Source organism: Chinchilla lanigera, unplaced genomic scaffold (genome assembly GCF_000276665.1).
Source record: "Chinchilla lanigera isolate Chin_1 unplaced genomic scaffold, ChiLan1.0 scaffold00005, whole genome shotgun sequence".
Lineage (NCBI taxonomy): Eukaryota > Metazoa > Chordata > Mammalia > Rodentia > Chinchillidae > Chinchilla > Chinchilla lanigera.
In genome coordinates this window covers 13,450,178-13,522,266 of record NW_004955406.1, presented here as the reverse complement: position 1 = coordinate 13,522,266, position 72,089 = coordinate 13,450,178, and the positions used below count along the sequence as shown (strand labels likewise).

The following is a 72,089-nucleotide window of genomic DNA, read 5'->3' as shown; positions in this document are numbered from 1 at the left end:
ACAATGACACAGATGTCTCTGCAAAAACATATTCCCAACATGCAATGTACACATATCCATACATCCACATGTCACCTGGGTAGCTTGATCCCTAGGGGTCAGGTGTGCTCCAATAGTTTTAGTCTTCCAGAGCTTTTGCCTCATGGTCATTTCTGGCTCAAAGCCCTTGCTTCAGTAGAATCAGCTATAGTTATGAATGGTGGCACTGTCTAACCAACACTTTTCCTTTCTCTGACCAGGTCACTGAGACATGGGTCTCAGTCCTAAGACATAATAAGTGATCTATTTCATTGGGAATGTTTTTGTTGGATTCTAGTATTACAGCTCCAGCAATGACACAGAATTGTATTCTGTCAAATGCATTGTTTTTATAGCTTGTTCAGCTTCATGATTTAAATATTTAGTCTTTATTCATTTGTGAATTAACATGAACAAGATCAGGGGATGTTTTTACAAGGTAAAAGCAAATTATACTACATAGCTCCACACCCTGCAAAAATTATGTTATTACACAGACATTTGAAAGTCGCAAGTGGCCACCCCCAGTTCTGGAAAGCTTGTTTCAGTGGTTCATCAAGAGTCGCTGTGCTGAACTAACTATGTGGAGATGGAGACATGATTAGAATTCTTTGGAGTAGAAAAGAGGGAATGCAAAAAATCCTCACCACCAGCCAGTGGGACAGAAGACAAGGATCTGGGGACGATGGGTGGTCTTTGTGTGTTCTGGGACTTGAAGCCAAAGGAAAGAAGAGATGTAAATGGCACCACAGTGAACTGGGGGGTGAAGTGGTAGGAAAGGGCAGATGATAAAAGGTGGTGATAGAAATGGGGAAATACTTGGGAAAAAGAAAGATTTTTGTCAGAAGAAGTTGTGATGTGCTTTTCCATGTTTTGTTTTGGGGGTGGGTAGATGTCTATTTCTTTTCAGAACTGGCCAAATTAAGGAAGTGCTTTAGTTTTTTCTATGGCTGTCATAACAAATTACCACAAAGCGAGTAGCTTAAAACAAAACAGATTTCTTATTTTACCATTCTGTATGTGGGATCTGTGACAGGAGTCTCAGTGGGCTGAAATTAATGTGCCAGCAGGAGACTTTGGGGGATTTGGTTTTCTGCCTTTCTCACTGCATTTCTGGCATGTTCACTGGCTCTTTCCATCCTCCATCTTCAAAGCCAGCACCATTTCATCTCTCTCTGACCATCCCCTCATGGTCACATCTCCCTCTGGAAAATGATCTCTGTTTTAAAGAATTCATGTGATTAGTATCTCAAAGACCTTAATTTAATTACATTCACAACCTCCCTTTGCCACCTAATGGAACATACTCATAGGCCATTATTTTACTTATCATAGGATAGTTCCTTCTCTGACTTCAATTTCACTCTAATTCTTTTAATCACAACGAAGGGAGGACACAACTACTAGCTAATTCTGTTCACCACCCACCCACACAGAATTCATTGTGAAGCAATATGCTGCTACCATCTGTGTCTCTTCTGCGCTGCCTAAAGAAGAGAGTCTCTAACCATGTGAGTGGTCCATTGCCCCACCACTGGTTTATTCTTGGTGTTTGGAGAGTAGATTATAAAGCAGAAGGACCAGTGGCTAATGGGAATCCTTCTGTCAGCATAACCAGCTGAGTGTTCCAAATGAGAGGAATATTTTGACCACTCTTGTTTCTTTTTTTTTTTTGTTTTGTTTTTCTCCGGTACCGGGAACCGAACTCACGACCTTGCGCTTGCCAGGCAGATGCTTTGCCGCTGAGCTAAATCCCCAGCCCCGACCACTCTTGTTTCTTCACCAGAGAAAACATTGTGGCCTAATATGCTAGCTAATCACGAGACTAATTTCATTTCAGATTTTGAAGAGTACACTCTTTTTCTTTTCTTATGCAGTCATGCACTGCGTAATGATGTTTTGGACAAACTCAGACCACCTATATGACAGTGCTCTCATAATATTACATTGCTTAGTGACATCATAGCCACAATAGTTTGTGTAATAGTCGCACAATGACAAAACGGCCTGACTGCATTTCTTAGGGAGTATCTCCATTGTGAAGCAATGTATGACTATTCAAAGTCAAGTTAGCGTGATTCATTGACCAAAGGGATTTAGTGTGAAACTGAGCATCAGGTATCGTAAGACCTAAAATTTCAAGTGCAGTGAAACTGAGCATCAGGTATCGTAAGACCTAAAATTTCAACTTTGTGAGTTCCTTTCTCCTTGTCAGGGATGCTTTCCACCCAAAGTGAAAGCTTTCCCAGCTGGAGCTGGTTTGTTCCTCTACTGGCTGGACCAGCTGCACACTATCTGGTCCTCAATGTAATGAGTTTCACCCTCCCACAAGCCCATGAAATTATTCAAATGAGCACATCACATTCTCCCACAGGAACCAAACCACCCCCCTATCTTCTTGACACTGCAGAGGCCACCTTGCTGGTTCACTTTGTTCCTTTGTGTGGTCCTTCTAAGTTACCCTTGGTGTGCAGTATTCTCACTTCCCTGGCTTGTGAGCATAATATGACTAATAAACTGCTGCCTGTCTCATTTGTCTAGTGTAGATGTCATGTGTACAAGCCATCTTGTGTTATTTATAGGGATGAGGACACCACACCTGCCAGTGGACATCCACTGATGGTCATCACTGAATGTGCTATTTAGAGGTGTGTCCACTTGGAGGTGGGTCACTGGGGGTGTGCCTTTGGAGAGTGTGTTACTTTCTGGTGTTCTTCTCCTGTGCTCTGCCTCTTGGCTACCATGAACTGAGCAGTTTTACTCTGCCATGTCTTTTTAAAATGATGTTTCTGGGGCTGCCAACCATGGACTGAAACCCCTAAAGCTATCAGCCAAAGTGAACTTCTCCTCCTTCAGCTATGGGTGCCAGGTATTTTGTACCTCTGGCAGGAAAACTGACTAGTACAGTATGTAATAGCAAGATCTAAATCTAGAAGAGATTGATGTCTAGAATATGAAAGAAATTCCCACAAATCTACCAGGAAAAGACAGGAAATTCAGTAGCAAAACATAAGCAAAAGATGCAGCTAACTAATTGGTAGAAATCCAATTAGAGAAATCCCAATGGCTTATAAATATTTGAAGAAAAGCTAAATCTTACTAGTAATCAAGGGAATGTAAATTAAAACACTAATACTTCCCTACCATTATAATTTAGCAAACATTAGAAAGACAGATGATATTTACTGGTGAGGATATGGGGAAATGGGGTCTTGATCCACTGTTGGGAACAATATAAACTGGTTTAGTTATTCTGGGGCACAATCTGACCTAAATAATGAAATTAATGATCAGGACTTTTATTCCTAAGAATAAATCCCAGGGAAACTTTCAGGGAGATATTTATAAGGATGTTCAACCAAGTGTTATTTGTGGTAGCAAAGAATTAGAAAAGAAATACATGACCGTTAATTGCCAAGGCAATAGATAAATAAAATGTGATGTGACAAATTATCAGGTTAGTCAAAAACACAGTGTAGATTTACAATTAGCAACATAGATAAGTCTTGAAAATGTAATATTAAAAAATATCTTAAGAAACAGAATAACCATTATAAACAACCCCTTTTTTTTAAATGAGAACCAAAACACAAAACACACCACATGTTGGAAAATCTCTCTCTCTCTCTTTCTATCTCTCTCTCTCTATCTCTTCATATGTAAATGTATGAAAGGTGGATTACAAAGAGAATATCCATGGAAGGAGGGGAGAGAATGTGGGGGGGATGAAGATGGAAAAATAATAAAGTGGAATACAACAAATGAGGGGCTGTACCCGGGCTGATAATAATGACATGCCACAGAATGAAGACTATGATAAACCCAATTCTGTGTACCTGATTCTAAAGGAATAAAGAAGGGAGGAGCAGAGTATAGTGACAAGATTATAGAGAACTGACTTTTAAAGGGTGGGTTTCTAACCTCTGAGCCAGTTCTCCTGTAACCACTTTAGGCTCCTTTCCTAGTGAAGACAAATAAACATTGAGGATGTCTTGACCGAGCAGAGAAAAAATTTGCAGTGGAAGACAAGAAACCCAAACCTCTCTTTCCATTCTGTCACAAGTTGGTCGAGTAATCTTTTGTATGTTGCAGATGTCAGTTCTGTTAAATGGGATAACAAGAGCTGTTCTATCTATCCCAGGGTCTTTGTGAAGATGAAAATGTGATGGAAAATGTCGAAGCTTTTTATAAATGTCAGATGATTTATGTATTGTCACACTGGAGGTGGACAGATGTTTCCAGTTGAAGGGAGGGTAGAACTTAGTTTGCTATGTCTCTGAATTTATCTAGGCCTTAGTCTCCCAAAAAAAGTAATAGGATTAAGCCCAAACCTATAGCTTCTCTTCACTGCCCTCCAGCAATGGCCTAATTACTTCCTGCTGGAAGTTCAAAGTTAATGCTGTTAATTTTGTTAACAGTTAAATCCTTTGATTAGTAAGCTTCTCTTTTTGTTCCGGGATGAAGGCAAGGATAGTTCCTGAGTAAATTGGGCATATTAGGCACTGGGAACAAATCACTAAAAGAAGGGACAAAAGGAAAGTTGCATTTTTGAGTGCCAAAAATTGACATTTGTGTCTTATAGTACTTAATTTATGATAGCCCAGTGCAATAGATATCATTATCTTTATCTTAGAAATGAGGTACGAAATCATATACACAAAGATTGAATCTGACTGATGTCATAGCCCATAATTTTGTCCTATGATTGCATGGGCTCTCAGAAGTCATCTAGTACCCTTCTTCTCAAAAATGTCTTCTTGCACTTTCAGAGGAGAGAACTGACATCCTTCACAGCTTTATTCTACTCTATATTGCTTATAGATTGGCAAAGCTGGGAACAGAACCAAAATATACTGAACCCCATGATCTGTTACTGTTTTATGCTTCTATAATTGCAAAATTAGATTATGCATAGCTTATTTATGATCATAAAATCAGGTGGGTTTTTTTTCCTTGAAAACATTTCTTAATGTCTATTTCTAGCTCTTCTCTTTTATCATAACCTTCTACACCATTTCTTCATTTTGGGAAGACCTGTGGGTACACAGAAAGACCCTCAGAGAGCACTCAGTTCCTAAAGCACTCAATTTCCAAATATAAAGGAACTGGACCAGAAACTGGACTTGAAGGCCCCATACGAAGCATGTTCTTAGAGTTATCCATGGATGGACTTGGTCCTCTAGAAAGATGGTGAGGAGATAATTTGGTAGGAACACTCAAAGTAACTAAAACAAATGTGGGATGGGGATGGGTGGTTGATCAGATGGCCAACTCTACCTGGGTTATAATTCATTTCTAATCTGAATTTAAATCACGTAGGAAAGAAATGGTGCTTCCACAGAAAAAGAAATGTATTGACTATGCCTGAAAGTCCCAAAAATCAATTCTATATTTTATGTAGATCTTATTTCCTTTAAAGCACGATCGGGAAGTGAAAAATGTTTCTATGCCTTTGTGTCTTAAGGTCACAGATTCCATTATATTAGGAAAGGTCTGAAGTTATCCATCCTAGTCTTTCCTTTCCCTCTAATTCAGGGTCTTCTTATAGAAGCACAAGGCCTTTTGAGTAACTGTGTAGAAGCCCAGTAGCCTCTCTTATCAGGGGGAAGAAAAGAAATACAAATTCCTTGGGAGAGGAAGTTGCACTTGACCAGAGGAAGATGTGAGGAAAGTCTCTAAAAGAGGGTGTGGGTGAGATGAATCATCCATTCTCAGGAAGGACAGGTAACCTTACAGAAAAAGGAAGGCCAAGTGGAGTATTGCAGAAAGACCAACATAGAATGTTCCATAGCCAGGTTTTGGTGGGGCTACATATGGAATAAGATGCATTAAGGGAAGCTGGCTTATAGGAAAGGAGGTGAGTTGTATTCGCCATTGTACCTGCAAGCTGGCCAGCAGGTTTGCAGACTTACTGTTGCTGAAGCATATAATAAATGCACTAGACTTTATCAGATTAATTCCGAAATCACTGAACAATGTTGTGAGTCTGAGTGGGTTCTCTGTGGAAGAGGGTGTTAGGATGAATGGATGGTGGATATCTCACAGGAAAGTGTTCCTTCTTAACCTAAAATGACACAATTCTCTGATTCTAAAACTAAAAGGTTAAAAAAAAAATCAAGGCCAAGTAGTGAGTACCTCTAGTAGCCCTATTCCTGCTGAAGTACAACTAATATTATACTCTTTTTGTAATCTTTTCAAAAAGAAGTTTTCTGGGAAAGATGGACTTTGCACTAAATAAAGTCTCAAAGCCACAAGAGCTGGAACATATTCTTATGCTACCTATAAATCTCCTCTTTGAAATTCCTTTCAAGAGAAGGCACTTCTATAAGCTTTCTCTATAGGCGTCTTTGGAAAGTTTTTTTGGTTTGTTTTTACTTCTAAACAGTGGCACTTGAAGTTTCTTTTTCTAGACCACTGTCTTCAGTAATTTGGAGGACAAATTTGATTTTCCTAGAGATAATTTGAAAAGTTAATCCTCACAGCTTGTTCCACAGGAACAAATGAAATGCACCCTGATTTTTTGGGTGGTGATGGTGGGGTACCAGCAATTGAATTCAGGACCTCAAGCTTGCCAGGCAGGCACTGCGCCGTGGAGCTAAATCCTTGGCCCCTGCCCTTTGATTTTGGCCATGATAGAAAGTCAACAGCTTACATGTCACAGATCTGATTTTAAATCCTAGCTTCACTATTTACTGGTTATGTTTCTGCCTTAAGTTGTTAGACTGGCTGTTCCATCTCTCCACATCTTTGCCTGAATCTTCCCATCATACCGTGCAGGTCTGTGTTCAATCCCTTGCTTTCTACCAGCTTAGCGTCTTTCACAATTCTTAAAATTACTTGTTGCACTGTTTGTGTGGTTGATTTTGTCTTTATTGAAGGCATTCTTTTATTGCTTCTCCCTCCCTTAGAATTATGCATATTGGTCCTAGCAAAGGTACTCAATAAATGTTTATTAAATTGCTGAATAAATGAATGAAGTAATGACTTTGGGCAACTTAGTAAATTTCTCAGAGGTTATTTCATCTGCTAAAAAGATAATCATGTTTCCCGCAAAGGATTGCAGCAAAGATTAGATAACACACCACCTACAAACACTTAGCACAGTACCTACCACATCAAATACATTCAGGATGTATGCTTTCTTTTATTTCCTTGGAGATAAAAGATTCTTTTGTAATGTTCACCTAATGAATGCTTCAGGATCTGTACCACAGAAGGAATTAAAATTGTATCTGATAGTAGATGAAAAGACCCTTGATGTTTTTAATGGATTGTGTGGCAGCAGGAAGAAAAGACTGGATAAAAATTGATGAAGAATATTTTATACAATGTGGTGGGTGGAAGAAAGCTCAGACATCTCTAGGTGTTCCGTCGCCTGCTGTTATGGATAAGTCCTGAGGTCAGGTCACTTGTCCAGATAATCAGCGGTAAAGTTGGGCTGGAATGCACATAAGTGGTTCTAAAGTACACTTCATTTGCTTCCAAATATAGATCAGTTCAAACCAGTTTCAGAGTTTACAGGCTCCACAGATGGAAAGTGTTAATCATTCTGGTTTCAGAATCTTGGCTGCTTTCTGGAGATTAAGGTGCTTTCTAATTCTTTAGTCATAAACATCTCAACTTTTGTCATAATAGCACTTTAATAAAACCCTTGAAGCCTTTTTTTGCTTGCTAAATTGAGTGACCACTTCAAGACTTTCTTTGTTTCTAAGCCTAACATTATATTGCAGAAAATAATTTAAAAGAAAACATATAAAAATAAGGGAAACACAGGCCAAAAGAAAGTCATAGAATAAAATGCTGGAAACACTTTAAAATCCTTGTCAACCCTTGTATCGAATCAGAGACTGAGTCTTACAGTGTCGACACCAACCAGTAAGTGTGAAAAGAGGAGGTGAAGCTATGAATGTGACTTGAAACTGTGGTGGAAAATAAGTTCAGTAATTTAAAAACGTATGAGTTGAAATTTCACTTTCAAGTTTTAGACTGGGGTAATCTAAGAAATTTGATTTGTTCTATAACAAAAGTTTTACAAGATTTTAAAAAATTGGACACGTTTTATACAAACTTAGCTTTATTGAAAGATTAGAAGTAAAGCATATATTAAAATGCAGTTCCCATCTAGCTTATTGCAGGTGGAATCTGAGCAAGTGTCTTTTTTCCAACCTAGTTCCTAAGAATGAGATGAACTTCTGTCTAATGAGCTGGTTCAGATATTGTCTAAGAATAAGTATACTCATTAGTTTGTTCCCTCCCTTCTTTTTCTTTTCCCTATAATGTCCTTTCCACGCCCCTCACTTTACTCTTTCCTCTGTCTCACGTCTCTGTACCTTTTCCTTCCTCCCTTTGTCCCTCTTTCTTCCTTTTCTCTTTGTTTCACAATCCCATCCACTTCCGTCCTATGCCACCCTTCCTTCTTATTGCTGTAGTTTTCTCCTTGCTTCCCCTTGTCTCTCTTGCTTTCTTTTATTGTCCCAAGTGAACTTGAAAAAAAAAATCAAGTAAAACATTAAGGGTCTTAATGTCTTAGGAAATCATATAGGTAACCCTTTTAATTTAAAATATTCTATAAGTTTTTTTAAATGGAAGTGAACTCAGAATTTTTCGGTAGAGATGCTTCTTGGCTCAGCACGGGATTATATCGCAATAAACCCACCACAAGTAGAAAATATTGTAAGTCAAAATGCATATTATGCAACTACACTATTGAATATCATAGCTTCGCAGCACAGAGGTGTACAGGGTGGTTGTTTACCCTCGTGATCTCATGGCTGACTGGGAGCTTCGGCTCACTGACCCAGCCCTGCATCTCTAGAGAGCATAGTATGACCTACCACTAGCCCAAGAGAGAATTTCAAACTTGAAGTACAGTTTCTCCTGAATATATACAGCTTTCACAACATCATGAAGTCGAGAAACTTTAACTTGAACCACTGTAATTTGGGGACTATTTATATATAGCATTAATGGTGCTGGTTTGTCTCTGCGGCCACATCCTTTGACTTGTGGCTATGAAGTTCTGCTCTCTGAGAAGGTGCGCTGTACCGCCTACTCTTTGACTTTGCTTGGCCAATAGAATAAGGTACTGATGTGCATGTTCTCAGTTTAGGGGCCTAAGTGGCTGCTCTGGTCCGAGTGTGTGTCCCCCAGATTCGTATGCTGAAACTTAATTGTCACTGTGATAGGGTTAAGAGATGGGGCCTTCAGGAAGTGACTAAGTCATATTGACGGTATAAAAGGGCCTAAGGGAACAGAATAGCCCATTCCATCTCTTCTGCCAGGTAAGTAAGGAAAGAGTGCTCATCCTCTGTGAAGGATGCGTGGCTCAAGGTGCCATCTGAGACTGGACTTCAGTTAGACTTTGACTGTGCCGGTGCCTTGGTCTTGGACTAACCAGTCTTGGGAACTGTGAAAAATAAACTGCTGCTCTTTATATATTACCCATGATAGCAGCAGAAACAGACTATGACAGACAGAGGCCTTGCAGATTCCTGATTTGTCCTTTTGCAACTCTCATTGCCTAGAAAAGTTAATGCCCAGATTCTTCTGGAAATCTCAGAAAAAGAGAGACACAGGGAACAGAACGATGCAGCCGTGTCAAGCTGACCCCCAAGCTAGTGCACAGATTTATGAGCTTCATAAACACCCATTGCCATGTACAACTGAGATTTGGTGATTATTTGTTATGCATTATTGCAGCAATAGGAAAGTGATGTGTTCTGTCATCCAATGTCTTCCATTTGGAGCATGTGACAATGTTGTAAGGATACAAGTTAGTTTATGACAGATCTGAAATGCAGATTTGGAGCTTCAGATAGCTGGACCTTTATTTGTTTAATAAGCTATGGCTTTCTGTGAACTGCATTTTTATACTCCTAAAACCTTTCATTTAACACTTCTCCTAGGAACTTTTATTAATGCCTCCTTATTTATTTGTTGATTCACCTTGTCATTTCAGAAATCAATTGAGTTAACTATTCATGATACAATGTAGGAGTAAAATGTAGTAATAGAAAGTAGGGAGATAAATCGCTGTCAGTGGGGAGGGGGATCAAGAGGCGGAGGGAGGGGCAGGGACAAGGGTTGGAAAAAGGGCTCGGGATGTGGTATGTGAGTGTACTAACTTCACACAAGGAGTGCAGCCATTATGCACTGCAAATGTGTACAGAAAAGGGGAGGGGGTGAAGAGATGTAGGGAGGGAAGGAAAAATGAATGAAAAAAGGCATTAAGGTGTATCATGAACATGTACCAACTTCCAGCAAGGAATGTAGACATGTACTACACACATGTACTGATAAACTAAAATAATAAAAAAAGGGCAGGAAAAAGTAGGCAGCATTGTGCTAACAGGATTTATCAGTCTTTGTGTGTGTATGTGTGTGTGTGTGTTTGTACCTGTGGAGGGGAGCTAAGAAAATTTGTAATAATAGTTACTGTTAGTTGAGCAACTATTACAATTACTTTGTGTCAGGTAGTCTCGTAAATATTTTTAATTCATTATTTCATTTGGTCTTTACCAGATGCTATGGAGGCAGGAAGATAAAACTAGCTCAGAAAGGAGGTACGACAAGATCCTAGAACAAATGTGCAGAACAGTTCTCAGAAATCTGCCTGGACTTTTTTTTATTTTAAAGAGAAAAAAACAATAACAATATAACGACAGTGAAGACAAAAACAAAACAATACAAAATGTGGATTTCTCTCAGGAACTCAAGCAAGTTTTTGGTAGGATGACCTGGATGTGAGGCCAGTGTGGGAAATGTAAAAAAGGGCTCATCACCATTAAGGGCTAGGTATCCTGCCTCTCTACCGTAGCCCACCCTATGCCCTTGGGTATATTTTTATTGTTGCTTTTCCCTCCCTTTTTACTAGGCCCAAATTTGCTCTGCAGAGCCCATTTTTTTCCTTTCTGTTTTTTCCCCCTACCTTTAATAAATGTGAAACTTTGCCACCATTTAAGCTTGTTTCACTCAATTCTTCATCCAGGACAGAAAGTACCTAGAAATTACCTCTACAAGGCTACTCTAATACCCCAGAATCCAGTAACACTACGGTTTGAATGTTTGTGATCTCCCTAAAGTTCCTTTTGAAGCTTAATCTCTCATACAACAATGTTAAGAAGTGTGGCCTTTGGAAGGAGCTTACATCCCTAGGGCTCTGCCTTCATGTGTGGGGATTAAAGCCCTTACAAATGTGCTCCAGGGAATTTAGCAGGCCCCTGTTCGGCCCTGCCTCCCTCTGCCTTGTGGGAATATAGCATTCGGCCTTCTGGAGGACATAGCAACTAGCACCATCCTGCGGCCTTCTTCAACAGACACCAAACCTGCTGGCACCTTGATCGTGTACTTCCTAGCCTCCATTGTGGTGAGAAATTTCTGTTTCTAACCTACATGGTCTCAGGGATCTTGTGATAGTAGCAAACGTGGACTAAGATACTAAGAGTTAACAATTGGCTGAGATCAACTTCTTTATGCTGCTTGATTTTGTAAATGAAGATTTACAGAGACACGGTCATGCTTATTAGCATCTTCTTTTCTGGTACAGTGGCAGTGTTGAGGCATTCAACAGAGAACATATACGGCTTGCAAAACTGAGCATATTTACTATCTGGCCTATTAAAAAAATTGCTAATGTTTGGTCTTAGGGCAATAATTTGTCAGTGTGGTCTGTGAACATCAGTGAGGTTGAAACTACTCTGTTTGTAAGACTAAGACATAATTGTCTTTTTCCTTGTGTTGGGATTTGCATTGACAGTGGGTGGAACTGCATTCAGGTAAGTGTGAATTGAGGCGGTGGCATCACACTGTAATGGTCACGCATTCTTGGAGCATTGAGTGTTCACAAGATGCAAAACAGCCAGTTTTGCTTAAAAATGTCTTAATGAAGTAGCAAAGACTAATTTTATGAAATTGCCATTCTATCTTTTCAATATGTAACCGTTGGACATTTGTATAGCTTCTTTTTGAAAGGAACGTCTTTTAAGGTCTTTTGCTTGTTTTAAAATCAGATTGTTCTTTTGGTATGAGTTGTTTGAACCTCTTATAAATTTTGGGTATTAACTTCTCCCTTATCAGAGGTATAGTCTGCAAAAATATTATGCCGTTCTGTCAGTTACCTCTTTTCCTGTTGATTGTTTCTTTTGTTGTGCAGAAGTTGTTCATGGAAAATTGCGAGTTGGTGATATTTATGAGTCAGAAAAGAAGGAGATGGGTCGCATGAGAAAGAGTGACTTCTGTTTCTTGGGGTGAATTCCTCTTTTGATGTGACAGTGGGCCGATAAGGGCCTTATAAACCTTCAACACAGCCAGTAGTATGTATCTAACTTCTTACCATAGGATCTTCACTTCCTGGTTGCTGTGAGTAACAAAGAGAATAACGGACTTGGTTCAAAAAGTTGTTTCGAGTTTATATGCAAAACAAGCCAGAACAGGTAGAAAATAGAACTGTACTAATAAAAACTGTGTGGCAGAAATAACACCAAACCATGCAAAGGGCTGACTTATGGGGAGATGAGAAGAAGGGAAGATGATGGTAGGACAGGATAAGCAAGGAACCTGATAAATGGAGGGCCTGGGTGACAGAGAAAACAGGCTTGGCTGGAGCCAGAGTTTGGGCGCCTTCTTCTTCCTACGCTCTCTCTCCCCTGCTGCAAGCCTACCCCTATGCGCTTAATTACTCTTCCTACAGCCTAGTGAGCAGGAACACTCACTTTGCAGCCAGAAAAACCCAAATTTGAATTTTGGCCGCACTATTTACAAGTGTGTGGAAATCACTTAACCTCTCTGAACCTCAGTTTCCTCATTGCCTTGTCTGATTTTGATGAATTAGTGAGCTACCACATGCAAAGTATGGTACCTCATTAAGCGCTTTTAAAGAACTGAGTAAGAGCTGTTAATTGTCATTACAGCCTACTCATGAGCAGAGAGGACTGCTGAGACCAGGACGGTAGCACAGGGAGAAAAGGATGATGTCCTCTCTGCTTTTCAGGGATTTAAAGAAATTATAAAAATAAAGTGCTCTGCACAATATATATAATGTTGGTAGGGTGCTTTCAAAACATTTATCTCCTTCCCAATCACTTACTCATCCTTTGTTTTTCCTTTGTTCCCCAACCTCTCTCTAGTCCTCTTGTTTTGTGCTTGTGTGTAGAATACAGCAATGGACACTTGTCAGGGTGTCTGGACAGGCTTAATGTGCACCTACTGACCCAATATCATCACGAATGCCTTCTCTTTCACTCAAGAAGTCCTGGTTTGGACAGCAAATGACCCTGCTATTGCCAAGAGCTCTCTGCCTTCAAGTCTAGCGGTTTCATTTGATCCAAAGCTGTTCTGAGGAGGAAATCACCTGGGGGCTTTGGGCTGGGGCAAATCCTTGCAGAGCTGTTGCTGAGTTGACAGGCATCCCCCTAGGGAACCCCCTCTATCCTATCTTCTTTCTCATCTGGGGCATCCCTAAGATTAACTGGCATGCTCTCTGCTTTGGCCACCACCTATTTTTCCCCTGGGGTCTCTCTTCTCTGCCTAGAGCTCTCATTCAGACAAGACACAGAGGCACAGAATTCCTCTCCTCCCCTTTCCTATTTATTTTCAGTTAATACACTGTTTTTCTGGTTGTCTAGATTTTTGGATATGTCTAGGAAAAGGAAGAAAGAGGAACAGAATAATGCACAAGGGGAAGTCACAACTTTTATGACATATCAGAAGTTATCTTAACCTTCACAAGAATTTGAATAGAACTGGGGTTGGTCTTTCTTAGCTTTCTTCACTGTTCATTCTTTCCAGTCAATTTCTGAAATCCACTTTAGCCTAATCTCTTTCTGGCTCTTATTCTTTGGTTGCATGCACTGACTTCTTTCCCTATTTTCTTTTAGCCCATTTGAAAAAAATTGAGCGCTCAATACTCAATAAATACTCTGTTCTAGAGTGATAGCAGCAGAAATGTTCTAAAAATGTTCTAGCAAAGTTCTAAGAGTCTTTTAAAGGTTTGTTTTGACCAAGAAGAAAACCCTAGTGCAGCCAGAGTAAAATTCCAGATAGTATTATAACAAGCGTAAATGCCTATTAAAAGCTGTGTTCCATGTACTTTATATGCATTATCTCATTATCACCTAATAGCAACTCTGCGAGACTAGGTACTAGATACAGTCATTATTCTTTTTCCCTCCCTCTCTTTATCCTTCTCATAGTCCATCTCCCTCTCCTTCTCCTTCACTCTCTCTGCTTAAAATACAGAAATTTATTGTCTCAGAATCCTAGGAAGGGAATTCTGAGTAAGGTGCAGCACTGTCAGTTTTCCAGACATGAAGATGCCATCTCACTGTCTTCACATAGCTTCTCTTCTGTGTGCACAAGGGGATATAGAGGGAGCCAATTATACCCTTCTCCACGTTCATTGACAAGGAAAGCAAGACTTTAAAGAGTTAAGAAATTCTTCCATGATGGTTGAAAAGTTTAGCAGGCTATGATTCAAACCTCAGGCAACCTGTTTCCAGAGTTCTTGTTCTTAACCTTCCACTGTCTCCCCACACTGCAGGAACCAGAGACTTCACCCAGAAGGGTAGCTAGGAGGAACCAGGATAAAGCCTGCTGGGGATGGGGCTGAACTTGGGGTGGGATGGGCCCCCTATTTTCTGAAGGAATGCGTGACACTTTCATTCACCATTTCTACATTTCTCACCGTGGTCTGCCTTTGTCTTGCTTCCTCTCATAGCTTTTCATGTCAGTTTGAGTGATTCTAGTACCATTTTACCTTTAAAAGCCATTTAAAGGACGCCATTTTGGCAATGGTTCACAAAATTCACCCTTCCTACCACCTCACTTGGCACTGATTTTTCACTGCTGCCCATTCCAGAAAAATCCAGGATGGCGAAGAGATGACATTACCAAAAGCACCCTCATGCTGGGTGTATTTTGGCAGAATGGAGGAGGCTTCTACATCATTGTGGGCTTGGGGAAGGAATTTTCCAGTCAGTAAGCTAAATACCTCTCAGTCTTGCTAATTGTGAACCAGTTCTTCCTCTGAGGTCAGGCTAGGGGAAATGCTCTTGAATACGCCGCACCTTTGGCTTTCCACTATCAAGATTTGTACCACCCGACTGTATCATGTGCGGTTATCTTTTTCACTGATGAAGCCAACTTTCCCTGATTAAAGTTGGGACTTTTCCACTTTTGTCATTTCAAACCTTTTTGATGGGTTTTCATATCTTGTCTCTTGCCTCCTATATTTCCTTTACTTTAGGCTTACATAAAGGTTTCAATAAATATTTCTCATCCACCCACCATGAGAGAGAACCTCTCGCAGACATTCAGGGTCTCATTCTTGTTTGTCATCGTAACAATGAGAAATAAGACCAAGGCCACAGGCTAAGGCCAGGTGGAGGAAAAATACACCTTCTAGATGTATTCTTTCACTTGGAATTAGTCCAAATTATAATGTTATCATATTCCTAGCTTGGGAGAGGAGCAGCTATAATAATCGCTAACATTTATTGATCATTTATTACATATTTTGGCATGTATATTGCAGGCCTTGTGGCATTCAACCGTATACAAAACCTGAACAAGAAAAATTCTGATTTCAAGAGAAGAGAAATCAAGGCTTAGAGAAAACCAGTACCTTGCCAAAGGGTCACATGTCACACAACTATTAAAAAGTCCTGGGATCAAAGTTCAGAATTTTTGACCTTAATGCCACTGACCGTGATGCTCGCTAAAGCAAGGAAAATATACATAGAATGAGTTAGCCTAGTGATTTTGGCCAAGTTATACAACCTTTTGGTGGTTTGGCTTCCTCATCTATAAAATGGGGAAAAGAAAATGACTCAGAATTACATGATGCTTAAACGAGGAGCTGTGCTCTTGATTTACAAACTGCCTGTCCTCATCTGTCCTTAATTTTCCTTAATCTAGGTTAATTGACACTACCTTATAGCTACTCAGCCAAATGACCCAGAGGTAATCTGTGATTCTTTCATGTACCGTACCTAGTCCACTAAGTCTCGTGGTTTAACCTCCAAAGTATATACTGAATCTCGGTATTTGTCTCCATCTCTGTGGCCACACTCTGGAAGTCAGGGCACCTCACCTCTTGCCTGGACTATTGTGACATATTTCTAACTTATCTCCCCACTTTATTGTGGTCTGTGTGTCACACACAGGACCCAGTCAGCCAGCTTTCCACAGTACAAATCTGATATCACTTCTCTTTTTGAAACTGCTCCTTAGTTGAGACCTTCCAGTGGCTTTCCATGCAATCCAGGAGACAGAAGCCCCAGTCAGTCTCACCCTTGATTACCTGTTAATGCCATGGCTTTTCACTCACTTGCCCTTCACCCCTGTTTTACTTGACTATAGTCTCTTTCCTTCACGCATGCCAATCCTCTCAGGGTCTTAGACTTGTTGGTACTGCTGCCTAGCATGTACCTCCTTTAGCTTTTTCCCTGGCTAACTCATGTGAAGGCTGTGCTCACCTATACCTCTTCAGTGAGATCTTTGATGACACATTCACCAAAGTGATGGTTTCCTGGTCACTGTTTAGATCTTCACCCTGTGAGTTTTTGGTGTGTGTGTGTGCACGTGCGTGTATGTATGTAACATGTAACCACCATATAAATAGCTTGGGGTACCATAACAGCTACTATGCATAGGGTAGTGTAAACAACAAACATTTATTTCTTATAGATTGGAGAGTAGGACAAACTAATTCAAGGTTTTAGCAGATTTTGCAGGTAACATATTGCTGTAACTTCACATGGCTGGGAGATCATCTTTCCTACAAGGGCACTAATTCTACCTGGGGGTCCACCCTCCTATTCTGATTATCTACCAAAGGCTCCATTTTAAAGCAGGATTAAGGCTTTAACATATGAATTGGGGAGGAGGATCACAAACTATTTCTTCCATATTATTAAAATTTAATTTGTCTGTATAGTGTGTATTGTTTATTTCTTCTAACAGTAACTAAGCTCTAAGAGAGCAGAGACTATATCCCTTAGTAGGAACTAAATACATAGTTTCTAAGAATAAATGTATAAATGAATAAAATAAAACTGAAAGCTTGTATAGTAGCTATTTTATGTCTAAAACAGGTTAAGACCTTTATCTTACCTGTTGCTCAAGGTTTGCTAAGAGGAATAGTTTGAGTCTTGGTGTCCAGTCCACATAAAGGCAGTTTACCCAGGTGTATAGTGTAGCAGAAGAGATTCTATTTACTTTTTAAAAAAAAATAATTTTTTTTTTTTTTTACTTTTTTCCCCTAAGAGAACAGTATGTAAAAGTTGCTGGCAAAGAGTCATTTTGAACCAAACTCTTGTTTGGGGAAGTTTGAACCGATGTTCTAAAGGTAAATCATCACTCATTTCCTTGGGGAAAGTCACACGTTGTGAAATGGTCAAAAAGCAAACACTTCTTACGAGGCTCTTGTAGATTCTACCCACGTCAGCAAAATTTCTGTGATGACTATCCTTTCATGGTAATTGAGTACTTGGATATACTGCATTCCTCCCAGGGGAAGGGATATGCTCAGGTTCTTCCCTTTTTACAGGAGTGGGAGGGTGGCAAGTGATCAGAAAGTGAATACTGCACAGTTACTCTGCACTTTTTCAGTTTAGTTTGTTATCTGTTGTGTTTGAGATCATTTCTTAGAAGTATGTAAATTTTTTGTGTAATTTGTTTCCTATGTACAAGCAGCAAAAAAGACAAACTTTTTTCTTTTTTCTTAGTAGGTAAAAGCCTAAAACATTATTGGAAGTGGAAAAAACATTGTTTTTCTTTCTAATGTTGTAGTAACCAAACTTCTCATTTTGCACATTATGGAGGAGCTTTGATGTAACAGTTGGAGGTAAGGGCAGCCAGGAAATGTTGAAGGAGTTTTTGTTTGTTTATTTGTTTGTATGTTAGGGGATTTTTTCCCCCTTCATGTCTGGGCCAGAGATAGCAGATTAGGTCTTAGTAAGTGTAATGAGAATGGAAGAGAAAAGGAGAAGTTGCAGATAAGGAGACTTGGAAATTTTTTCACTGGTGTGCACTGAGTTGACCTTTCCACTGCCACCTGGATATTGTGAGGAAGTGGGCAGCGATTTTGAAAATAGGATATTGAGCTCTTGGCTCCTGACAGTAGTCATTCGTAGTAGCTGTGGAGGGAACCTAACCCACAGTAAACAGAAACAGGGAAATTATGTCATTCTGGAGTATCAAGGTGATTAGACCATGTAAGTTTCCTGAGAACTCAGGAAGGGCAATGGTTGATAAAGTTGACAATCATCAGTTTGAACTGATTTGTAGAGCACATTCTGGGATGCTCAGAAAAGTCAGAGGACAACATTGAGAGATGGTCCCACTATGTGTTTTAGGGACTATCTCACCTAGTACCACCTAATACAAATAGTATAATGTAGTTTAAAATTTTGAGTGGTCATAAAAAGGAAAAAGGAAAAAAAGAGAAATTAATTTTAATCATGTTTTATTTAGATGAACAGTTAAAATACTATCATTTTAGCATGTAGTGCTAGCCTAGTTATGTGTTTATGATAATAAAGCAGTTCTCTGGAATTAAGGTCCCAATTAGTAGTGCTCATCAGCTTCCCTAAGGCAAGCACAATTGTCAATTTCAAGCTACAATAATGATGCTAATAATGGCAACTAATGATGATTAAATGCTAATAAGTACTATTTTCTCTGTGTCTTCCACTCTCATATCTATATTTATCTATATCTATCTATCTATCTATCTATCTATCTATCTATCTTCTTTCTTTTTGTGGTACTAAAGATTGAACTCAGGGCCTTCGTACTGACTTACATCCCCAGCCCTTTTTAGTTTTTTATTTTGAGAGAGAGTCTTGCAAAGTCACTAAATTATCCAGGCTGAGCTTGAACTTAGAATCTTTCTGCCTCAGCTTCCCAGAGTGCTGGGATTAAAGGCATGTGCCACCACATTGGGCTCAATCTTCTATAGAAACTGAATGAAAACTAAGAGGTTAAATAACTAACTTGTCCAATGAGATGTAGCAAAGCTTTGGTGTGTGTGTGTGTGTGTGTGTGTGTGTATTTCTGATTTTTTCCAAGTGTTAAGGTGGAATTAAAGAAGGATAGGGAGCCAGGAAGCTAGAAGAATAGAAAGAAAGAGGGATGAAAACTCTGTAGTGAAGAAACTAGAATAAAATTATAGCCCACAGTCTAATCTAATTTTGTTCATCTTAGCTATGCGTTGAAGCTGGGAGTATGCAGGGCTACATGAAAGATATGAAGATGGATGGGGCTTGGAGCCTCTCTCATCAAGGAGAGAAGGATAGGTGTGCACATAACACTGACACAAGGAGGTCTGTATAGAGAGAGGGAGGGAGAAAGGGAGGATGGGAGGAAGAGGGGAAGGGAGGGAGGGCAAGTGAGTGAGCAAGACTAATCCATTTTCTCCTAGACTAAACCTACAGCAGAGTGAAGATGGGGTGGTGAAGAATAGGTGGAAGAGTGGGAAAAAGAATCCTTAGGATCTGGATCCTGGGAAATTCCTAGCAGGGCATCCTTTGGGACTTTGATCAGTGTTGAGGCAGGAGGTTGAAATCTGTTTCAGGGTTAACCAAGATGAACTGAGAATTTTAAGCCCACACAGGAAAGATAAAAATAACAACTGCAGAGAGCATGAAGGATCATAGCAGAAAGTAGGGAGGAAAGACAAGAGCAGCTTGTTGCTTGAGCCAGTTTGATTGCCTGTACCCAATTTGTGTAAGGTCGTGCATGTGTGTGTGCATGTGCATGCAGGTGTGAGAAACTTGTTTCCCATAGAAAACACGATCCCCACATACCCAAAGACTTCTAAGCATATCTTTGGGGGGAGGGAATGAATAAACAAATGATATATATTGATACTACTTGAGCAGATAGGGAATATTACCTTCAAGAAGTGGGGAGAGGGAGAAAGGGAGAGATGGAGGAAGGAAGGGAGAGAAATAGATGAAAAAGAGAGAGAGAGAGAGAGAGAGAGAGAGAGAGAGAGAGAGAAAGAGAGAGAGAGAGGGATCATTGTTCTGTTTCCCTCCATCCTACCTCAGTCTCTGAGCATAAAATCCACTTCGTGTGGCAGGGAAATATTTTGGCATGAATAATCTGTTTTTCTCTGGCTACATTATTTCACTCTCAGCCCTCACTTAGATAGCTTGTCTACGTGCATTATTTGGGGGAAAGAAAACGCCAGCACAAAGCATAGAAAAAGGTTCTCCCGATTTTTGAGTCTGAAAATCTCAGGCCCAAGGAGGAGCAAGAAATGTTAGGTTCAATAGGTGAAAGGATTTCTTACAGCCCATATGAAGCAAAGATCCCCTAGGCTGGAGAACAGGGCACATTAAGATGAGTTTGGTGCAGAGATGAAGGTCCATTCCTGCGTAAGGAGAACCCTGTCTCTGCTAAAGCCTAGGATAAGAGATGCAGCTTAGTCAAACCCCAAGTATGTTTTAAGATGTAAGATGTTGTTCTAGAAGCTAGTTTCTAGTGGTCTGTCAGGGATTTGTCCTTAATCGTCTCAGTCTTCATCAACCCCTCCTTAATGCTTTAGCTCAATGCTTTTCAAATTTCATGGAGATATAAGTCTTCTGAAACTGAATTTCTAATGAGCTTCTGGGTGAGCTGATGTGTCAGTTGAGAGATTGTTCTTGTTGCACTTACTATGCACACTCTACGTATAAGAAATTGTGTTAAGTAGACAGTATAAGAAATGGTGCTAAGTAGGCAGATGTTGATTCACGAGGATCTTATAACACCACAGGAGGTAAATTTTAAGGTCCCACTTTCAAACGAGGAAGCTAAGTTTGATCAAGGGTCAGTGTTGCATCCAGTGATTATAGTAAGCATATCAGTGGTTGCCAATTGGCCCTGAAGAAATCTTTTAAGAGGTGGTTAATGCAGGGAATTAACACTGGAAAGCTTTTACAAGTTAAAGTAACAACCACTACCACCACCACCGCAGCAGCAGCAGCAGCAGCAGCAGCAGCAGCAGCAGCAGCAGCAGTAACGGCAACACAATCACATTTACTTGGGGCCTACTCTATTTAAACATATTGCTTGGCATATCAGGTAGATTATTTTACTCTAACTCCAAAATAGGAAGGACATTTAAGAAAAGAGTTCCATCCAAGGACTTTGAAGATAAACTCCTGCTATCACATAGTGGGCAAACTGAAGTTGGAAACAGGAGAAAGCTCCAGTTCTTTTGGTACATTTCTTATAATTTCCAGGTATCACAGTTAACTTGGACTGCTACGCACAATATCATAGGTCGTGTGCTTACCAGAAATGATTTTCTCACTGTTCTGGAGGCTGCAAGTCTGAGGTCAGGATGCCAGCATGATTAAATTCTGGCGAAGACTCTGTTCCTGGCTTGCAGAGAGCCTCTTTCGTGCTGTGTCCTTATTCAGTGGTGGTGATGGTGGTGGTGGTGGTGAGAGTGTGAACCCTCTGGTGTCTCTTCTTATAGAGGTACTAAATCCATTTGACTAAGACCTCTGCCCTCATGACCTAATTACTGGTCGAAGTCCCCCACCTCCAAATACCATCCCATTGGAGGTTAACCCCTCAACACATGAATTTAGTGGGTGGCATACAAACACTCCGTAGCATAAACTATTGAGTAGTTTGGTACAGCTAACCAGACAAACCCAGGTGGTCTTGATTTAAGTCCCAGCACTGTTGTGGTTAACTTACTCTGAGATTCTGGTTCCCTTGTGTTAAACATGTGGTTTGTAATAACCATCCAGTGTTCCTGTGAGGATTGAATGAAAGCAAATGTTTACTCCAGCACATAGTGAATGTAAGGTATATTTTCATTCACTGAAAATTTTGGGGGAAAAGGATGAAATTGGTTGGAGAAGTTGTTTTCTCTTGTTGGATTCATAGTGATATCCATTTGGCTTGCTAATATTTGCTTGGATGTATTGATTGCTTCCTGGGTGCCTAGACCAGGTAGAGAGTTTACAGTTTCACTTTAAAAGATCAATAATATTCTATATAGTTTAAGAGCAGGCTTCAGAGTGAAAGAACCTCGATTTAGGTCCTAGCTCTGCTGCGTACTGATTTTGTGATATTAGCCAAGTTGATTCACCTTTCTAAGCCTCAGTTTCTCTCCACTGAGAAGTGAAGAGAAAATAATGCTTCCCTTGTACAGCAGCTGTTAGGCAATGGAGTGACGTTTCAGACAGGACCACCCAGCACATGCAAAGACACAGGGAGCGAATATTGTACTGTTTTGTTGTCTGTCAATTATGGACAGGGCTACATCACCGCCAGGGTTTCTCAACCTCAGGACTGTTTACGTTTTGGGTTAATAATCCTTTCTTCTCTCTCTCTCTCTCTCTCTCTCTCTCTCTCTCTCTCTCTCTCTCTCTGTCTCTCTCTGTCTCTCTCTGTTTCTCTGGTGTGTACTGGAGTTATTCTATGTGATGTGGTTAGCATATTCCTACCCTTTATTCACTGGATACTAGTTAAATGCTCAGTTCAGACAACTAAAAATATCCCTAGTTATTGCCAAATGATCCCCTAGCATCAAATCTACTCTCTATAGAGAACCACCAGTATATACTAATTCTAACTGTACCAAATTAAATATATTTTGAAAAGAGGGGAAGACTGGAGTCTAATTTACTCTGTGTAGATTTAATTTTGCCATTATTATTATTTAAAATAATAATATTTTTAGGATGCAGAACTCATCTATGGTGCATGTTAAAATAGATGAAGTTTATTGTACATTATTATATTTCATCACAATAAAGTTGATTTTTTAAAAAAAATTATATTTTTCTGAGTTTAAAAAGTACTTACATATTTTTATATAATCTTGACATTGCACGTACATTTTAAATACACAATTTGAAAAAGTAATTTTGTGAGTTGTACAAATCGGTCTAAATACTTCCTTTCCATAATGGTGGTGTAATACTGCACGGGCATAGTTCCATACACAGAAAAATTTCTGTGGCTGTTTTGTGCCACTAAGTTTTAGAATTTATCATCATGTCCTAAAATAACTGCCAGTGGTCAGTCAAGCTATATTTAAAAATAAGTACAAAGCAATGTGAAGAATGAAAGGGATAAATCAGCACTGGAAGAAAAGGAGTTGCCAAGTGAGGGACTAACAATTCTGAAACCCAAATGAAATATCATTACATGAGTTCACATTTGCATTTGAACTAAAGGTGTATATCCGGTTTCAATGAAAAGTACACATTTCGGGTTTACTAATCTTTCAAGTCTAAGATCAAAAATCTAACAACCAAGAGACTTCTGTATTTAATAATGTCATTTTCAGTACTGTTTAGACTCTTATTTTTTTCTGGTCCTGTATACAGTGCACTTCAGCGCTTCTGCAAGAAAATTCAACTTAATTGGATAAATTAATTGCTTATAGAGAATATAATATAGTACTTCTGATCTCAGGACCAGGTAACATTGTAGGGGGAGACTGAAGTAGTTTTAAGTAGTATAAAAGACAAAACAGAGCATAGGAACACATTCAACACAGGAGTGAAAACAGATTTCTTCTATTTGTCCTCCCAGGGAAGGCAGCCTATTATAGAAATTCTCATCATAGAAATAGAATGATGAATGAGACCTTCACTGGGCATTCAGAGAGATTCACAAATCTGCTTGTTATGAAATCTTTTAGAAATACAGTTTCACAAGATCCCTCTCCAAATCTACCAAATCAGAATTTCTAGAGTGAAGGTATTGGGAATGTGAGTCATGAGAATCCTTCAAAAGCTCTCCTAGTGGTTGTGGTGGTCAGCTAGGCTTTGGGAGGCACGGTGCCATCTCCCTTCTTCTCAAAGCCAGAGTTCCCTGAACAGTGTTCTTTCAAAGCTTTTGTTTAGCTGCTTCTCACAAGGCAGGCTTCATGAGGAAGTGTGTAGTGAGTAGGGTTTTGATGGTCAGAGGTGAAGGGTATGAATTTCTGAGTCAGAGTGAATATCAGAAATTGAAGGAAATAAGTTTGAAGAGGAAACCTGGGATCTCTTAGGGAGTGACTAAAATGTTGAGCTAAAGAATTCCAACTCTTTCCTTTATCTGATGGAAACTCTTGACAGGATCGTGATCTGACGGAGTGTGAGAAGCCTACCGGGACAGAATCAGTTGGAGATTGATGAGAATAGAAGCTGAGAGAACGATAGAACATTTAATTTAGAACAATGAGGAGCAATAAGGACTTGGATCAGAAGCAGGAAGATCGGCAAAGAGAAGAAAAGTACGGGCAAGGAGAGCTCTGTAAAGTTTGGCTTATTGAGGCAAAAGAAGAGTTAAACTTGATTCTGGGATTCTGAGGTTACCAAGTGATAAAAACATTAGCCAGGACAGTAATGTATAGATCAAGAGAAAGTTAAGAAAGCAGAGGGCAAATCAGCCTTTTGACACTTAAAATTGTGTTTGTTTCCATCAATTCTCACATCAGTCTATCACCTGTCCCGGGCAGAGCTTTGATAAAACTCCCTGTGTAAGCTCAGAAACACTCAAAATGTTGGATGAATGAAGAGCCATGGCAAATTATCATCTCTCCTCATTCATTTCACTACTTTAGTTTACAGAGTTATTATTTCTCATTTAAATAATTGCAAGCCCAAGGGCAGCCCTAGCTCATACTGCTGTTTTTGTGTGAAGTAGAATAAGGTGCCCTCTCTCTGGGTTTATGAATTAGAAAAAGAGGCTTAGTTTGCATGGGTGCAGCACCTTTTTCAGGGTGTGGAAGCAGAGCACAGCATTGTGAAAAGATAAATCTCTGGCTTCTGGTAGGAGGAAGGCTCCCTTGCCAGGATAAAGCACTGGGAAGCTGAATGCAGGGGTGGGATTTTAGCTCTCTCCTGGTCCCTCAGCTGACACAGAATCCCAGGGAGTCTCCCAGCTGGTTCACCTTGATCCCACCCTGCCATTTTCATGGCATTCAGTTGGAATGATGTGTTCTCAAAGCAATAGTATCATATCCAATTTCAAACTTTTCTGTGTTTCCCCAACTCCTTGAGAATACAGTTCTAAGTCTTGAGGGGCAGCTCTTTGGGGCAGGCCCGCTCCTTCATGAGCCTTCCCTCCTCAGTTCCCTGAAGGCACAAGTAAGATCTGTCCACTCCTGCCCCAGTGCCCTTTCTCTTTCCCAGGCGACCAGACTTCTTCTGATTTCCTAAAGATTAACCTGACTCATGTCAAGGAAGCTATCCTTGCGTCAGTTCCAGCCTACATCAATACTTGACCCTGTGACTCTCCCATCTGGCTGTGACACCTCAGCCTCAGGATTTTTGAGGTTGTGGACATTCTGCTTTCCTGTTCTGGAAACTGTGGATGTGTTTCATATATGTCCTTTCCCCAGCATCAGGATATAGGCACTGGCCTCAGGCTTGCTGAATGAACATGTGTGGATGTGGTGCAGATTTTGCCAATAAACAAACAAACAAAAACCCCCAAACAGCAAAAAAACCAAAACAACAATAAAATCCCCAAACCCTCAAAAAAAAAACCCCAAAAGTTTTTGCTACCTTCCGAACATGAGGTATTCTATTAGTTAATAGAATTTTAGTCATGAAATGGCTATTCCTTTAGAAGGTTGATTATGTATGGAAAGATAATTCACTCATTTTTCTTTCTAAAGTTTTATTCCAAGGTTAGTTTGTTCTGGTTTATGAGAGGTGATTGAAAAATATGGTAGATATTAAAAAATTTGTGGAAAAGCTACTACAGAAAAAAAGTACCATTCATTCCCCTCAAAATACCTTTCTTCCTTCAAACACACTTATCTTATCCCATAATTCTTGCCACTTTCTGAAGCAGCTCTGGAAGCCCTCTTTTATGAGGGTCTTTGTGAGGTATAATCAGAAGTATAGTGAATGCAGCTGCTGAATGTCATCTAGGGAAAGGCAGGCTTCAACACTGTGGTGTGCTCTCACCCACCTGATTCACTGGATACGGCACCACGCAACCTCGGGATTTTCCCCAAATTTAAAGTGACCATGCAAGGTAAACATTTTGAATCCACTAAGAACATCAAGCCAGCCGTGATAATCATGTAATTATGACACTCACACAAGTGGACCTCCAGAATTGCTTCAGAAAATGGTAAGAGCAATGGGATAAGTGTTCCAAGTAAGGGGATGGGGTATAATGGCAATGTATCTTTTATTGCAGTAAAGTTTTAAACATTTAAACACACTCCATGTTTTTTTTATCACACCTCATATGTATTTGATCAGTATGAGATGCTTTAAAATGCCATCAGTAATATCTCTGGTGGTGGTGCCTGAGACTTAAATGCCATCAGTGATGTCTCAGATGGTCTCTTCCGTGGTGTTCCACCGCTAGAGCAGCCGAGTGATGAACTTTGAAGTGCTCATATGGTCTATCAAGATGTCTCACTTGGAACTTCCAGCCCAGTTCCTCTCTCTCCGTGTGTGTGTGTATGTGTGTGTGTGTGTGTGTGTGTGTGTGTGTGTGTGTGTGTGCGGTCTGTATATATTCTCTCCCTACAAAAAAAGTGAAAAAGCTGAGACAGTGTGGTCAGTAGAAAAGAAACAATTTGGTATCTCTTACACCCCAGAAATTACACTAGGCAAAACACAGTACTCAGAGTCTGAGGAGGGAAATAAGAAGTGTGCCATTGAGCTGGGCATGGTGGAACATGCCTGTAATCCCAGCACTCTAGGAGGCTAAGGAAGGAAGCCACAAGTTCAAGGCTAATCTGAACAATTTAGCTACTTAAAGTGACCCTCTTTCAAAATTTAAAATAAATGAAAAGAACCAGGTATGTAGCTCAGGGAGAAGGCCCTACAGTCCATCCCCAGCATCCCCTCCTCTCTCCAAAAGGTGTGCCATAGATGTGGAGGCCTAAATGTTGGTTTTCTTGGGACAGCACAAAATTGAAATTCATTCTTCTGTACAGTTCTTACTGTTTATAAAGAAAAACAGTATTTGTCAATTTTTCTTTCTAGAAGTCATGATGGTAACAGAGAGGAGTGCTATGCAAAGTACTAGCTTGTGTCCTTCACATGTTTATCTTTTTCACCTTTTTAGCAGTCATTATAAAATATTTTCTGTGATTTTCAGTATGAATAATTTTAACTACTCCTTTTCTGCTTGTGTCTATTTTCTGTCAGTATTTTTAGACTTTTTTGCTTTTGCCTCTTTTAGTCACTTTTTAAAAATAGTTGAGTAAGTAGTTACTGATTCTGTTGCTTGTTTATGACTACTAAGCGTCAATAAAAATTTGATTTGTTTTTCAGTTTCTGTCTTCATACCATGTATGTTGCATGTACTGTGCTCAAGGGAATAATTATTACATAGCTGCTTAGATGGAACTTAATTTCTAGCTTTAGCTTCATGTCTACGATATAGTTACCTTAGTTACCATATCTTTTGGATAAAAACGTGACCTTCTGAAGACTAACATGTTCCCTAAATGCAATGCACAATTGTAACAAAGGTATTAATTTAATTTTAATTGATTAATACTGCACCACATTATTTTCTATTTACTACTTTTTTGAATATGCTTTATATCTATTTTTCCTACAACAAAGCCATGTAGAATATCTCATATTGCTGATATCTAAAATATTCCTCTTTCCCTAGATATCTGTTAAGGGCTCTGTGGGGAGCTCAGGGAGACATACTTTTCCATGGAAGAATTCTCAACAGTTCTATGTTGTACAATACAACACTAATGTACTCAGTAAATATTTTGGCAATTTGGCTGGGTGCAGTAGACCATGCCTGTATTTCCAGCTGCTCAGGAGATTGAGACAGGAGGACTGCAAGTTTGAACTCAGTCTGGGCAACATAATAAGACCATATCTCAAGATAAAAAATATAAAGGGATGAAGGTGTAGCTCAGTGGTAAAATGGTTTTCTCACATGAGCAAAGCCCTGGGTTCAAGCCCCAGTACTGGAAAAAAATTGCCAATTTGAACTTGGCATTATAATGTTAGCATTTATTTTACTTCATTGTTTATTTCCATGATGAAAGGAAAATGGAGTTTCTTGATAGAATGTTTTTACTTTGCAAGTTTTGAGTCTGGTTGTTATCTCAAAGAAAAGAACAATCTTCATGGGTTATTTGAATCTATGCAAAAATTTTGCATGCAGAAACTATAAAGTAGCTGGAAGGGGGAAAACAAGAATTTTCTTCCTTACAGAAAGTTAAATATATAAGTGTTTACTGCACTTTCCTAAAAGGATTAAATAATCAAAAGATGGTAATTTTGTCTAACACAGAATCTGACACAGCAATGCTCCATAATGCTACTTTATTTTAATGTAGTGGACAATGTAGCTAGAGGATCACTCTATCTTTATTTCCACATAATCCATCATCCTATTTTCTTCTTTTGTCTTTTTCATTTCAAGAATGACCCGTGTGTGATTTATTTCTAAACCTATAAAATGGGCTCAGGACTTAGTTACATAATACAGCAGAGACAAGGACTTTGGAACAATATTTTCCTGAAATTTCCTGCATCACGTAAAATACTTCGAGGAAGGGATGTGTGAGCTTCTACATCAACGGATGATGATCTTTATCTTTATCAAGTGACCCACAGATTGGTTACTGGTGTAATGAGAAATTAAGAAAATAGCACACTTGTATGACTGTCATTTCACAGTCACTCAAATCAGAACTGGAATGCCACAAAAACAACTCCCTGTTAGCCCAGAGGGAAAAAAAAAAAAAGAAAGAAAGTAAAGGGGAAATTCAGATTAGTCACAAAGAAGTTCCCCCGCCTGCCTGCAGAAGTTGCAGAGTTAAAACTGAGAGAGTCCTCTTTGCTCTTTCAATCGCCTTTTGTCTCAGGTCCTGGGACCTTTGTCTTCTGATTGAGAGGCTTTGCTTTGGCCTCATCTCCTCCTCTGTGGGGAAGACATCAGGCTTTCCCCAAGTTCCTCTTTGCCACGGCTGCATCTTCCCTGCATCCAGATTATGAAAATGGAAGGGGGTCAACCCCTGGATGAGAATGTGGGAAGCACACCCAGGCCAAGATTCCAGTGGAACAAGCTACTGCTGCTGACCTCTGTGATTCAGGGGCTGGGGCTGCTCCTGTGCCTCACCTACATCTGCCTGCACTTCTCTGCTCCCCAGGTAAGATGCACCTCTGAGTACTTTTCTCCCTCCAGCTCATGCTGATGGCACTGCAACAGCTGCAGTCATTTGGAAATAATCTAATGCCCAAATTGTTGAGTCTCTCTCACCACTGCAAGTGAGTGTTAAGTGTGGTCAAGCACCTTTCTGTCTGTCCTTTTTAGCGGTGGTGGTTCTAAGGCACAGGAAAGACAAGGCAGAGATAACTTCTCATAGATTTTTTTTCTCCTTCTTTGCAATGAAAGAATCCTGGTGTTCCTTGATCAGCTGTCACTTGGAAGTTTTGAAACACTGCTATACAGTCTTGGGCTAAAAAGGAAATAAGAGAGAAGTTATACTTTGCTATGGTATTCATAAACTCCATAGACACTTAGGGAGGTTGGCTTTTAAAAATGCTAAAGGTGTCAATATTAAGCTCTTTTGCACAGCTAACCTTGCATTTTAAAGGCAGTAATGCGTGTGTGTGCCTACATGCCCACATATTCAATCCAATAATTTAATCAGAAGTTTTTTTCTCACAGCCTGCCTCTACCAATCACAATTTAAAGACATCTCTTTGTATATTCCCACCATGTGATGTAGTGAGTGAGCCAATCTCTAGTAGTTTTCTACTCTTAAAATAGTCTTTCCATTTTGAATCTCTTTATTTTCATCCCATACTTCCTGCTTTTTACATTCTTTTTTCTCTTTCTTATTTACTGACTCAGCTATACAAATGTCACTAGGTTTTAAAGAATGTTCTTTACTGTAGCAGTGCCACTGAAATGAAAATAAATCTATAGTCTCTCCAGGTTCCTTTGTTGGGGCTGCTCTGATAATTCTTGTTCCCCTGGATGACTGCTTTGGGTTAGGGGTATTTTCCCCTGGTGGGTGCCAAATAGTAGAGACTTTGATTTTTGGTGGCCATGACAGATAAATTAAACCAGGATAAGATGAAGAGTCCTAGTAAATGCCTGGGCTTGTCTCTGCCTACAGGAAGTGGGGGTTTTCTGCACATAGGCTGGTGGGAGTGTGTGTGGTCATGATCACTGAACCACAGAAAGTACTTGTGTCCCCAAATTCCAGACATGCAGCTGGTGTGGTGCTCAAGCCTGCAGGCCAGTGAGGACAGCAACACAGCTGCCCTCTGCTCACCAGCACATAACTTACTTCTCTGTGAGGGATCCTTTGGGTAGAATTGAAGTAGGTGCTTGGGGAGAGTATATAGGAGAAGAGTAATGTCTGCACGGCAGGATGCTCAAGACACAGACAGGAATAAGGCTTTTCTGAGAAGAAAGCAAGCAAAGCAACCAATAATAGAACAGCTGAGTGAACTCACCAGGCTTGTGAGCCCTGAGAGTATATTTCAAATGACCTCAGTGCTCTGTGTTTCCTTCCTCACGGGTTGATAAAGACAGAACACATGCTCCTGACAAGGCTAGCCAAGTGCACAAGGGCTCTCTGGACAGGAGAGAGCAAAAGGTAAAATGCAAATGTAGAGCCTGCTGGTGTCCAGGACCACCTTGCACCATCAGTACGCAGGGGATGTGAGAAGAAGCAGGTTCCTTTCTGCAAGTTATCCAGCACCTCTGCAACAGAGCTGGGAAGCAAAGCTGAAAGCTGGTTTCCAGAACACTAATAAGGGTGAGCTGATCTCCGGGAGAGAATTAGCGTTCTGTAGCGATGTTGCAGAAGTGGAAGCAAAAACTTATATGTTATGTTTTAGCTGTTTGCTCGCAAAACAGACTCATGTATACTCTGGGTACAAAAAATGAGGGGTGCTCAGATATTTGAAATTCTTCACTTCACATTAAATGTTTTCTTATTTCTAGATAGACCATTTTAGCTAATGTAACTTCTGATACTGTTATAAGACCCAGGCAACACAATGGGGGTCCTACATTTATTCTTATACACTTTATTATTGGAAGAAGAACTTAGACAGTTAATGTATACTTTCCCTGGAACATGCTGAAATAGTGTTGGTGGCAGCAATGTGTATGTGAGTAAGTGTGTATGTGTGTGTGTGTGTGTGTGTGAGGGGAGGGGGGGTTGCTTTTAAAACTGCAACTTTGGAATTTTGATTGAGGGATGGGTAGGTGGTAGCAGTGATACAGTTAAACCTTGACTTCTGTGAGTAATTTACTTCAGAGATGTATACTGAATAGAGATAGAGACAGAGACAGAGACAGAGATAGAGATAGAGATAGAGATAGAGATAGAGATAGAGATAGAGATAGAGATGATAGCTGGGCGTGGTGGTGCATGCCTGTAATCCCAGCAATTGGGAGGCTGAGGCAGGAGGATTCTTGCGAGTTCGAGGCCAGCCTGGGCTACAAAGTGAGAAGAGCTGAAGTGCTCACTGTTTCCCCAGTTAAGTTGGATCTTTTCTACCGTAGGAGAAAGGTACTTGGAAAATAATCATGTTTTTCCTCTTTGTTCTTAAATTTAATTTTAGCCTTAGAAATGAATTGCTCATATGAATGACTGTAAAAATACAGATACAGTTTTTAAACTCTATGTGGCAGTCACTTTCTCCCTAAGTTACTGAGTTTATTAGTAACTTCTGTTTTCTCAGTGCTGGGTTAAATTTTGTATACATATATGAAAAGCAGAAGTTTTTGTTTTTGAGATGCCAGTAAAACTTCTCTTACTCTCTCCTCATATAATTCACTTTCCTTTCGGGGCCTTGATTTTCTATTTTTTCACTTGCAACACGAGGCAGTTAGGTTAGATTTTTCCTAAGGTCTCTTCCAGCTCAAAATTCTATGAATATGTTGTTTACATATTCATGGAAGCCAGTATGAATATTTGAGAGATATAAAATATGAACTAATGGATTTTTGTGTCTATACTTACAGATATCTTAGCTCTTAGGAAGGGCCTGGGGAAAATCAAATTTGCATGTATATACTTTTCTATACTCAATTTTTTATTCCCTGTACTTATCTAAATGACTTATTCTGAGCTGGCAAAATACATTGTTTTGGAAGGGGAAAGAAGTGGATGCCTTAGAATATCCAAAGTGCACATATAAAGTTGAATGTTTCTCTTACTAAAACCATTTCATATTGTATACTGTATCGGGGCTGCTTTTGGAAATGTCAGGCTACCAGTCTTACTGGGAACTTTAGGTGGGCACCTATAGCAGAAAATATCCCCAACACTGGCCTATGAAGTGAGAAGCTTTTGTAAATTGTATTCGTGTGTCCGAGGTCAATTGAAGACTGCTTCTTCCCTCTCCCTTTCTCTTTCATTTCTCTTTCCCTTTCCCGTCCCTCTCCATATACCTCTATCTATCTCTATCATCTCTATCTCTTTCTTTTTTTTGTCTTTTTGAGACAGGGTCTCACTATGCAGTTCAGGCTGATCTTGAGCTCCCTTTGTAGCCCAGGCTGGTCTCAAACTCGCAAGGATCCTCCTGCCTCAGCCTCCCGAGTGCTGGGATTACAGGCGTGAGCCACTATATCATCTCTCTCTCTCTCTCTCTCTCTCTCTCTCTCTCTCTCTCTCTCTCTCTCTCTCTATCTCTATCATCACCTTTATCAGAGTCCTCTTTAGGTATAAGGGCTTTTAGTGATAATTCCATAGCAAATTCCACTGTCAAAGATTTACACCCTTAACACTCATTTCTGCTGGGAAAAACAGAAGTGCAGGTACTTGGAGGGTAAGTCAGCCAGTTCTGTGCCAGTGAGAGTCAGAATTAGAGCAGTTTCTTGATGAAGTTTCAAGATAGAACTTCAACCTTTCTTTGTATCATTGAAAAAAAGAGTAATTTGCTTTAAAAACTTTGTCTCAGATTAACTCTATTTAAAATGTCTGAATGTAACCCTGCTTTTTCTTTTTTTCCTTTTTAAAATCAGATTTTATTGGTACATTTTAGATATACACAATGATCACATTCATCGTAGAGAATTTGTACCTGTACGTGATATAACTTGATTCTTGTTTCTCCTTCCCCTACCCTCCCAACTGTTTCTTAGAAATTCTTCCTTTACGACAGACTTGCAAATAAAATACTTTTGAATGCAACTGGAGTTTGCTTTCCACAAGCACCTCTTTGAGAATTAAAAAGGAACACCTGGGGTGTTGACCTGCTTCATCATAAAGTATTTTGAGGTTCTTAAGGAAGGTATTAATGAAAAGGTGCAATCATTGGATTTTTGAGCAGGTGTTAGACATAGTCTGTTTACAGATAAGGAAGCAAAGACCCAGAGAAGATGGGTAAATTGCTCGTGATTAGCTACCTGTCTAATTAATCAGAAATTCCTGACTCCTGTGTTAGGGCCCTTCCTAGTATTACCAGTCAAAACATCCTTACTGGAATTCCTTCCACTGAGTGTCTACTTGTACTGGGAATTGTCTGAGGCTTAAAACATACAAATTGCACAGGAGAAGGGTTCTGAACTCTTTAAACAAATAGTCAAGATACAAGGTGGAGCAAAAGGACGACAGGCAGAGACGTGCTCAAGGACATGGGAAGGGCAGAGGAGAGGGCACGGACTGCCTAAGTTTTCTGTGGAGTTAGGCAGACCCGGGGGAGAGGTAAGGCCTCCGCTGATACTGGAAAGAAGAGTGGGAATTCTTTACACAGCTGATAGAAATGCGGATGGGTGCGGAGGAAGGAGAAGGCTTTCCAGGCAGGAATAGCAAGTGGTTTAGAATGGCTGAAGTCCAGGGTGCATGGGGAAAAGAAGCAGAAGATTAAGATGAAAATCTAGGCAGGGGTGGATAGCGGAGGATGCTGCGAATCATGCGAAGCGGATTTACTTCATTCCATGCTATGTGAGAGAAAATGCAGGAACAGTGGTCAAAACTGTGCTTCTCCAGGTTTGACTCCTTTCATGTGGTTTCCATACTGTATTAGCAAACAGAAAGCCAGTGTAATCACACCTGGCACTAGGGGGCAGCACAGTAAAACTAACCCTCTTCCATCTTGAGCGACTGCCTGCCTCTTTTCCTGAGGGTATAGGATGTAAAGTATCTTCTCAGGGAGCCAAGAGTCACCCACAGAGAAAAGGATGAACAATATGGGGTGGGGGAGGCTAATGTTCTTCACTATTTACATCGTGATATTCTCTAGATGAAAAGTTTAGGTACATGTATGTTCTGATCCAACTACTCAGAATAAGACAGAGTAATTTGGGTGGAGATTATGCTGGAAAATGGAAAATATCCTATATTTAAAAATTGGGAAGTGAGCAGAAAGGCACTTGGTATAGACCTAGGGATCTAATCTTCCCTCCTAGTCCTCATCTATGACCTCAGCCTTTTGCTACTAGTACTAAGACCCAATCTTGGTGCATGGCTGGCCCCTTTCTTTTCTTTCTTTTCTTTCTTTCTTTCTTTCTTTCTTTCTTTCTTTCTTTCTTTCTTTCTTTCTTTCTTTCTTTCTTTCTTTCTTTCTTCCTTCCTTCCTTCCTTCCTTCCTTCCTTCCTTCCTTTTTTCTTTCTTTCTTCCTTCTTTCCTTCCCTTCCCTGCTCCCCTTCCTTTCCTCCCTTCCTTGCTTCCTTCCTTGCTTCCTTCCTTCCTTCCTTCTTTCTCCCTCTCTCTCTCTCTCTTCCCTTCCTTCCTTCTTCATTTACTGGGGATCGAACCAGGAACTTTGCACTGATCTCCATCCCCAATGCTTTTTATTTTTTATTTTTACTTTGAGATGGGGTCAGGCTAAGTCACTAAGTTGCCTAGGCTGGCTCAAACTTGTGATCCTCCTGCTTCAGTTTCCTGGAGTCCTGGGATTATAGGCATGAGTCACAAGGCCAGGCTCCAATTCTGTTTAATAGCAATTGCTTTGTGCCCTTCACTCTCAGAGAATCTGAAGCCCCCACCTCACCTCAGGGATTCTTCATTCACAGAAAATGAACATTAATCCCTTGGAGTCATGTGAGTTAGATGAACTATGCACAGCGTTGCTATTAGTATTTGACCAGAGCAAACAACACAATAAAAAAATCTGGGCTCTGAGGTAGAAAGACTATTTCCCAAAGACACAGATAAAATACATAATGGAGTTTGGTTGAGTGTAAATTCTCCAACATCCTATGCCTTGTATATTTTGTTTGTAATTACCCGTGACAACCACATCTTTTCAAATAAAGAAATTAAAACACTTCCATATGCAAAAATATAAAACATCTCAGATTTTGAGGAGTCATTGGGTATAACAAAGAGTACTGTGGACCAGGAACCGAAGACTCTTGGTTCATTCAAAGCTTTTAGCTTCATGACCATGAATAAATTCCCTGAACATCAGTCTAATGAGCTCCAAAATTGGAGTCTGGTTCTTGTGAAAGTCAAATTGTAAGTGTCAACATTATTATTATTGATATTCATAAACATCCTTTCACAAGCACACTGCCACTACAGTAGTTACTTTGTAGTACAGATGCATAAAGACATACACATGGCCCATAACCCTAATCTCAGAAAGCCATATCACAGTTAGGATTAACCTCATCAACTTAATTTTTTATTATATAATTTGGGGATTAAAAACCTAGTTTGAAATAGTTGATTATTTCTGAACATAGATTTCTAATTGTGAGCTTATGGCAGTACTGGAGAACAAAAGAAAAACGAAGGGGAGAATTTACGAGGGTATGATGTATTACTAGAGTCAGTGTCCGATTGAAATTGGCTCAGGATCTTAAATTATAAAGTTGGAAGACATGTTACAGGCTGGTTCCATTTCTCTTCCCCTGGACACATTTCACCCAATTCCCCAGTGACTTGGCTGCTAATAGGGTAGAAGATTATATCTACAAGGGATGTGTGGTCTGGTTCACAATACTGGAAATGCTGAAGATGTGACTAGCATAATAACTTTTCAGTAGGCCTTTCACTCTGAAATGCACCTTCGGTGGGTTAAAATGTAAAAATTCATCTAGTTTTAATAACGTACAAATATTACTTAACAACACATGCTGACTGACAGGAAGAGAGACAGACTCAAACTTTAATTTAGCCCATGCTTATTTAATAAGAGCTTGTGGCTAGAAAGCCTTCATACCCTAAGTACTGCAAAGGTGGAAAACTGAGGGCTCCTAGAAGCTTAAGCGATGTACTCTCAAGGGGAGGCTGAGCAGGCAGCCAGAGCACGAGCTGGGAAAGCCTGCGGAGTGGTCTAAGATAAGAATGGAAGTGACAATTACTATTTACAGAAATGATAAAGAAACATCAGTCACCAAAGGAAATTCTAGAATACCTTGTTGGGTTATAAAATACATTCTACTTTAATGTGATAAAGTAGTTTGCACACTATATACAAATACCTACTGAAACATGCAGTTGTTCTCTAGGACTTTTGTTACAAATTCTTACAAACTAAGTGGCTTAAACAACAGAAATTTATTCTCTTATTGTACTGAAGACTAGAGATTATTCAAAATTAAGGTGTTGGAAGCGTCACACTCCATATTCTTTCTAGCTTCTTGTGGCTCCTGGAAGACAGTCCTTCGTGTTCTTATCTTGTAGCTGCAGCAGCGTGAAATCTGCCTTCATCTTCACACGTGGTTTTCTTCCTTCTGTGTATCTCCATGTGAAGTCTTTTAAGGGCACCAATCATAGTGGGTTGTGGGCCCTCCTTAACCCTATTCACCTGCTGTTAAGTAATTATATTTGTAACACTCTTATTTCCAAGTCAGGTCACAGTTTGACTTCTAAGTAGACGTGAATTTATGAGGAGACACTATTCCACCCACTGTGAATCATTTATTCATGTGCCGCTTCAACAGTGTGTATGGGGCATCGTGTGTTACAAATATATTACAGTAAGAGTCAGGCACTGAGGACATGATGGTGAGCAAGGCAGACACGGTGGCCTTTGTCCTGCCCGTGAGATTAATTGAAGCTTCACTGCACACACTGCACTAGGCATAATCTTGATTTTTCAGTAACTGTTCAGAGAGAGCCACCTGGGGTGAGAATCTTGCTGCTTTTGTTATAGCAGAAGAGTCAATCGTGTTGAAAAGATCTGCTCTGTTCAGAAAGGCTTCTTATTGCCCGCGCTCTGGGGATTTCTCTTTTGAACATTGTGATTTGTTTGCCTCATTCTTGAAGTGGGAATATCCTTAGACATTTTATTTCACCCATTTTAACTAAGGTGGAGCAAGGAGATAAGGAGGTTAGCAGTTGAGCAAGGCAAAGGACTTGTTCTAGATGTAGCAGGAAACCCAGGTCTTTCTCTTTTTTTGGGCAACGAGAATTAAACTCACGACCTCACACTTGCCAGGCAGGTTGCGGTGTCACTGAGCTATATCCCCGGCCAATCCAGGTCTCCCTCCAGCCAGTCTAAAGCCCAGTCTAGTCTACCCAGGTGCCTTCTTAAAGCAACAATCTGTTTTATATAGCAAGTGAGATGGAGAATTAGTGATTTCAAATGGAAAGACATTGACTGTAATAATTCTGCTACTTCCTTTGTATTCAAAGGTGAATAAGACAATTTCAAGAATCTTCAGCAATTTATTGGCACAGCATGGTCTAAGGGGCTAAATTCCACCTTAGTCCAGCCATCACTTTCTTCCCTAGTGCCATTATATGTGGGAAATGTTTGGAGTTATGGTAATATAAGTGTGTGCATTACAAACCTATCCTTCCAGTTCCTTGGAGTCTAAGCTGGTCCAAATATATTATGACTTAGTCATCGAGGTAAGGAAGGAAGTTCTCAGAACTGTTTTGGTATATTTCCTTGTCAGTGTATTTTGAGGAATTCCTGAGTTAATGTGGAACAGGAAACCCAGTTTTAGGAAAATATTCATTGCGCTCTGGGAGGCCAGGGCAGGAGGATTGAGCACAAGCCTGAACCTAGCATAGATAATTTAGCAACTTAGTAAGACTCAGTCTCAAAATAAAATAAATGAAAAGGCCTGGGGATGTAGCACACTGCTAAAGTGTGAGTTCAATCCACAGCACCACAAAAAGAAAAAAAAAGAAAGAAAAGAAAAACAGACAAAGAAGATCTTTTCTTTGAGGGTATACACAGTGAGTGCATTAAATCAATTATATAATTTTGCAGATTATACATAGCCTTTAAAGGCAGCTTTGATAAGTGGAATGGAAATGCTTGGGGAGGGGGTTATTAGAAATATCACACAGACTGTGTCGTGGGGGTGGAGGTGGAAGTTAAGAGAGAAGGTATGGAGAAAAGAGGGCAGCAGCAGTGGTCAGCATGGGCGGAGCAAAAGAGAATGTCCTGGGGAACACTCAGAATGGCTTTTCTCTAGGTTCATTAAATCTCAGCGAATTCACTATCCAAGATTTTCAAAGCCACGCATCTTTGTCTCTATGACATGTAACTTGGGGGTAAGTGTTTTTGAATATGGAAGATTCCTTGACCAAAGATCCCATTGCCCATTATTTCTGTTTCTCTCCCTTGGTGGGATTCTGAATATCCTTGGTCATAAGTAAGGGCACATTCATTTGTAACAGGGCTGTTTCATGGACTATACGAAGTCCTCTAGAACAGTAGTGGCAAGCCTAAGGCGATGTGCTGCAGTGGGCAGGCAGAGCCCTCTTTGTCATCACGAAGGCCAAGCCTAGCATCACTCAACAGCCAAACACTCAGGTTTCGTTGCAGTGTTGGCACTTTGTGATAAGTAAGTGGGGTTGGGTTCCAGTTTGTGTATTTGGTCTCTAAAAGGTTCACCATCACTGTTCTACGATGAAAGTCTGCCCTCTCTGTAGTCTACTGTAGAAATGTCCATTTTTCTCTTTTGGGATCGTTGAGACACACCCTGAGAGCTTGTGATGTTGTGTTTTTATGATCTCTTGGGTCTCCTCTGATAGACATGAGCCCAAGGTGGGGAGATAAGCAGTTCTATTCCAGTGGAGGTGGCATCGTGAGCCAGTAAGTCACCATCACAGATCTGCTTCTCCATTATCCTCTACTGAATCACACCTCACCCCCAGTCTCCCCCAGGACCTTGACATTGCGGCCTGGTGTCAAGTGAGGAACCACAAGGCCCACATAGTGAGTGTAGAGCCCATGTGCTGGTTTCATATTTGATGAAGAGCACTGGCTCCTGTCACAAACACCCCTGTACTAGACAAATGCCAAATGAGTGTAAGGTTGACTGCCTCACACCACATTCTGGTGAGTCAGAATCAGAGGCTCGTGCTCTCTGAAGATGAGCTCTTGAAGTAAGTACCTTCTTCTTGGGAACATGGTACAGGCTGCTAGATAAATACCAGACATTAGACTCTTTCATCTATGTTCTTAAACATTCCAGCTCTCAAAGCAGTGAGAGGCCAGGAAAGTTTCTCATATTGCCTCTTCTTTGCACCCATTCACAGTAGTCCGTACTTGGGCATGGTCTGGTGTGCCTTGTCAGGATAGTTCCACCTGGTCAGAGCACAGCTGAAGACTTTGCAGGCTGCGCTATACAGACAACCCTGTAGGGCTGATTGAGGAGTTCTTTTTGGAGACCTTCTGGGTATTTTATAATATATCTGAGTATTTTGACAACTATACAAAGACTTTAAAAGTGATGAGGAAAATAGTTCAAATTAATGTTGGATTCCCAGATAAATGCTGTCATATGTATTTTTTATTCTTGAGATTGTATAGGATAAAGAAAAGGGGTATTATCATGAACTTGGATTTCAGCCGAGTTCAAGGTAATGTCTTCTTTCTCAGCAAGTTCTTCATGGCACTGGTTCTCATCTTCCTATCTGTAAAACATAGGGGTTATTTTGAACAGCAAGTGAATGAGATTCACAAAGAGATTACTGAAGTGCATGGCATGTTGTAAGTTCTCAATGAGTTTTTATTCTTTTTCTTGAATACACAAAAATGGTTTACCTTGAAGACCTTTCCTTCAGCTACTTATTGAATCTCTCTGACTTACCTGGGTCTTTTCTCTCATCTCTTTCCAAGAACCCTAGGTCTGAGTTCTTTCTCCTTTCACAACCAAAGCCAGAGATGATTTTTTTTTTCATATTCTGAAATTTAACAATTTGTATTGCCTATTGGTATTTCCTAAAAGGGTATTTTTTTGTAGAGAGACTATTTTTCTGCCCAGAGTAAAAGTGTGTCAAAAACAAAGATAATATGTTCTATCCTTTTGGGGTCCCAGAGTTAAGTGCAGTGTTTGCCACGTAACAGTCCTTAATAATTGTTGATCCTGTTTCTACCCAAACCACAAAGTTGTATGGCAATCACATTATTCTTCAACTCTGGAATAATACTTACAGGAAAGCAAACATTTAATTGAGTACTAGCTTGAGGACAGGCATATCCCGCCGCTTCCCCACCCCCCCAGCCACACAGGGCATGGTTAAAAATACTGTCTCTGCACTTTAGATCTTCAGAAGCGTATGCTTTAGAGCAATGAATTTCAAATTTTGAACCTTGTACAAATGCCTACTTCTGGGTCCACCCAGACCTTGTGCACCAGGATATTTGTGAATCTGGACTGGTTGTTTTGACAAATTTTTCAGATGATTGTAGTACACATTAGCATGTAAGCACCATGGGGTTGACAAACCTTCCTGCTGTATCATCTTCTGCCTCTAGATAAACATGATATAAGCATTATTCAGTCAATTGGCCAAATAATCCATATTTGCTAAGTGGCTACTTGGTTGTGTTGTGTTTTGTTTTAGTCCACTTACTGCAAGACTGAAATTGGGGTTGTGAGGTAGGGTGTGGGAGGGGAAGCTTGGGCCCTATATTTGTCCTACATCCTCTTATGATGAGGTCATTGCCAATCTGCTGTGTGGTGACTTCTCTTCACGGTTGGTACTGCAGTAGATACAAGGGTACAGAGAATGGAGATGAACTCAGTCTTTCTAGCAATTTCTTTCACATTTACAGAGGAAGAAAAAACCTACTTGTGTGATACAATACAAATTGTACTAGGATTGGAGGGCAAGAGTCAGTCTTCTCACTTCTGTGGGCCTTAATCTCTTCATCTGTAAAATATAATGTTCAGCTAGAAGATAACTTCTTTCGTACTCTGTCACAGTCTGAGTCTGGAGTTCCACAGATCAACCGGAAGGAGGGAACCACATGAGCCTCCCTAGCTGCTGCTCGCAACTCAGAGCCAGAGGAAGTCCTCTTGGTCACTACCACCCTTACAATAGCAGGGTACTTTAGAAACTTGGGACATTTCTTGATTTGCAGGAATCTCTCAGAGGATTCTGTAAAGTCACTCCCAATAACCAAATCACAAAGGCTTTCAAATCAGAGAAATTAGTAACTTTGCAAATGTGGAAGCTTCATGTTTTTTTTCTCTTTTATGAAAATAGACTTGGAGTTGCAACTTTTAATGTCAAAGTCACGGGAAGTTAGTGCGGGAAGGGATGACCATGATTTTCTAGTAGTTTTTAAAAATGATAAACTGGCATTTAGAGTGCTTATGAAACGTGCCCAAGTACCTGCGTGGTATGAGAAACCAAGCACTGCACACTGAGCTCTGCACTCCTTTCGGATCACTTGTAGCTCTAACGGGGGCAATTCAGGGTGGCACCACCAGCCTAGGAACAGTGAGAGCAATTATGCACCTGAGGGTTATCGTGGGGGTGGTGGTACAGTAGTACACTCTTGAGAAGCCTGCTTCAGAGCACTGCCTTAAGCACAAATGATGATAAGGTAATCTCTGGAAATGCTACCCAGAGGGGAGGGAGCCGTGGATTCCCATTTGGACGTAAGTTAACACTTTCTTCACATGCGCAGAACATTGAACTGAGGCCCAGCCACTTGCAGGGTTTAGAAGGGCTCTCCCTTCTTCCTACACTGCTTGCTGATTTCAGTGTGGTAAGGCCTGTCATTATAAAGCAAATAGGGGATTCCTCGTCTGCGTGGGGAGTCCCCAGTCATCTGCTTGACTGAGGCTGCAACGCTGCCAGCAGAGTGGGAAGCAGGAATTCCACTGCCCTGGGCATGAAAACAAATCTCTCCCCACACCTTTGATCAGGACATCCTGCCAAAAATAAACTCGTGGGTAGAGCTGTTGTTCTTGGCAGGCACAATAGACTGGTTTTTTTTTTTTTTTTTTTCTCCTATTTCCTTTCTTAATAGGGAACACAACTCTACGGTACCAGAAAAAAAGTAAGCACCCCGTTTCTTCTCCTGATCTCAGGATTCCAGGTCTTTTCTCCCTAGGAAATGTTTGCTACCTGTTTTTGGTACATTCTTTCAGATATATTCAATGCCCATAGAAGTGTTTATTTAAACAAATGTGGCAACGTACTTTATATCCCAGCCTTTGTTATTTCACTTAATAGATCTTTTTCTGCCTATTGAGCTTCATTGTCTTTGTAACCAAATGACCATGGACAATTTATCAACCAAGATTCCTTTGTTTTTTGTTTTCCTGTTGAGTTCTGAATTGGTTCAAGTTAGGTTTCTCAAGCTGTTGAAGAGAAGGGGGAAGATCCAATGTGTAAAAAAGAAAAAGAAAAAGATACTGAACTCTATAAAGTTCAGGTCTTATTACCTGTCTCACCTGAAAGTAGGATGTACTTCTTCCTGTACAACAGTGGCAGAACAAGCATGCAGGAAGTTTCCAGAACTTACTCTGAGTGTGTTCTAGGAGTCTGTGGCCATGATAGAGTGACTGGTCACAGACTCTTCTGTGAGAGAATCTCTATGATAGATTTCTTAACCCAAAGACTACTCAAAGAGTACACTGTTATCTAAGTGGGAGTCTGGGACCAAGCAAGCCAAAACAGTACACCAAAGAAGAGCTAGGCAGAAGTGATGACAGATCTCAGATGCTTACATGAAAGAGCAGAATAATCTTCACTTATGTTTAAAGATACTACAGAAAAGCGAAGTCAGCAAGTAATTCTGGGTTTAGTCTTCACATAAAAGGCCAAGTCTTATCCTTCACAGGTCACTGTATTTCTGCTTCACTGGTAAGATCTGTCAGTTTCATTTAGTAATGTTACAAAAATATTCTTTTCTTCCCTTAGGTGCAGCATCCTCCAATTCAAAGTATTAAAATACTACTTACTGGTAAGTATTGCCAAAAGGTTAGTTGATTCATATTTTTAAGAGAATCTCTTTTCTTTAGTCTCTTAATTTCCTCCAGAATACAAGATCTGTCCCCTTCCTATATTTAGAATTGTCAAAGCCTGAATATTGTTTTTATTAGAGACAAAAAAGATACATATACAGAAAAGGGGTGAGTAGTAATACATGCTTATCTCTGTACTTTGTGTGTCTTACTTAGTTAGCCCAGGAATGCTGTGAGTAGGAATTCTTATTTTTGTCCAGCAAAAGAGACTAACTAAGGCTTTACTTTCTACAAGTCTGTCTGGCTGTAAAAGCACATAACCTGCTAATTCTATTCCAAGACGAGATTGTATCTTAACTGAAACTGTGAGAGGCTCTAGATTTGAAAAAAACAGATACTTTGACTACTTGAGAGCATACTTTGGGTCTGTGATTACGTCCATCCACCAGTGAGTTCTACATGAATATTTACTTAGTTAAGTTCTCTGAGCCAAAAGAGAAGTGCCTTTGGCCTCCATAAGTCATGCTTATTTTTCAGTTCAAATATGCCTTCCTGGCCTGGTACAAAGGAAGAATGATTGCTAAAGAACATAATCCAAAACAGGCGTCCAGAGGCAGTTGCCTGGCCATTCAATATGATATTGGGGCTAATATGGAAATAAAATAGCTTTAGTCTTTTTGGCTTGTACTTGAAAGTGGCACATTCTTATCTCCCTGTCTATGCTGAGATTCACATTTGGCTCTGCACAAAGTTACTAAAGCTGTGGCTGCTGCTGTTCCTTCTCCTCCTCCTTCTCTTTCTCCTCTTCCTCCACTTTCTCCCCATCCTTTTCCTTTCTTTTTCCCATGATAGTAAGTCTTGCAAAGTCACCTTCCAAGAAAACTAGCAATAGGAAGTAGAGGGGGAAGCAAGTCTGTGTGCTTGAACTCTTCCAACTGCATCTGATTGAGCCTAATTTGAATCCACATCATTAAGCTTAGGAAACTACTAGTAGCAAATATTGCCAGGAAGTCTGATGCCCAGAACGTGTGGAAAATGTGCATTTCTTGGTGGGGCAGAGAGAGTTTTGAGGGGCTGGGATGTAGCTCAATGGCACAAGTGCCTGCCTGGCAAGTGCAAGGTCCTGAGTTCTATTCCCAGTGCCACAAAAAAAAAAAAAAAAGAGATTGAGAGCTTTGAGACGAGCTAATGAGTGGTGTGTGGGACCAAGCTAGGGGGCACTGTGGTTCATCCAGTGAGCAAGAAAGTAAGTATCAGAGTTGCCAGTGCCTCCCAGTTCTGAAAAGAAGACCCCATACACCTTTCCTGCCATAGGTCTGATATGGCAATTGTAATCTCTCAGTGCTGAGTCTCAGTCCTACCTGAGACTGTCCTGGCCATAGATATGAGTTTTACCCCTTCTTCCATTCTTCATGTAAAGCAATTTCCAACCCATAGGTAGAAATGTAGTGCTCTTTTTCTTTCACTCATTTCATTTTTTTGTTTGTTTGTTTTTCTTCCGGTACTGGGGATTGAACTCACGACCTTGCGCTTGCCAGGCAGGCCCTGTGCCGCTGAGCTAAATCCCCAGCCCCTCTTTCACTCATTTCAGAATCCCTCTCTCTATCATTTTATTTTCACCTGGTTCTTTAGGTAGGGGAAAGCTGTTCTTCAGTGTTGTGCTCAGAGATCACTTTTTTTCTTTTTCAAATTTTCACCATATTCTCTTTAGGATGTGAGAAAGAGAAGTTATCCCTCATCCCAAATGATGCTGAGATCATGAAGGTGGAAAACAACTCAATCATCATCAACTGTGATGGGCTTTATTTAATCTCTGTGAAGGGCTACTTCCAGGAGGAGGTCAGCGTTAGCCTTCATTACCGGGTGAATCGGAATCCAATCTCCATCCCCCTGAGAAAGAACCTGCAGGTTGACTTCACCACAGTGGTCTCTTTGGCTTACAAAGACAAAGTCTACTTAAGTATGAACTCTCAGAATACTTCCTGTGAAGACTTTGGGATGAACGGTGGGGAACTGTATCTCATCCAGCAAAATCCTGGTGGATTCTGTGCTCCAGTGAGGATCTGATAGCAAGACTTCAAACCAGGCATCTGCATGAACTCCAAGCTGGGGGTGGACAGGACAGAGTCTTTCTTGTGAATGTAGATGTTCATCCAGCTCAGCCAATGGGATGTGAGAAGCATATCCTGTTCCTCCACTCAGGGATATTTAAAACATTATTTTATCTACCAATTAATCTTATTTATCCTATTATCTTCTAAATCACCTAACTTATCCCCTGCAATTGCTGATTGCTTTGAGCCCATTAGGAAACTTTGTGAGAATGAAAAACTAAGGGTCTCTTTCATTCACATTGTTTCTATTGGTCAGGCAATTGTCAAAATAACCTTATGCTATTGTAAAGACACTTGACTATCATTTTTCTGGAAAGATGAAAAAGTGAAGAGGAGCAAGGAACAGGGTTATGAATCTGTGAAAGGTGGTATCTACCCACACTGGGGGCCACAAGGACTCCTCCAAGGTTAAATTGGTTACTGTTTACATATTTCCTAAATACTTCTCTCGTTTGGTGGGAGTTCAAAAGGAAAATCATTTTGTGAAAATCAGGGCGTGAGATAGCTATTTAAGAAATATTATGTATGTGAGTGTTTTTCTTTACCACTTTGACTTCTCAGCTTCCAAACATACTTAATAGAAATTTCTCTTGAAAGAATCATCCTGGGTATGTGATACTGTGAAAAATATAATCTGTGACATAAAGAAAATCAAGAAAAAATTTTCTAGAGAAAGTATGTGGGATAATTTGTGAGATTTAGCTTTATCACATGGTACAGCAATAACTAGGCTCTCAGGGTAAAAGTCAATATGGATTTTAACAGTCTGAGAAAGAAATACTATTCTTTGTAAGAGTAGGTAAAGTGGCACATTCTTATCTCCCTGTCTATGCTGAGATTCATATTTGGCACTATGCCTTATATATATATAACACCTAGCTGGTATCAAAAAAATGAAGAAATGCTATAATCAAAGGTGATTTTATGTCGAAGAGCAATAAGAAGCTATTGTACCTTGTGAAAAAAAATGATCCTTGCCTAGAAATGCCATAATACCACATGGGATTTTCCATTGATTATAGAAATTATGACAGTCATCCAATATTAAGGCTTCAAGGAAACAGGATCCCTTCTGTGTACTTTAAATGTCCCCCTTAACTTGATAGTGTATCATATATATAGCACTGAGGAATTTTTTGATTTTTTTATGTCAGATTTCCAGATAATTTGTAAGCTCTTTGTGCTAAAACTTACAAATGTAAATGTTTGATTTTTAAAAATTATAGCAAACATTTTCTGGCTATCTCAATTAGAGGATACAACATATCATAAAATCTTTCTGGATGATTCGGTGTCATCATAGGGATTGTCCTCCCTTGCAGTACAATGGTTATGTCTAAGACCTCCAGGAGGAAGGAGAACTGTTTGTCCCTACACTAAGTGGTCTCAGTATCATTTGGATCTATTTTCTGATAGTTTTCTATTTCCTCTTAAGCATCTATCTCGCACTATATTCTCACCTTTATATTTCAACCTGTTGTTGAAAGATGCTAACTAAATATGAGGTGTAAAAGAACTCATGGATAAGGTAAGAGTAATCAAGCTCTGACTGGCTGCCAAAGTATTCATAGAATTATGATTATAGATAAACACTGAGAGAGGCCCTACTGTGGGCCATACACTGGGTTAAATGATTTTCATGGTTTCTGCAGTGTCTTGATTATTGAGAAAATCTATATTTGTGAGTCTGTCTGTACAGTTTACTTTTTAATTATTGACTGTCTTTTGCAAAGTTGCTGTTACTTAATGAGTGATATCGGAAAAGTAAATGTTTATGATCATAGATTACATTTTTTAAAAGTACATTTACTTTATTTTTGTTACTAGTGATTGATTGAATCCAAAGGCCTTCACACTGAGCTATATCATCAGCCCTTTAAAAACTTAAAGTTTTGAGATGGGAGTTCCCTAAGTTTCTAAGTTGCCCGGGTTGGGCTTGAATCTGTGATCCTCCCACCTCAGCCTCCCAGAGTGGTAGGATTATAGGAACAAGCCACCACGCCCAGCTATATTTGCCTTTTTTTCAGTTTGGTATATGTCTGTATTTCTTGTGGGCATGCCGTGTACAGACCAGGATCAAGCCTCTTTGTTCTTTGGGCTGTTTGATGTGTTTGATGCAATGGTGCTTCCACCCAGATGCCCACTCCTTTGGGAGCTCCTGGTCTGCTCTTCTCATGCTGGCTCCCTTCCCCCATGCTGGGCTTTGCTGCTGAGTACAAGCCTCATCCACCCATCAAAATAGATGTGTTCTGTGTCTCAGGCCTTGAAGTCATAGCCTTCAGTGGGATAATTAACCTATCCTTTGTACCTGAGAGAGAAGTCAGAAGATGGAAATTCTAAGTTTCACTTAGTTATTAACTAGCCAAGGGGCATTGGACATAACTTTGTATTTCTGCACCCTGATATCCTTTCTTGCTAAATGATAAGAATATTAAATGTCCTAATAGTTTAGAATCTTATTCTCATAATGTTAGCTCAAAATGCACATAGTAAATGTCTATGCACTGGTTGTTATTATGTGTTAACAGAGATTACTTACCCTTTTACTATATTGATTTTTTTATTATCCTCATGATAATCTTCCTTTGGCCTTCTTGGGAATTCTTAAGAGAGTTAACAATTGTTATTTAGTGACTTTCTATTTAAAGAATGCTTAAAGGGTTCCAATCTTGATACAGATCATAATACTTTTAAGCATAGTATGTGGTTCCCTATTTTAAACCCTATTTCTGTATTTAGTGCTTTGGTGGTTCTCAGGAAATATAAATATTGATATTAACAATACCACTAATAATAATATTGATATTTACATGGAAAGAAATAAAAGATCTCAAAATTCAGCACTGGGTAGAATGTTAGAGTTACTGTTTGTTCTTTGCTTCTCTGTAATTTGATTATCTAATTTGCTGATGAGGGACAAGTTTTCTGGTCTCCTACTTGTTTTAGCTACATCTTCATTGCTGAGATAAAATATTCAACATCCAAAGTTAAAGGAAGAAATGTTTATTTAGATCACAGTTTGTAGAGGTTTCAGTCCATAATTGGCTGTCTCCAAGGCTGGTTGGCATTGCAAAGAGGCATAGCAGAGGAGGAAGCGTTCATGGCAAGCAGGCAGGAGACAACAAAGCAGCAAGCAACAGCAAGCAGCAAGCAGTGACAACAGCAGCTCTCTTTCTACCCCTTATTTTCTATCCAGGCTATCCACCCTTAGAGTAGGTAGCACTCACACCTGGGTGGGGCTCCCTTAACCTACCCAGAACTATGCCAAACCAATCAGTGGATTAATTTAGTAGTCACTCACCCTTGATCCCAGCATCACACATTCTATATCCAGCTACCTAGAGCCAGCTATCTGGATCCAAAAAGTCCTACCTATGACCTCATGAGGTTTTGGGTGGATATCTAGACACAAGCCATTACATTCTGCCCTTCACCCTTTAAAAATTCATGTACATGCCTTTATACATTTCCTAGAGTTGCCAAAGTCTTGACAGTTTTAGCCCAAGTATAAAATCTCAAAGATTTAAGCTAAACTCTTAGCTTCAAAGCCCTCTGTACAAATGAAAAAAATAATTAAACACTTCCAACAGTCAATAGCACAAGATAAACATTCCCATTCCAAGTAGGGGGATAGAAAGAAATGGGACCAAAGCAAATTCAAACTTCAGCAGGGCAAACATTAAGTCTTGTAGTCCTATGTGCAACATCTGAGGCAATCTGTGGCAAGACGTGAACTCCAAATGGCTCAGGTGGCTCTACCCTTACAGCACTGCAGATAGTTGTAGCTTCCATGGTTTCTCTCGTGGACTGGCTTTACTCAATCATTGCAGCTTTCCTCAGATGATTCATTTCCTGCTGTCTCCAAATTTCTGGGGTCTCCACTGTACCTTCATTTTCACCCTTGTAACTTCACAAACTATCCTTTCCAGTTTTCACACTGACTCTTCTTCTGAAATCTGGGTGGAAACCTTCTTGATCCCACAACTCTTGCATTTTGAATGCATCTAAAACCAGCACCATGTGGATGATGCCAAGGTTTGCTGCCAGCTGAAGCAGTAGCCAGGTTTCCTTCTCTCTTGGCTCCAGGGATCAAGTGCCTGTTTTGCTGAGCACTCTGAACCCCATCCTGAGGAACAAATTCTCTGGACCACTGCCATTCTGGAATGGTGCTCTGGCATATGATGCTTTCTTCTCAAAGCAAATTCTTTCACCTTTGCAACCTTGAGGCTTTTGCAAAGGTTGTAGTCTTACTGCTTTTCATGACGTGCTCAAGCTATCTTTTTCATTGTTCTCTTCCTTCTCAGCAACTAAGTTTTTCTGTGCTCTGTCTTTGCAGTCGACAGCTTTCCTGATGCTTCCTTTCTGTTCAAACTCACAACATTCTTAATCACTCTACTGGGATCTTTGCTTTTGATTCTCAACATAGATGTGGCTAAAAGCCCCCAACAGTAGCCATGCCACTGCCTCAACATTAGACTGCCTAAAAATTTCTTCTGCAAGATTAATTAGTTGGAACCATTAATTTAAGTCTCAGGAAAAGTCTCTAGACACAAGCAAAATACAGAGAAACTTGCTGCCAAGGCATAATACACATTATCTGAAATGAAACAGCCAGTGCAGTCCTTCTTCCTAGCAGAAACCTCCTGGTTTCTCTACCAGCAGCATTTATACTAGTATTTGGGTCTTTGGAGCTCTGACCAGAATCTCCCATCAAGTATAGCTTAAGGCATTCCAGGGCTACTTCTTCAGCCCACATCTCCAAATCTTTCCAAACTCTTCCCACAAGCCCGTTGCAAAGGCTCCTGAACCACATGGTCAGGTCCAGTCACAGCAACAGCCCTATATCTCTGGTACCAAATTGTGTCTTAGATACTTTTATCATTGCTGAAAGAACATACTTGACATCCAAAGTTTAAGGAGGAAATCTTTATTTTGGCTGACAGTTTGTAGAGGTTTCACCCTTTTTATTTTCCTCTAATTTTGGCCATCAGAACTGTGTCCAAGGGGTGATTGAACTGGTAATGTCCATCTTGCCTTTGCAAAGATGCTCACTAGAAGTTCTCAGAGCCCTTCCTCACAATTCAAGAGATGGATGCAAATACACGTCTTCCATGCATTGTTGCAGTCCCTCAGGACCTCTCACCTTATTTTTAGTGCTGCAATGATATCTTTGAGTGTTCTCTCCGCTCTGCTTTCTGATAATTACATCTGCTGTCTCAAAAAGTGCTCATAACTGCTAAAGGGCTTGTTTGGCATCCTCTGGCCATGGCTAGCTCTATGCTACCTCTGATGCTGTTGGTGACTTTCTCTTTCCTGCAGTACTTCTCATCTTTGGCTTCTCTGACCTCACCTTTCTGGTCTTCTCTTTCCCTTCCTGTTCCTTCCTGTTCTTGGATTTCACTGTTCTTCCTCTCTCGCTGCCTCCCCTTTAGTGCTAGTGTCCCTCAGAGCTCTATTTTCACTTTTCTTCTTTCTCTTTGCCAAAGGCCATAGTTGTCTGTGTGTTTTATTGGTTAAGTTGAATGTAGTTACCAGCATTTAAACCAAGAATTTCTGGCTTATTAGAAAACAAAAAACAAATCAGGATTCATCTCAAGAAGAGAAGTGGCTTTCTTCTTTAGGGATATTCTGCATTCTTATGATTGTTGCTGCTTTTTTTTTTTTTTTTTTTCCAGTACTGGGGATTAAATCCAAAGTCTTCACACTGAACTTGATTTCCACCCTTTTTAAATTTTTAATTTCAGTAAAGGGTCTCACTAAGTGCCCAAGCTGGACTAGAATTTGCAATCCTCCTGCATCAGCCTCTCAAAGTGTGCACAGCCCCCACCCACCTCTGACCTCTATATTGTCAATTTCTCCAGAGTCCCCACCTTTTGTACAATGTGCAAATATGCTTACATGAATTCACTGCACTCATTTACTGCCTGACCTGCCTGACCTTGAAGCAAGTGAGATTTGGTCTCTGCTCTATACATTTGACAGTGTCATTGATTATAATGTCTTCAGTCACCGATCATGTACCAACAATACATAAAATCATCTTCAGCCCAGATAGATTCCATTCCAATGTCACATTTATTGTCACTTCTTGTGTGTTTAACAAGAAAATACCACTTACTGAGTACTCATCCTATATCACACGTTAACCATTTTATAACAACTCTTTAATCCTATTCTCCCAAGGACTCTGAGGTAGTAACTATTATGGTTCTTATTTTATATATGATAACTTGGGACACTTAAAGGTAAACTTTCCTAAAGGCTTGCAGATACTAAATACTGTAGTGAGGCTCAGATTCAAGACCAACAATAGTTGACACTGAGGACCACACTCCTAATCACTTCTACTCTGCCTCTACATAGCTTCATATGTACAAAGTAGGGAACTCTACTCAGTAAGCTTGCAATGAAACATCCTGTTTTTCTGCCAAGCCCCTCCTCCTTTTTCATAATGTTGACTGAAGGCATCATAATCATTCCTGAATCCAGAAGCCCCAGTGTCTGCTACCTTTCTCCTTCACCCCCCATCTCCATCCACAAGCCTGTGGACCATGGATTCACTTACTTTCCTGATGATAGTAGTAAGCTTCCTCCAGATCTACTTGCATCAGTGAGTGCTGGTCTGATGAAGAATGTGATATACATTAACGCATAAATGAAATGAACAAACAAAATGAGGCAGAGTGTCAAGGTGGAAAGATCATGATGTTGGGAGCCTAGTTTTAAACCCTCGATCTGCCAATGACTAGCTGGATAACCTGGAAATTTTAAAAATCATTCAGGAGAGAAATATAGTATAAGAGCCAAGTTTATATTATTTTTGGAAATGATGTACACTGTGCTTATTATATTCAGAGGTAATGTCTAATAAAGACTGTTCTGCCTGGTCTTCAGTAGCAATTTATAATATCAAATAGGATGTTATGACCATTAAACATAATCCTTAATTTCAGCCACTCTATATATGTATTACTTAAAACTAAAATATATCTTGCTCCCAAAATTAATTTTTGAGCAAATCTTTGGAATCTCCGTCTTACAGTAGCCTCTTTTACAGAGAATAAGAGTGGCTAGAGTCTTCTCAGTGGCATTCCTAGGAACTAGCCAGGATGGCTAGTGTAGTCACTTACTCATTCTATGGGATCAAAGTATGAAAGGAGATGGCAAATGTAAATGTCACTTAGGAAAGCTGTCACCTGAAAGCTATTGATGCTTTTTCTCCCCTCAGGTTCCTCTCAAAAGCTGTTTACAAAGTCTATTTTGATCTTGAGGGTATGAATTTAAGGCCTTTAGCTCCTCTGAAGGGTATGGGGCCAACTGAGGTAGCATTTTATTTTAGGAACAGACAAAGAATTGCCTCAGGAACAGAAGACTAAGTACTCAGAATGTCTGTGTAATATGCCTTGCAAAATCTAGAGCTACTGTCCCCCAGGGCATGGTTAAACATGTGCCTTGAAAAATACACATGTTTTGGTTAATGGAATTGGTTGACTTTATTCATTTCCTTGTGACTTGTGTATACCAAGGGACAGAGGGATAATAAGAGCCTAAACACAGATCCTTAGCAAAATATTATTTGAAAATCCAGGACGATATAAGAAACAATGAAAGAAAATATTCCACACAGGGAGGAAACAGAAATGCTTTCTTTCTCTGAAGATGGTCAAAACAGCCCCATTTTTCCATGTGAAAGAAATGACCCCAGAGGAAGGTAATGATATTCCTTAAAGACTCCCTTAATCATACAAATGTAGCTGAGCCTTAATTCAGTGCAACTGCCATATTACTGCTTTCGCATCTTCATCTTTAAAGGTGCATTCTCTCTAAAAATTCTATCATTTTCCAATAAACTCAGACCCAGCCAGGAGTTGCGAGGAGGGGTTGGTGTAACTCAGCTAAAAGACAAATGAACATCATCTAAAGATGAATAAAGGAGATAGCAGCACCAGTCAATGGGAGTCTCCTTTCACTATTGTCTCCACTTGGATTTCAAGTATGGATGCCAAGTTAACAGGTGAAATGTAGTGAGTTTTTACTAGCACCAGCTAGCTAGGCTAGTAGTTTCTAAGTTTCCCCTATGCAGTCATAGAGACAAATCTATACAAGATTTGGAAGGTGTAAGTGAAAGGACAACCCATGCTGGTTGCTGCCAATCTGTTGGCTCCTCATGTTGCTCTGGGGCAGTAACTGAACTGACCTAACTCACCTAGGTCCTCTAGATCATTTTTTTCTAGATTCTCTAAGTCCCATTCTGGGGAATATGTTCTGGGTTTTGGCAAAGGGCTTTAATCCTTCCGTGAGGACTAGTGTCCTTAAAGTTGATAGAGACTGATACAAGTTCCAGCTTGTCCACATGAGATCCAGTGATCAATAGAAAGTGATGGTATTGAAAATAAGCAAAGATTTAATGTACATGATGACAGGAGTTCTTTGAGAAGAAAACCAATAAAGCAAATAGTGGAAATACTAAAAACTATAAGTAAAAAGCTTTTCTGAACTAAAACATTTCAAAACCACATGTTTAAAAGCCATAGTGCATACCTCAGAACAATGGTCCCAAACTGTTACCAGTCACATAGGTCCATATGCTCGGATTTGTTGGTTCACCATTGACCAAATCAAAGGAGATCATTTATTTTGGTGATAGGAAAAAAGGCTTTATCCAAAGCTAATCCTGAAGACTTGGAGGGGTCCATTTGCATGTGTACAGGTGTGTAAGTGATATAGGGGGAAGAAACTTCCAACCTGCTAGATGTCTGGTAGGAGTTATGGTCTTTAAAATCAAAGAATGAATTTTAGGAACAATGGTGGTTAAGAGTAGAATATAGTTATTGGAGGAAAGAAAATTCCTGTCTGAGAGAGAGACAGAAAGGGTCCCAAATGGGTTGCCAAGAACCCTGTCTTTTCTAGAGATTTTTATAGCACAAAACCACAATGTGAGGCAGGTCCAAGATAGAAAAAATGGGAAATCACAAGATGGGTATGAGGTGGGACCCAATGATAGTCAACTAATAAGATTAGGAGTATAATTGCTCAGGTAAAATTGATTAAATTGGGATCAAATGGGGAAGCAAGTCACGTAGCAAGCGGGCATGAAGAGAGAACAAGGGCATTTCCTGGAGGCGGCTGGGTAGTGACTCTTCCTGGCTTCCTCAAGGTGATGGATACCTGTTTAGAATATCAGTCCCTGATGTTTATCTTTGGAAAGTATGTGGGTGCATTTATTTTATCTTTGGTTTTGAGGCTTGTGTCACAGCAGAGGTGCCTGTCTCCCTGACATTTGCAATGTATCTCTTCTTCTGTACTAGTTCCTTTGAGAACCTAGCCATTTCTGACTGTCTCTAATATTTTTATCTAACTTAGCTGCCTATAACACAAGGATCTATAATAGTACAGAACAGAGAGACCAGGGTACAAACAGACAATACCTATCTCCAGGATTGTGGTATTACTCCCAGCTACCTTTAGCTCTCCTTTTCTTGTAGAAAGGAAATGGGCCCTGATTTCTGGGGCTAGTATCTGTATATTCTGTCCCTTCATTTGGGCTGAGGAGAGGAAGGGGTGAAGGTTATGCTTCAGGCATCAGGAAGTTTGGAGAAACCACTTGTCTCTAAAGGAAAGAAATCTAACATTTACAGTTCCATTTTGCCATGCCGATTACAGAATGACTAATAAAGAGATATTACAATAAAATTATTTGAACTTTAAATAAAGGGAAAAATAAGCAAAAATATTATCATCAGACTCTTTGAAACTAATACTGTTTATTAGTTTCTCATTTCTCATGTAAAAAATTACCACAACTAAATGACCTAAAATACCAGTAACTTATTCCTTTACAGTTTAGAAGGCCAGCCAGAACTCTAAAAATGAGTCAAAGCAAGATGTCAAAGGGCTGGTTCTTTCTGGAAGCTCTCAGGATACTCATTTCTCTGCCTTGTTGTGTCTAGAAGCTGTTGTCACTTGTTAGAGCTCTGCACCACATCACATGTCTCTCCTCACTTTAATCATCACACTGCTTTCTTTCTTCTCTGTAGTAAGGAAGTGGCTACAATTAGGAAATCCCAGGATAATATCCACATCTCAACACCCTTGATTTTGTTACATTTGCAAAAGCTCTCTTTTCCATAAAGGTAAATCAGAGATCCAAAGTAAAGATATCTGTGGGGATCATTATTCCACCTACCACAAATGCATTAAGCCAGAAGGTCTTGAAATACAATTTAAAATATTCAAGGAGGGCTGGGGACATAGCTTACTGGCACAGCACTTGCCTGACAAGCCTGAGGTCTTGAGTTTGATTCCTGGTACAGAAACACACACACACACACAGAGCAGAATACTCAAGAAGAGAAAATCTGAGCCAAAATGTTATACTCATCAAAACTGATCTTCAAGTATAATGGGCGCAGATAAATTGTTTTAAACTTTTAAAAAGTCAGGAAATCATGTTTCTTTTTTTTTTTTTTGGTACCGGGAATCAAACTCAGGACCTTGCACTTGCCAGGCAGGGGCTTATGCCACTGAGGTACATCCCTGGCCCAAGAAATCATGTTTCCACGAATGCTTTTGGAAGAATTTATTAGAAAATGGGTCCCAACAACTAAAATAACTAAACACTCACCTAAGAAACTCAACCATGAAACACTCAGCTTTTACTAAAACAAGGTGCAGAGGAAGTGACAATAGTATATAATATCCATATACCCTTTGACAACACAGCTCTAACTCTAAAAAGGAGTAAGTAAACAGAGAGAGTACATTTTAAAAAGTGTTTTAAGTCTTACAAATTGTAAGATTGTAACAGCAGTTATATCAGCATGGCTATTATGAAACTGTGGTGTATAAAATATAGAACAAAATAAATGTCTAATTATTACTTAAGGTTTGGTTCAAGCAAAATCTTTTAGGAGGCCTTCTTTAATTCTAGTAGGAAGGTTCCTGCTTTCTTTGAATTCTCTTTAAACAATATATAATTCTTTTATGACACTTACTACTATCTATTTTGTATTATGATTATTTGGTATAAGTGTTTCCTCAAGCATTATGATACTGAGTTTTGCTACACAGCACAGTGCTAAGACATAAAAGCGGTCAGTAAATAAATGCTTGTGAATAAATAAATGATTTACCTTGAAGAAATTTATCATATATAAAGATAGAACATTGAAATTGCTAATAAAATTCTCATACAAAAGTCAATATTTCTTGTCAAACTAATGCAATATCTGAAGGATAGAACATTTTCATTAATGTAATCTCTTCATTAAATAGAGAAGTGTTCCTTGCATAAATCCAGCTCCTGCCCTTGGTAGCAGTTTTTTTTGGGTGCATATTTTGGGTTCAGAGAAAGAGTTTCCCAAGGAACCCTCTCTCTACTGTTTTCTGAAGGTGATTAGCTTTTATGTATGTAATAGGTCAGTAAGCCCCATAACCATAATTATCTGCTCACAAAGAAATCAGTTGTATCATTGTTAATTACCTGCCCCAACTTCATTTTACAGAAAGCAAATAACCTTATATGGGATACAAGGAAGCCGTAGCATTCATTCTGAGTATACACACAAGCCATGTGCTTATAATCAGCAGACATTTGTGACCACTGGCCCTTTCTTGATTCTTTTCCTTCTTTGGTTATTTCAGTTTTGCTTTCCCCTCACTTGTATTCTCTCCTTTCCGGATACTACTGAGCTTTCCTGATGCCAGCTCAGCCCCCAAGAACAAAGCTTTTAAGTAGGAAATTATAGACACATTGTGCTACCTCTTAGACACTTGAGAACTGGCAAAAGTCTTGCGAAGAGAATGACTTACTGTCATCTGACAGAGGTTCCTGTCTTAATTAATTTTATAGGAAAAAAGTTCATTCAGACCAGAACTTCTTGGGAAATGTGGGTATACAGCCAACTGTCTGCAAGTCTAGACTTGGCTTAGGATAAATTTTTCACTCAGGGTTCCCTTGCTAAATTTTATTTCTCTTGAATGGGACACACATTATGTTTTCAACTGACACTAAATCAACAGCCAGCAGGATAAACAGTGCTTTCTTTCTGGTCTGGGGACCAGTCAGCCTCCAATTCTCTGCCATCAAGCAAATAGAAATAATAAAACCTCATATGATTACTGCGAGGACTGAGTGGAACATCAAGCACGATGCAGTTCCTGACATTTTCAAGTTTTATTTATAAATAAAGTTTTATTTATAAATTATATGAATTTATAAATTATATGAATGTATATGAATATATAAACTCAAGTTTTATTTATAAATTTTTATCTATTTATATGAATTACAATCTCTAGCCTCATGGATATCAAAGATGTGTAAGAGTGTGTACAAGAAGTACAGAATGACAAAATATTGGTTTACAAAACAGATGATTGAGACAAATTGCATATCTTACATTATAGGCAAATAGTACAGACCTTATGATCTGCATGAAGTATTAGACCTGTAGCTTTTTCATTTATTATGGAAAATTCTAGGGCAGTCACAGCCATATGACAGAATAAGACACTGATTTGATCCTCACACAAAACAATAACTATCCACAAGAAAATAGCTTTGGGAAGGCTCAAGTGTCCTAGCAAGAATCTGTAGGAACACAGCGGAGGAGAAATGAAGAGTAAACACACAGAAGAGATGTTGGGGAGAACAGCACACTGGAGACATCTGGACATGGCTAGGAGCAGTGAAAAAGAAGACTGCAGAATAACCAAGGCGTAGCACCATGGGTCCTCATTTGCCTGGTCTGCAAAGGATCCCAACAGATTTTCTCACTAAGATAATCAATACCCATCACCTCTGTGAATACCCTGGATAGGGAAACAAGGCTGTGCCACCCGCTAAAACAGTAGCCATAACTGTATTGCCCTGCTTCCTTCCTCCTCATAATCCTGTATTAGCCCCAGATCCTGGCTCCACAGTACATAGTGCACGCCTATACCTCAAACACCAGAGCCTCTATCGCAGTGAGGTAGCCTGCGCTGCAGACCATGGGCCTATGGCACCACTGTGCATGCCTCTGTTTTAGGTCTTGGCTCTGTCACCTCTCTGACTGGAGGCTATAACTTAAGCCGGAACTCTGGGTCCTAGTGTAGTGACAGCCTATGTGTACGTGTATACTGGACTCTAGCTTTGTGGCCACTTTATGAAGACTCAGACTTCACAGATTTTACCAATGTGGCAGAGGAAGTGCCACTACTGCTTCAGACTCGTGGTCTATTCATATGTAGCTGTGCTCTAGAGCTTAGCACCATGACTGCTTCGTGGGTGTCATTCATCAGACAGTGAGTGACACCACAGCCATTGTGAGTGTGCTCACAGGCTGAACTCAGTACAAGGGGAATTGCCTCAGCTGTGAATTTCCCTGAGGGAGAAAATGAAATCCGGAGAACTCCAGCAGCTTTTGCTGCTACTGCAGACGCCACAGCATGGGCCATTGAGGACCCTTGCACCCACTGCTGATGTCAACCTTGACCAACAGAGCTGCATAAAGACTCTACCTCTATGCCCTCACCAGAGCCAGTATCAGCACATTCATACCTCGTCATAGGTTAAGGTCTTTCCATACCCATATCAGTTAATGAAGTCTGGAATAGGTGACTTCTCCATCAACTACACAGAAAGCACCAGGGTAGAGCAACAACAAGAACAAGAACAACCACAACCACAACCACAATCACAGCCAAGAAGATATATCAGCGCCAAAGTTACATAATAAATTTTTCAGTGACCAATGCCAAAGAATCAGAGATCTAGAAATTGCCTAATAATTTAAAATAATTGTGTTAAGGAAGCCCAGAGAGCTAAAAGGGAACACAGATAACAGAATCAGGAAGACAATATGTGAACAAAATTACAAGTTTAAGAGAGAGATAAAAATAATTTAAAAAAAATCAAACAGAAATTCTGCTGGTATAGAATTCTGCTGGTTTTCTATACAAACAGAAAAATACAATGAATAAAATGAAGAAATGCAATTGGAAGCATCCATGGTACCCTTGACTGAGTGGAAAAAAAAGTCTGTGTATTGAAAGGCAGAACTTTAAAAAGTATAATCAACTGAGAAAAAAGAGAGAAGAACAAAAAGGAATGAAGAAAGCTGATGGAATTTATGGGGAGTCATCAAGAGAGCTGACTTTTACATTATAGAAATTTCAGAAAGAGAACACCAAAAGTGATGGTAAGCTTATTTAAAGAAATAATGGCAGAACTCTTCCCAAATCTGAGAAATATGAACATCCAGTTACATGAACTTCAAAGATCATAAATCAGGATCAATCCAAAGACTTCACCAAGACATATTATAATCAAACTAAAATCGGAGACAAAGAAAATCTGGAAAGTAGCAAAAGAAAAGAGGTTTCTCACATACATGAAAAACTCCAAAAGGCTATAAGCATAGTATTTAAGAGAAATTTTGCAACTCAGGAAAGAGTGCAGCTTAGGAAAGACCCTTTTCAAAGTGCCAACCAACCAACCAAACAACCAAACAAACAAATAAACAAACAAACACTGTCAGTCAAGGCTACTTGACACCAAACCTGCTCTTCAGAAATGAAGGAGAGATAATAACTTTTCTATACAAAGAAAAGCTAAGGAAATTTATCACCACTTCACATGTCTTACAAGAAATGCTATAAGGAGTTCTTTGAGCTAAGTTCTTTGAGCTTAAACAGAAAGACATAAACCAGTAACCTCAACATTTTTATACATGTGAAAGTATAAAAATCACTGGTAAAAGGTGTATGATAAAATTCAGGCTACTCTAATACTGTAATGGTTGTGTATAAGTTGCTTATATAGTATAATATAAATTTGAAAGATAAAAGCATTAACTATAACTATTTGCTACTGGATAAATATTATGAAGAGACATGAATATAATATCAAAACAAAACTTGAGATGTGTGTGAGGTGGAGTAAATGTGTAGGAATTTTTAAAAATGTAATTGAAGTTGTTATCAGTTTAAAATAGGATGTTTTGATTATGAGATGTTATATGTAAGCTTTATGGCAATAACCAAGTAAGATAAAGCACAAAAGCTAAAGAGAAAAAAATTAAAGCATAAAAGTACAGAAAATCATCAAATCATAAAGGGAGAAATCAGAACGGAAAAATGAAAGGTCTACAAAATAGCCAGAAAACAATGAATAAAATAGCCATAGCAAATCCTAAATGTGCAAACCAAGACACAAAATGGGTAGCTATATTTATATCAGACTAGACATTAGATAAAAAACTATAAAATGAAACAAAGAAGGTCAGTATATAATGATACAAAGATCAATATATAAAGATGATATAGTAACGGTAAATATATACACACTCAAAATTGGAATACTTAATATATAAAGCAAACATTAATGTATCTAAAGGGAGAGAAAGACAACCATGCAGGGACAGTAAAGGACTTGAGTAGCTCATTCTCAGCAACAGATCATCTAGATAGAAAAATCAACTAAGGAAACACTGGAACTGAACTACACTTTAGGCTAAATGGACTGAAACATTTCATCCAATAGAGACAGAATACATATTTTCCTCCAGTGTACACAGAACATTCTTTGACATAGAACATATGTTAGATTACAGCACAAGTCTTTGGAGATTTAAGATGGAAGCCATAGCAAGCATACTGGCATGCAGCTGAATCTTTTAACAGGAAGAAAAATGGAAAATTCATAAATATGTGGACATTACATAATATATTAATGAACAACTGATGGATCAAAGAAGAAAGCAGAAGAGTAGTTATAAAATATCTTGAGACAAATGAAAATGGAAATACAATATATCAAAATTTATAAGATGTAGAAAAAACAATTCTAAAAGACAAATTTATAGGATTAAGACTTACACTGAGAAAAATGATCTCAAATAAACATTATACTTCAATGAATTAGAAAAAGAAGAATAAAAGAGCCCAAAGTTGATAAAAACAAAGAAATAAAGATCAGAACAGGATAGGTGAAAAGTACTAATTAGAGAGTAAAAAGACTAATAGGAAAGATCAATAATACTAAGAGTTTTTTGAGAACAGTTTTTGGAGTAACAAAATGATGAAACTTTAAAAAAAGAAAGAAGATTTAAAGAAAATCACAGCTGAAAGAGACCTTGCAAATGATACTACAAAAATACAAAGCAAGATAAAAGACCACTGGGAACAATTTTACTCAAAATTGGATAACATGGAAGAAATGACTAAATTCCTGGAAATACACAACCTACCAAGACTTGAATAAAAAAGAAATAGAAAATGTGAACACACCAGTCTTGAGTGAAGAGATTGAATCAGTAACTTAAAAATTCCCATCAAACAAAAACCCAGGGCCAGGTAACTTCACTGGTGAATTCTACCAAACATATACTGAAAAAATAATTCCAATATTTCTCCAACTCTTCCAAAAAATTGGAGAGGAAGGAATACTTCCAAACTCATTTTATGAGACTAGTGTTATCCTAATATCAAAACTGGAAAAAGATACAGAAAGAAGGAGAAAGAGAAGGGTAGAAGAGGAGGAGAGGAAGAGGAGGTAAGGAAGAGGAAGAGGAAGAAGAAGAGAAAGAGGAAGAGGAGGAAGAGGAAGTGGAGGAGGAGGAAACAACTAGACGCCAACATTTCTAATGAGTACAGGCAAATTTTTTCACCAAAAAGTTAGCAAACCAAATTTAACCATACATTAAAAGGATCAAGCTGGATGTGGTGGTTCATGCCTGTGATCACAGCACTCAGAAGGCTGGGGTCATGAGTTCAAAGCCAGCCTGACCTAGATAATGAGACCCTGCCTCAAAAACAAAACAAAAACCCAAACCCAAACCTAAACCAAACCAAACCAAACCAAAACAAAATAGAAAAGAAAAACAAAACAAAAAACCAAAACCCAAAACCTCAGTACATGGAAAAGGACAATTTATTTACTATGAAAAAGTAGCATTTATGCCACAGATTCAAGGATGTTTTGCACATATAAATCAGTAATGTAATATGCTACATACACAGAACGAAGAACAAAAGCTATATGAACCTAGTAAATGCAAAAAAAGTATTTGATGAGATTTAACATTCCTTCATAATAAAAACTCTCAATGAATTAGATACACGAGAAATATACCTCAATACAATAAAGATTATATATGACAAGTCCACAACTAATATCATACCCAGTGGTGAAACCTGATAGCTTTTCTTTTAAACCTAGGGATACTCAAGGATCCCCACCATCACCATTTCTATTCTACTTAGTACTGAAAGTCTTAGCTGCAGTTATTAGAAGAAAAGAGATAAAAGGAATCCAGATCCACAGATGATCAAGTACCTCACATAAAGTGGTACAGCACTTGCATATATCCCACACATATCCTTCTATATACTTTGTCATCTCTAGATTACTTAATATGTAATGCAGTGTAAACAGTTACTGTATGTATTGTTTAGGGAATAATGATGAGGGAAAAGCGTATAGGTGCAATTTTATGAATATTTTTGATCTGGAACTGGTAGAACATACAGAACCCAGGGACACAGAGAGCTGATTTTATATCCAAACAAAAAGTCATTACTTCAAAGAGATACCTGTTGTTGAGGCATTTTTCAGAATAGCCAAAATATGGGAGCAAGTTCATCATACATTGGCAGATGAATGGAAAGAAAACTTTTATACATATAAAATGCAGTATTATTCAGTCTTGACATGGAGAAATACTCTCATCTTATTGCCAGTATGGTTGAACCCAGAGGAAATTATGTTAAGTGAAAGAAGCCAGACATAGAAAGTGAAGTACTACTGTATATGATCTCACTTTTTAAAAAAATCTGAAAAAATCAGATTCACAGAAATAGAGAGTAGAAGGTGTTGCATTCAGGGTTTACAAGGGAAAAGATTTAATACTGGACACATAATTTATAGGATTATTTTGTAATATCCAACCAAAGAATCAAATACAAAAGAGTGCAAGAGATCTGGCCACACATTAGAGACCAAACGGATCCAGCCGAGGGCCTGGATCCCATGGCAATGTCCTGCATGAGTTCATCTGGAGGCCTAGGGCCCATGACAATGTCTCATGCAAGTCTGTATCAAGGATCTGCCCTTGGAAGGCCCAAAGGTCAGTGGCAGAAGCTAGAAAATCTGCACCAGCAGGATGAAGAATCTGTGCCAGCAGGCTGAGGGATCTGCACTAGAGCCAGGAAGTGATGCTCAAGGGAAGGACCAGAGATCCCCTGAAGAGAACTGCAGCCATCCTCAGTGACAGTGAGGTCCTGAGCTCCTCTGATGATGAGAACAGCTGAGTTCATATCAGAAATCCAGCTTGACAAGCTTGTCCAGGAAAATCAACTGCACCACCTCTTCCCCTCCAGTTCTCCTTTTATACTATTGGCAACAGTCCTCAGGTGGGCCTTCCACACTAGACCCACACTGATTCATTTCAGCTGACTGTTACAAGTTGACCATTAGTTAATCTACCATAGAAGGGTTGCCACAGTGGTGGTGGTGGAAATGCAGTCAAGTTGGTCAAAGCATATAAACTTTCAGTTGTAAGATGAATAAACTCTGTATGTCTATTGTATAGTATGGTGATTATCATTGATAATAACATATTACAAACTTGAAATTCAGGAGAGTAGATCTTAAGAGTTTTCACCACACATATACAAAAGGTAACTATGTGGGGTGATGGAGAAGTTGATTAGCTTTATTGTGTTGGTAGTCATTTCACAATGTATATCCAAACATCATACTGTGTACCTTGTAGGTACAAAACTTTATTTGTCAATTATATCTCAATCATGCTGACATACAAAAAAGAGAAAAAGAAATTCATGGAGATGAACAAGTTTAATAAAGAAGGCAGAACTGAGCATTTTAGAGATGAGAAAGCTAATGTGTATAAATTACAGCAGACACTAATGGCTACAACTAAAACTATTTCTTTTTCTTTTACTTTTGTGGACTTCCCAGCCTCCCTAATAGTTTGGGGTGGCTGTGCGACTGACTTCTATCTAATGATGTCTGACTCATGACCTGTTCCACTTATAAACCTCTATACTCCTCTCCCTTCCTCTGCCTGGACACTGACCTCTAGGGCAACTGTAATATCTTTGTCATAGTGTCCTTAACCAAGTGCATGAAATAGACTTTCTTTTCCACCCCTTGTCACCAATCAGAAATATTTATTTGGTCTACATAAGCAAGAAATTTCCAATATTTTAAGTCACTGAAATCTTGAGATTTTTCTTCAGCAGTAGCTAGGATTTCTTAGCTAATATACTTGGCAAGAATATGAGAGTGATCTTACATAGAAGAACTCACAGTAGAAAGCATCAGGGAATCAGACCATAAGTTTTACCCTTCATTTTTGTGTACCAGGTATATATGTAGGTATAATTAAATTTCACAAAACTGTTAGTCTGGTTCCTGTCTGTACCAAGGCTAATGATTTTTAAAATCTTGATTCCACATTCATGTCCCCAGTGGGGAACAATCATATTTATATTAAAAATACAGCTGGTCAAGTACAAGAATTACCTCAAGGCTCAATTACCATAGTCTGTTACACTCTTCTGTAAATGGATGACACTTTTTTTATACTTCCAGATACCATTTTACAAATTGAGTCAAACCATATGGCAGCATTATAGACATTGCTCTTCAGAAATCTAAGCACAGTATTTGATGAAACCATTGAAATAGAGCTTTGCATTCAAACAGCTATGAAACATTCAAATCAATTATTATATCAGAGCCTTGTGTACCTCCAACTTATATAGCATGATGGTTATGATGATAGCAGCTCTCTTTCACTATACCTGGGACAGTTAGGAGCCTGGAATAAAACCTTATTCACTACTACTCTAAGGAATCTGGAAGTCCACATCTCTTTCTAAGATTTAAAGTGATTTTCTGGAGTTTTTCCAAATACACAGGTTTCTAGATCACTATGTAGCAATGATCAAGGACAGAAATAAAAATTTTGCCATTGACGTGCATTTGCTTCACTTGCAGGTGAAAAATTGTGTGCTCTTTGGGACCTACCCAGTCTATTGTACTAGAATGAGCTATACACTTAAGACAAGACCTTTGGGTTCCAGAATAAAGTCTGCCAAATAGCTCACAATCCTTGGCGTTAGAGCTACAATTTCTTGTCCTAATTCTTGTTTTCAAGAATTTCTAAACCTTGGGAGTGGGCAAAAATATCAGTATAATCTCTAATGTTTCTCCAAAATCTAATATTCTGTTGCATAAGTATCCATGTTTAAGGAAAAAGGCTAGCATGAGCAAAGCATCACCACCATTATCCCAGTGTTTTAGGCAATGGCGCTACAGAGGAGCTAGGAACAAATTCTGTTGCCAGAAAATCTGCATTTTAAAAATCCTGATTCTACATTCACTGATTATGTAACTTTGGACAAGATACTAAATGATCATATGCCTTAGTTTGCTTATCTGTAAGAGAGAGACGAGGATAATAATATTCACCTCACCAAATCATTAATGGGTTTGCTATTTCATATGCAAAAAGTATTTAGCAGTTCCCTGGTGTTTAGTAAGCACTGATTATGTACTAGTCATACTTGTTGTGGTTTTAGAGTAAGTCATAGCACTGAGGAAACCATTGAGGTCTCATTCTCCTGTCACCTTCCTGTATCTATTTGTATTTAAAGAGCATCTTACATATAACTGATAAGATAGCCATCTTCCAATCCCTTCAATCTTATCTACGTATGTTTTTGGTCTCTTTGAGAGACCTACATCTCAAGCAGAATAAATTACTTTCAGTTAGCCAAAGTTGTTGCTCTCCTTTCTGTGCCTGAAATATTTCCTTCTCTTTTTACATGCCCATTGCTCGTTCTAACTTTAATTACCTCTTATTCCAGGAAAGCTTCCTCATTACTCCAAGTCTGCATAGTTCTTTTTCCTAAGTACATATTTCCATAAAACCTCTTGCAATTTGTATATTGTCTGATACAGATCGTAATTACTGAGTAGCTTGTTTATTTCCTGCATTAGGTCTTAGATTCAATGAGGGCACGAGATGTGTCATACCTAGAGCTTTATCCCTGATGTTTAGCAGGATTTCTGGTCACTTAGAGCTAGTTAGTACTTGTGTGGTGACCAGAAAATGAATGAGTGAATGAATGAATGAATGAATGAATAGGCAAATAAATTCACATTGAAGTGAGAATGATAAGTTTATCTAATTACCTGCCTCTACCTGCACTATTTTATCATAAAAAGGCAGTGCATGGCTCCAGTGAAAGAGCTTTTGATTCTCCTGGTATCCCATGACACAGCCTCCTGTTCCTCAGAAGGACGTGAAGACGGCAGATTTCCATTTTTGTCTGTGATTTACCTTTGCCAATACACACTTGGCACTCTTTCTTCTCCTCCTCACGCTTTCTTCTTCATCCGTCCCATAACATTGCTTAAAGGCAGACTCAAGCTGAGTACTCCTTTGGAAAGAGCACCGTCCCTAATTTGAATCAGATGAATTCCAAGGAGTCAGTCTGGCCTTGCTGAGGTTGAGTAATTGGTTGGAGGGGTGTGTCGCCATGTGTGGGATGCTGCTCTGATAGTATCAGCTTTTCGTGCAAGTTTGAAATCCACATCCACAGCCCCCAGTTTTTGCTGTTACTCACTTGAATGATTTTGTTTTCCTTTCTGAAAAAGTGATTATTTATTTAAAGTTATCTTGACTTGGCATCTGTATATAGACATAGACCAAAACCTGGTTTGAAATATTTATTACCCCAAACTGAATTACTCTACTTCTGATTTGATTTTATGTCTCAGAAAGCTAACAAAAAATTGTTACTTAAAGTAGAAGACCTATGTGAGTTTTCCATACATTTTTCAAAAATTTTTTGAGATAAGATTTCACTAAGTCACTAAGTTGCTCACCCTGGGCTCCAAATTTTGATCGTCTTATCTCAGACTCCTGAGTAGTTGGGGTTACAGGCATGTGCCACCATACCTGGTGAACTCTTTATTATTTTTTAATTGGAACTTATTTTTTAAATAAAAGAGCAGTACAACTTATAAAGATACCAGCTTATATCTTACAAAATATTTAAACTACAGAACATAAAAATAAAGAATTTTATGAAAAATATTCAAAATAGTTTCAGCATTTTCCTTAATGCCTTCCTAGTTTCAAGTCCCTCCTTCTAGAAACCTAGTCACCATTTTTTAAAAAAATATGTTTTTACTTAATGTATCCACATGTGCACATACACACATTGTTTAATATGCAGTAATCCCAATTTTTTCACTAGCGGTGAAGTCTCATACCAAGGCATTGTGTCTCTGCTGGGATATGCTGAATTATTACTTTGTCTAGCCTATCCACCCTCTGTGCACTACTGACCCATCATTCACTTACTAGCTGTCTAGGTTACCAGACTGTCCATGACAAAGTTGTTATGAGATTAAGTGAGATAATACAAAGAGCTTTGTAACTATAAAGTGCTATTGGAACCTTGAGGTTAAGAGATTATTGATTTGTCATGAACACTAGGATAGTTATTACATAAGTAGCTGTCAAAATTTCAGAAATATTCACAGGGTGAAAAGCATACTAGAACAGATCTAGAAAAAAATATTCAAAGGATGAAAAGCATACTAAAACCAACCAGAGTAAATCATTCTCCAAAATGATAAATTTATTCACAAGTAGGAGAAAAGAAACAGAAGCTGGGAGTGATTGCAGATCTACAAATACAACAATTCAGGAGTGACCTTGGAACCTTCATCAGAACGATGGTTTAGTCTCTGTGTGTGGAGTGATTTGCTACTGCTAAGCAGTGGGCAGGTGAGTGGGTACTGGAAGCAGAGAGGTGAGGTTAAGGTTCAGGAACATGTCCTGCTGCTCTCCCATAAAAACTCAAGGCAAATAAGGTAATCAGAATGGACAGGCTCCAAATCAATATAAGGATAAGCAAACACTTAAGGAAAACCCACGTGATCGCAAAGAGGCACCAAAGTCAATAAACAGAACTATTCACTCTGGTTAAAATACTTACATTAGAAGAAATTTGTATATGGGAGAAGGGACTGACTTCGGCAAAGGAGACCATCGGATGTTAATCTAGATTCAAGTGAGGGTTTATCTAAGCCCAGAAACTCTTATAAGGCTACTGAGCTATGATCTATATTGCATCGCAAGTTGTGCACTTATGACATACACTTATTACTCACATTGTGTGTTATGGAATCTGCCATCAGATAATTGTGAAAAAGAGATTGATGACTAGTAATGCTTCTGGCACTGACGCTGGAGTGGGCAGAGATTCTGGCGTGGGGGGTGGCAAGTGAGCACCACATTGGTGTATTCTGTCGAAATGCTCCTAATTAAGTACGATGAAGGGGTGGGTACATGTTGAGGAAGTGACAGAACTATGATCACATGACTTTGGATTGGTTATGACCCAGTGATATGCTAAATACTTCTAACACAGTAAGCATGGGGGATGTACAAATGAATGTGAGAAATAATATTTGGTCAAGTTCTCTTCATACTGTTCCAGCTGGGTTTCATTACATTGTTGATCTGGATAATCATATCCTTAAGAGATGTGTGTGATATTCCAGTGTATCTAGACATGGATTTCCTTTTATTTACCTTGTCTGGGGATTCCTGAATCTCAGCTTAGACATCTTTCATCAATTCTGGAAAATCTTAGCCATTATCAAGTCAAATATTGCATGAGCTCCCACTGCCTCTTGGATTTTGGTTTCTGAAGGGTCGTCATTATATTTTTCCCCATTCATCATTGGCTAGCACGGGTGATTGCTCTAGTTATAAGGGGAATTAAAACTGAGGCAATCATCATGAATTTACACGTGAAAAGTTTACTTGTAAAGTACAGGAAAATGGTAAGGGACTTTCACTTGAGGAGCTGAGAGTTGAAGGATGCACAACTCTGACAAACATCAAGCCAGCCCCTTGATAAGAAAGTAAGAGATAATAGGGAAGAAACTTAAGTTTGAGGAACTGCAGGAGTCACAGGTTTGATGAAGAGGATCAGACTGACTGATTCACGCTAGAATGAGACAAGCTTTTATGGATTGTTAGGGTAGGCTAGGGTCTGAAAATCATTATTTCAATTCTGCTTTCACAAGCTGGCTCCTGAAGAAGTCCTATTGCTTCAGAGGGTGATTCAGTCTCCATGAGATAATTGTTTCTGTTTGCAGCAGTCTTGGTCTTGTGGAGGCTTTGCTGGAATCCAATGACCTTAGGTTTAGGGCAGTGATGTCAAACCTTTTAGAGTTTTTAGTGATACCAAAGCCTGTTGCAGCAGTGTGTTTGCCATAGGTTTGCCACCACTGGTTTACGGCAATGATGAGAGATCTCTGTTTAAATCTCTCCCTCTTTTTTTTTTTTTTGTCAGAATGGTATAAATCTCTTATTTGGTGTTCTCATTCTTGAAGAGAAACGGGATAGGTTAAGCAAATTTAGGGCCAATTAATTTTGTTTTCCCACCTTTCAGACAGGCATTCCCTAAAGGATCAACATACCTCTATGCAGAACTATGAAGAAATTTACCCAATGTTTTAAACCAACAAAGGATACAAAATGAAAATCAAACTGTGTTCTGCTTTTATTTATCTACTGGGTCTCCTTAGAGTTACTAATTAAGAATTACTAATCTTAGCAAAAATCACTTTTAAATTCCTGTTTCAGAAAAAAAAATTCAAATCATGCTTTTGCTGAGTAACAGGTTTAGGGCCCATGACTTTGTCCAGGGTCCCCGTGGTGGTCTCTGATTGAGTCAGAAATAAGAAAATGTGTCTCCGATCCCCAGCAGTACTGCCATAAAGAACACTACACGGCACTTTCTGCGGTGTGGTCTTTTGAAAAAACATGTAACTTTTAGAGAACGAAATAATGTATTTCTTTCTATTTTTGTGCCTGACTCATCAAAAGCCCAAAGAGAATCTACATTCACTTTAAAATTTTTTTTTCTAGTTTTTGAGGCTAATTTTTCCCAGCAGTGAGCCAGAATGCTGAGCTTGATAAAAATCTGGTTATCTGATTTTGAGAAAAAGTAATATGTTTGGAGCATTGAATGGAAAAAAGTACAGGTTGTTACATATTTATTTTCCTTCTGCGGATGGTCCCTTAGGTGCAAATGCAGGTTAAGCATGTTTAGAATGCAAGAAAGAATTTCAAGAATTCAGTGAGAACACACTGGTTATCTGCTTTCAGGCTTCAAGACTGAGCAAGCTTGTGCTGTTTTGAGCTGGAGTGTGGAAACTTACACCCAAGAAATTTCCTTTCATTGTCAGCACAAGTCAGTACCTGGGAAGTTGCTTGGGAAAAGCTGCCGTGGGGTGTGTCCTGTGATGAATCCTTCCTTTTCATTCACAAGAACCTGGCTCAGCCCTCACCACTTCTAAGTAGAAGCTTAGAAGTCTCTACAAAGTCAGCAAATGGAGCCAGAAAGTCCACGCCGTAACACCACAGACTGCAGTTGAGAGAAATGCCACTAGTGGATAAAGCCAAAGTGAAAGGGAAGCGGGAGTCAAGGCAGAGGGGAAGAGCTGGGGTTCTGGATCCATGTCACAGGACCTTAATAGCCGAGTTCTTCAAACTGGGGCATCTCTTACCCTGCAGGTATACCAAGGAATAAGGAGTATGCTGCCCTAGGAAGTTTTAGGGAAACTCCCAAATCCAAATTTCTAGGTCCAAATTTCCATGACACTCTCCCTAAGAACCTGCTGTGCTTGCTGTGTTGCCCTAACCAACCTTTGCTTGAGAGAGACAGAGACAGAGAGAGGAGAGACTCTCGCTTACATAAGAAGAAACTCCATGGAGAAGGAGAGAAGTGGGTGAAGTATGAGAGAGAGGATTTGAAATATTATTATTGGCAAAGCTTCCTTTATTAGGTGTTGTTGGGCCATAGAAAACAACATCCTAATATGGTGCTTTGCTTGTGAGTGCTTTGAACCGAGGTCTCTCCTTGACTTCCCTTGCCCTCCTATTCTGTGCTCTTCTTTCTCTCCAAGGGTACAGGGGAGGGAATTCTCTGAAGTTCCTTTATCTGCCTAAAGAGAGATCCTCCCAAAAGGAATTCAACTGTTCTATACTTTTACCCAGGAATCTCATCTACTACTGAAACCAAGAGATAGAGGAGGGATAGGCAAGTTAGGGCAAGGGCCTGAATAAACTAAATAAATGGAGTAAACTGAAGGCCAGGATCTGGATGAACTGAGGTCAGCCTTAGGGGAAACTGAAACATGAGGGACAATGCCTAATTGGAGGACAAAGGTCTAATTGGGACAAAGCACTAATAAAATCTGCTGGCAACGGGACACCTCCACTTTTACATGTCTACCTGCCCTTTTCAGGAGCCAAATGCTGCATAGAAGCTTCTAAATTCAGGCACTTCCTTGGAGTCCTTTTGGAACTCTTTCTGACAAGTGAGGGCTTTCCTCTTGTTTATTCCAATAAACCACACCTGATTCAATTCCCCAGCGCTATCCTGTCAGTTTCATTCTTCCGCTGCTCTCCGGACAAGAGCCTAGAGAGAGAAAACTGGTTACACTGCTACCAGGGAAGATGACTCCCAGGAGAGGAGACACCATGCCACCATGTCAGGTAGACTTTGTCACTTGGTCTCCTGATAGGTCTGGCCTAAGTCTTCTTCCCCAAGCGACACCTTATCTGCATAACAAGACAAGCTTTATTCATTAAACTTCCATCCATAATTTACTGCAATCTCCCCATCCACCAGAACCCCCAACCCCCTGCTGTTGTCATAGGTCAGGATGTTTAAAAAACTTCTAACATCTGGTCCTTCTTTAAGTCTCATTTATTTTGTGGGACTTCTGTGCAGATACACATAATTGAAATGACTTTTTGTCTATTAATCTATTTATTGTCAATTTACTCCATAGACTTGGTTATCAAACCTTT

The 72,089-nt window shown here is 39.4% G+C and overlaps 1 protein-coding gene across 1 annotated transcript; it reads left to right on the top strand.

Annotated features, from left to right (window-relative positions):
* The first annotated feature begins 28,957 nt into the window (after positions 1–28,957).
* Tnfsf4 (tumor necrosis factor (ligand) superfamily, member 4) lies at positions 28,958–45,190 on the top strand. Its single transcript, XM_005374866.1, has 3 exons — positions 28,958–29,116; positions 43,011–43,053; positions 44,766–45,190. Exons 1-3 carry the CDS (start codon positions 28,958–28,960, stop codon positions 45,119–45,121), a joined length of 558 nt encoding a protein of 185 aa, XP_005374923.1. The 3' UTR covers positions 45,122–45,190.
* The last annotated feature ends 26,899 nt before the right edge of the window (positions 45,191–72,089 follow it).

Bases quoted from the DNA above. Each gene is read 5' to 3' on its own strand.
- Tnfsf4 (XM_005374866.1), top strand. From the start codon at position 28,958: ATGAAAATGGAAGGGGGTCAACCCCTGGATGAGAATGTGGGAAGCACA. The intron at 29,117-43,010 runs GTAAGATGCACC...TTCTTCCCTTAG, and splicing joins TGCACTTCTCTGCTCCCCAG to GTGCAGCATCCTCCAATTCA. The intron at 43,054-44,765 runs GTAAGTATTGCC...TATTCTCTTTAG, and splicing joins TATTAAAATACTACTTACTG to GATGTGAGAAAGAGAAGTTA.